Raw genomic sequence first — 71302 nt, forward strand, 5'->3', positions numbered from 1 at the left:
AATCTCTCAGTTGGTAAAGTGCTCACCTTGCAAGCATGAAGACCTGAGTTTTATCCTTAGAACCCATGTTGAAAAAAAAAAAAGAAAAGGTGGGCATGCATGTGTGCTGGTAATATCAGTACTGAGAAGATAGGGATGGAAAGATCCCTGGGGCTTGATGCCACTCAGTCTAGACCACTTCACAAGTTTCAGGTCAGTGAGAGAACCTATTTCCAAAAAAAGATGGATAAGAGATAGAGAGATGGCTCAGCAGTTAAAGGCGCTTACTTGCAAAGCCTGATGGCCAGAGTTTGATTCCCCAGTATCCACATAAAGCCAGACGCCCAAAGTGGTGCACATGTCTGGAGGTTGTATGCAGTAGCAGGAAGCCCTGTGTGCCCATACTCTTTCTCAAATGACTGAAAACATTGGGAAAAAAACAAAAAACAAACAAAGATGGAGCAGGGCATGGTGGCACATACCTTTAATCCCAGCATTTAGGAGGCAGAGAGGTAGGAGGATTGCCATGAGTTTGAGGGCACCCTGAGACTACAAAGTGAATTCCAGGTCAGTGTGGGCTAGAGGGAGAGAGACTCTACCTTGAAACATCAAAAAAAAAAAAAAGATGGATGCACCTGAGGAATAGCACTCATGATCTTTCTCTAGACTGCACACACACACACACACACACACATGCACGCACGCACACGCATCACCACCACAACACACAAACACCCCCCACACACAACACACACATACATGTTTAACAAATGCACATGTGCCTGTGCGACATCAGGAGTCACTCACTTTCTTCACCCTATTCCTAATGGAGAGGGGCTCCAACAGCTTTATTTGTGACAAATCTGGAAGGTTACCTATGGCAACCTTCTCATTAAAAATCTGAGGAGACTGAGGAACAATGAGTTGCCTGAAGTCACCCAGCAAATTTGTAACAGAGCCCAGAGTTGAACAAATCTCCCTTCTCTGAGGCCCCAGCCAGAGTGCTTTCCCTGTCTTAGGCACTGGAGTGCCCTGCATCTGCGACACTCACTTCCAGCTTCCATGAAGAAAGGAAGAGTTCCTGGGGCTCTCACTAGCTTGTCCCTCTGGCAAAGTGTGAGTCAGCGCCACCATCAAGGGTGAGTCACCCACATGCTCCCGATGAATGTGCGTGTGACTGCCAGGTGACATCCAGGGCCTCATGAAGGAAGCCAACAAAGATGGATGCCAGGCACCCAGTTCCATTAGGGGATGGGCTGCATGCTTTCTTCCAGATCCAGAGTACTGCATGGTGGACTCTAACAGTGAAGACACCCGGGTTTCACATCTTTAATTTACTACCAAATTCCTCCCTCCTTGTGACCTCAAGCAAGTGGCTTAATTTCTCCATACTACAGTTTCCTCCATTCATCTTGCCTTCCCATAGGGTGGAGGGAAGACCTAAGGAAGGATATGAGGGAAGGTTCTCTCACCTGTTTCATCGGCATGAAGAGCATGCCCATTTCCCATCTCTGAAAAAAGCTGCTTCTCACAACAAACCAGCCAAGCCTGGCTGTTGCTTTTCCCATTAGCCCCTGGGCTTCTCGGGGTCTCTGAGTTCTTCCAGTCTTGTCTCTGTTCCTCCAGCCTTAGGGTGACAGGTTAACTCACCACACTCATTGTCTGTGGAGTGCCTACCATGCACCCTGCACCGCAAGGCTGAGGACCTGCACAAGGTGGAGCCAGTCAACATTCCTGAAGGACAGGAGAGGCCACGCCCCTCTTTGATGAGCCAATGACAATTCATGATTGCTGGGGGAGAGGAAATCATTCTCTTCTCTGGTATAATCGCTGATAAGTGATGAGAAGACATAAGGTGGGACTAAGGGCAATAGGGAGGGTAAGGTGGGTACATATGATCAAACCACATATGTGGGTACTGGAAAATTAAACCTGGGTTCTTTGACTTTGCAGGCAAGCACCTTAACTGCTAATCCATCTCTCCAGCCCTAAAAAAAAGATACTTTTATTTATTTGTAAAGAGGGGAAGGGAGAAAATGGACACTCCAGGACCTCTTGCCATTGCAAAAGAACTCCAGACCCATGCCACTTTGTGCATCTGGCTTATGTGGGTACTGAAGAATTCAACCCAAGCCATCAGGGTTTGCAAGCACCTTTAACTGCTGAGCCATCTCTTCAGCCCAGTCCTTGCATATTAGTCCCATGTTACATTAGGGGAACATAAGACTCTGGTCAGGTACCATGCCCAAGACACACAGATAGCAGGTCTGTCTTTAAAGCCTGCAGGGTGCCTTCCACACACCTCTTACTTTCATTCATTCATCAGGGCCGGTGCAAATGAACTTCAGAAGCATAAGCCACTTTGAATCTGGGTTTAAACAGGTACTGGGGAGTTGAACCTGGGCCTTTAGACTTTGTAAGCTAGTGTCTTTATCTTTAGTTGTTGAGCTATCTTTCCAAACTTTTAAATTTTTTTAAACATATATTATATTCTTATTTATTCATTTGAGAGAGAGGGAGAGGGAGAAAGGAAGAGAGAGAGAGAATGGGCATACCAGGGCCTCTAGCCACTGCAAATCAACTCCAGATGCATGTGCCACCATGTGCGTTTGGCTTACATGGGTTTTGGGAAATCAAACCTGGGTCCTTAGGCTTAATAGGCAAAAGCTTTAACCACTAAGCCATCTCTCCAGCTCCCAGACTTTTTTCCAAAAAAAATAATTATGACTTTAAAAAATTATTATTTGTAAGCAGAGAGAGATATAGAAGAGAGACAGGCAAAGGAAATGTGCACAGCAGGGTCTCCAGCCTTTGCAAATGAACTCCAGATGCATGCCCATCCTTGTGCATCTGATTTTACATGGGTACCGGGGGAAACAAACCAGGGTTGTTAGGCTTTACAGGCAAATGCCTTAATTGCTGAGCCATTTATCCAGCCCTATATTTTTTTCAACTTAAAAAAGATAAAGATTTATTCTATTTTTTCTTATGTATTATTTATTCATTTATTTATTATTGACAACTTCCATAATTGTAAACAATATCCCATGGTCATTTCCTCCCTCCCCCTACTTTTTCCTTTGAAACTCCACTCTCCATCATATCCCCTCCCCTTCTCAATCAGTCTCTCTCTCTCTCTCTTTTGTGAGGAGGGTCTCACTCTAGCCTAGGCTGACTTGGAATTTACTCTACAGTGCTAGGCTAGCTTTGAACTCATGGAAATGCTCCTACCTCTGCCTCCCAAGTATTGGGATGAAAGGTATGTGCCACCATGCCAGATCCAACTTTAAAAAAAGTTATTTTTATTTATTTGAGAGAGAGGGAGTAAGAATATGGGCACACCAGACAGGGCCTTCTACCACTGCAAGCCAACTCCAGACACATGAACCACTTTATGCATCTGGTTTTATGTAGGTTCTGGGGAATTGAACCCAGGCTGACAAGATTTGCAAGCATTCAATTGCTAAACCACCTCCCCAGCTGTCTCATTAAACTTTGTTTTTGCTTTGTTTTGTCTTCCAGGTAGGGTCTTACTCTGACCCAGGCTGACCTAGAACCTACTTTCTAGCACCAGACTGGCCTTGACCTTAGCCTCTGGAGTGTTGGGACAGGCGTGTGCCACCCTGCCCAGCTTTCATTCAAAGTTATTGCTTATTTCCTATGCCAGCTAACCTTCTGGACAGAGGAAAGGCATAAGTGATGGAGCTCCTGCCCTGGAAAAGTCTTTATCTAAGGGGAAGATAAGACTCAATTAATTGTAATCTATGTGATAAGAACCTGGCAAGAGGTTCTTGGGCTGGTACTGGGTCAGGGGCCTGCACAAATGCTGCTGGTGGGAGTAAGTGTTTACTTTTTAAAATCTAGGTACTAAACCAAGTGTGGTGGCACAGACCTTTAATCCAAGCTGAGGCAGGAGGCTCACTGAGTTCAAGGCCAGCCTGGAGCTACAGAGTGAGTTCCAGGTCAGTCTAGATTAGAGTGAGTCCCTACCTCAAAAAAAAGGGGGGGGCTGGACAGATGGCTTAGTCGTTAATCACTTGCCTGTGAAGCCTAAGGACCCTAGTTTGAGGCTTGATTCAGCAGGACCTACGTAAACCAGGTGCACAAGGGGGCGCATGCATCTGGAGTTCGTCCGCAGCGGCTGGAGGTACTATATGCTCATTCTTTCTCTCTCTCTCTCTCTCTCTCTCTCTCTCTCTCTCTTTCCCTCCCTCCCTCCCTCCCTCTTTCTCTGTCTGTTGCTCTCAAATAAATAAATAAAAATGAACAGAACGAAAAAGAAGAAAAATCTAAAAGGATGGAGAGATGGCTTAGTGGTTAAGGTACTTGCCTGCAAAGCCTAAGGACTTGAGTTTGATTCCCCAGTACCCACATAAAGCCAGATGCACAAGGTGACCCATGGATCTGTAGTTCATTTACAGTGGTTGAAAGCCCATGTGTATCCATTCTGTCTGTCTCTCTTCTTTCTATCTCTTTGCTTGCAAATAAATAAATAAATCTAGGAACTAAAACACACACTTACTGCCTGTGGGATTTAGGGCAAATTCCTTTACTTCCCTGAGCCTTCCTTTTCTCTTAGAAAGTGGAGAGAAAAACATGTCTGATGGGTGTCATAGGAATACTTGAAGAGATTAACTGAAATATTGTATGCATTCTCATTCAACAAAAACATGTACAACAAGAGCAGGATGTGATGGCATACTTAGGAGGTTGGGGCAGGAACATTGTGCATTAGAAGCCAGCTTGGGCTGCATAGTGAGACCCTGTCTCAAAAACAAAACAAGGTGCTGGAGAGGTGGCTTAGCAGTTAAGGCGCTTGCCTGCAAAGCCTACAGACCCAGGTGTGACTCCCCCATACCCACATAAGCCAGATGTACATGGTGGTGCATGTGTCTGGAGATCATTTGCAGTGGCTAGAGGCCCTGGCATGCCCTTTTCATCCCCTCACCAAATAAATAAATAAATAAAAAGGTTGGTGTGCCTTTAATCCCAGAACTCAGGAGGTAGAGCTAGGAGGATTGCTGTGTGTTCAGGGCCACCCTGAGACTCCATAATGAATTCCAGGTCAGCCTGGACTAGAGTGAAACCCCTACCTCGGAAAAAAAAATAAAAAATCTTTTCCTTTTTTTTTTTTTTTGGTTTTTCGAGGTAGGGTCTCACTCTAGCCCAGGCTGACCTGGAATTCATTATGGAGTCTCAGGGTGGCCTCAAACTTATGGTGATCCTCCTACCTCTGCCTCCTGAGTGCTGGGATTAAAGGCATGTGCTCTTAAAATAATTTTTTATTTTTATTTTTTATTTATTTGAAAAAGAGGGAGAGAGTGAGAGCGAGAGACCGAAAGAGACAGATAGAGAATGGGCATGTCAGGGCCTCCAGCCTCTGCAAATGAATTCCAGATGTGTGCACCACCTTGTGCATCTGGCTTATGTGGGTCCTGGGGTTTGAACCTGGGTCCTTTGGCTTTGTAGGCAAGTGCCTTAACTGCCAAACCATCTCTCCAGCTTGAAAATATTTTTAAAATGTTTTATTTATTTATTTCACAGAAAGAGAGAAAGAGGCAGATAGAGAGAGAATGGTTGTGCCAGGGCCACTGCAAACAAACTCCAGACACATGGGTGAACTTGTACATCTGGCTTATGTGGGTACTGGGGAGTAAAACCTGGGTCTTTAGGCTTCACAGATAAGCACCTTAACCGATAAGATATTTCTCCAGCCCAATTTTTAAGTAAAAACGAAAAGGCTGGAAAGATGGATCAGTGATTAAAGGTACTTGCTTGCAAAGCCTGATGGCCCAGGTTCAATTCTCTAGTACCCACATAAAGCCAGATGCACAAAGTAGCACATGCATCTGGAGTTTGTTTGCAGTGGCAAGAGGACCTGGTATGTCCGTTCATTCTCTCTGTCTCTTCTTACAAACAAATACAAATACTTTCATAGTATTTATTGGGGAGGCAAACAGACAGAGAGTAAGCTTGGGTCTCTTACCACTGAAAACATTGGGTACTTGGGAATCAAACACAGGCCAGCAGGCTTTGCAAGCAAGTGTCTTTAACTTGAGTGCCTTTAATGCTGAGCCATTTCCCCAACCTCCAAGATAAATAATCTTTTTAATGCTATTTTTCCCCCTGGTGCTGGGAATCTAATCCAAGGCTTTGCACATGCTAGGCAAATGGTTTACCACTGGGCTACAGCTCAGCACTTAATGCCATATTTCTGAAAAAAAAATTTAATGCAAAGAAAACCAACAACTATGATGACCAAGTATCAAAGCTTTAAAGATAGGATCAGTAACTGCAATGCTAAGTCATAGTAAGGCTTGGGGCAGGAAGAAAAACACCAAGACTGCTGCTCTGGCCTCCAGCTGCCTCTCCCTGATTACCAAGCAGTCCCCTTATAGTGGAGATCATCCCTTCCAGAAAGGTGGTTCTCCAGACTCCTAGGCCCACCCATGTTTTGCCTGAATGTACGCTTGGTGTACACGTTATCACACTTTTCACATATGGCTTCCACATGATGTCTGGAGATTTAGCCATGCTGTTGCAGGCCATGGAAAGATATTTAAAGGAGGGAGGGGCATTTCTGAGGGACCAAGGTCTTGGCACGTGGCCCTTGGGCTGAAGAGGGATTTGGGGATGGAAGGGAGACACCAAGTACAGCAGTGTTTTAGAAGGGCAGAATCCCACAAGATTGGCTGGATATGGGGCTCCAGGGCGAGAGAAGAGTCAGGTAGATGCCAGGGCTCTGGCTAGATGAGTCGGGCAGTATCACCTCTGGAGTGGAAAGCAGGAGGGGTTGTGGGGGAAGTGGTGAATTTATATTTCAGCCTGGTGACTATGCGATACCTGTTGGATGCCCAAAACACTGTCCTGGAGACAGCTGTGCAGACAAGCCTGGCGTTCAGGGACCAGTGAAGGAGGGGTGCCGTCCCTCATACCCTGATCAACAAGCAGATAGGGGGAACCTATGAGAGCCCTGGCAGAGGGGCACACAGAAGGGTCCTAAAGGGAGAGCTGAAAAGCCTTCTGTGAGTAGGTGATGGAGCAGGTATGCAAATCAGGATGTAAATACTAAGTACACAAAACTGTGCAGCTCAGCCCAGCAGCCCCTGCCTGAGTGCAGCCCTGTGTTTACCTGCTTTCCGGGAGATCTGGGTTGCAAAACATGCCGCGGATTAGGGGCTCTCCTGTCCAGCCCCTGCCAGCCCCCCTTGCATCAGCTGCAGCTGATTCAGCAAAGCCTCTTCTCTTGGCTGCCTTTAAAGGTAAAAGAGCCTTTTCCGGCCTCGCCTTACTCACTCCTGACTTCAGAGCCGCTAGAACCCGCCCTGCACAGCGCCGCCCCACCTCTCAGGCCCCAGGCCCACAGGCGTGCTAACAGACACGCACCAGGCAAGCACCCGCCCGCCCGCCCGCATCAGCCTGCGCACCTGGCACCTCCCGGCCAGGAGCGCTTTCAGACTGGCTGGGGCTGGAGCCGCCTGGAAGCGATCCAGAAAAGGCTGAGTTCCTTCCAGGGCTGAAGTCAGCCTCCAGGGAACAAAGCTGCGAGGGTAGTCACAGGCTGGAGAAAGGTGCCCTGGGTCTCTCAGGGTGAACGCTGGGGCTCTGCCACCTCCTCATAACCCCCCCTCCCCCACCCGGTAGGAGCCTCAGGTAGGGGAGGGTCACTGGGAAAGTGAGCTGTCATCAGGTCCTTTCTCTGCTCTGAACCTCTCTGTGGCTTTCCTCTGTCCACTCAATAAAGCCCTGACCCCTCACCAGGCATATGGGGGACTTTGTAACTCTACCTCTTGGACCTCGGCTCCCTGTTTTTATCTCTCCCTCCCAGGTGTCTAAAGGACTCAACCACACCCCAAGGGGCCAATCAGCCAGCTCTATGGCTTAAGCTGTCTCCCCTGGCTTTGTGGCTTAAGCTGCCCCTTCCTGTGCCTCCCCTCCATGCTTCTGCCCTTCTCCTTTCTCCTGCAGCAAGCTTCCCAATTCAGGCTCTGCTTTCCCAGGGCTTTCAGTGTTGTCCCCTCCCTAGATAGAGTTAAATTATGTTCCCAAGGACTTAATCACCAAGATAATAGGCCAGCCCACCTGCAAATCTAACCTCTGAACCACTGTCCATAGCTTCTGGTGAATTAGCCTCTAAACAGTATCCTCCGGGGGCCATAAAACATTTACAGAGAATGCCCCCAAGAAGTATTATCTCAAGTAGGTAATGGGGTTCATGTCTGGGCAGGTATGGTGAGGTGGGACAAAGGTAATGCTGCCTTTTTGGCTACCCTGCTTTGCCCTCCAGTGCCACCCTGGACATGGGGTGGGGATTTGGCTAAACTGCTGATATCAAGAATTGAAACAGTTATTTGGATAAGTCCCTATCAATATCCATGTTTGGTTTTTGTTTCCTCAGCCTGGCCCGGGAGGGGATTGTTGTACCCATTTTTCAGATTCAGTCTCAGAGAAGGGATGGGCCTATATGTTTGGCAAGTAAATAGCAGAGTGGAGCCCCCAAGTCCAAGTCTGCATTTCTGCCATCAATCTGGGCTGTGGTTCAGAGATTCTCTCATCCTTTCTTCTACCTGCTGCCTTTGCATCTCCTCTTCCCTCTGCCAAAAATAACTTTCCTATCCATTCACCTAGCCAGTGAACTCCCATTCCCAAACCCTGCTCACCTTGACCTCTCCCTTCCTCTCCTGCCCCTGCTGCACACATCCTGTCCCGCCCCTCTATGGAGACTTAACCTGTGTTCTCCCTTGGCGAGGTGGGCAGCCCATTCGCCCCATCCCTTGCAGTCCTTCCGGGGTGGAGGCTCCCTGAGGCTAGCAGTGGGCTCTTGTGCCTCTGTCCTGGGGAAGGTGGCCAGCAGAGAACCAGCATGGAGGAAGGAAAGATGGCGGCGTGGTGATTGTCCCCTGCAGGCTGAGAAGTGTATGTACGGTGCTGCTGTGAGGGGTGAGGCTGAGCTTGTGGGCTGGTACCCTAAGGAAGGGCCTGGATGGCCAGGCTTAGGCTTTGTTGCTCATCCCGGTGACAGCATCAGGTATATGAGGGTTGGGGACAGTATTAGAATCCAGGGCTGGAGGGCGCCAGAGAAGAGGCCATGAAGACAGCCAGGGAGGGAGGGAAGGTGAGGTGAAGTGCAGGGTGGCATCCTGGTGAGGAGAGGACTGAGGGAGCCCTAAACTTCCCTTGGCACTGAGAGCTTTAGTACCCGGGTGCATTCTCTTTCAGGGACCCATGCTCAACCAGTGTCCTCTGGGCCAGCACCAGATCCACTGCCTGAGAACTCCAGGGGTCAGCTCAGCTTCCTACTTCAAACAGAAACTAACCCCTCACGGTCCTTCCAGAGGAAAGGGATTCTCAATCTAACCTAGGACTTTGGCCAGACCTTGGGACTGCAGGTTTCTCCCTGTCATGGTCTCTTAAGGCACCACGTCTAGAAGAGGAAATAGGTGACATCAGATGACCACAAGGCCATCACGGGGGGGGGGGGGGGAGGGATTGTTGCCAAGTGTCCACACATTCTAAGCACTCCCCGTGCTCACCTGGAAGTCGTGACTCTCAGAATAGCCCAGGGTTTGTTACAAATTCCCTTTTACCCAGACGAAAACTGTGGCTCATGGAGCCTGGAGCTTGACCCCGCTCAGCTAGGGCCGGTTTATAGGTGAGCTGGTTCAATGCCAACGTCTCCTGTGTCCTTAAACATTTAGCCACCTGGCCTCTCACCTCTTCACACTTAGGTAGAGTCCGCAGATGAGGGAGGAGTCAAGGGGACCACTTTATAGCCCAGAGAAGGGGTGGGTGGGCGTAACTGACCAGGTGAAAGATGGGCTCGGCTTGGGAGCAACAATGTGGAGAGTGGAAAGCGGACCAGGGAGAAACCAATCTAATAAACTTAATACTTCCCACGTAACAGACGCAGCTGTAAATGCCTTCCACATATTAACTCGCTTAATCTTCAACACCTACCTAGGAGGTTGCACTATTGTTATGCATTCCTCAGTTTAACACAGTTATCCAGCAGCACAGTGAGGAAGGTAGGGTCCTTGCTCTTAAGCGCTACCCTACGCGATCCTAGCTTTCTTTACAGTCTGGCACGCAGCGGCCGCCCAGACTGAGAGGTGCGCGCCCCTGCCCAGGGCCACACAGCGAGCGCCCCCCACGGGTCCCCGCCGCGCACTGGGAACAGAGGTGTCCCGGCAGCCAGGGCGAGGCTGCGGCCGGGAACCCTCCTCCCCTCCCCTCCCCTCCTCCCCTCTGAGCCCCGCCCCGGACGTGCTCGGCCCCAGGCCCCGCCCCAGAACCCTTGACACACCAGCCAATAGCTGGGGTCCTATAAACGCCGGGTCCGCGCGCTCTCGGAGGAGAGGTAGCGCCCGCGGGAGTTCAGGTGGAGGGCCGGGGGACCTGAGTGAGTGACGGAGTGAGAGAGGCAGAGTCAGGTGACGGAAGAAGGTAGGATCGCCGCCGAAGTCTCAAGGACCGGTGCCCGGAGCACAGCCCGAGCCACCAGCGCGAGCCATGGATGCCAGCAGCAAGGTGAGTGTGGCGCGTATCGGCCCGGAACAAAGCGGGTCGGGGACCCAGCCGGATCTCTCGGCCCGGCTTCGGGAACCTGGCTCGGCGCGGATCCCGGGGCGCACAGCCAGGGCCCCGCGCGCCGCAGCGATGGGCTTTGCAGCGCCGGCCGGCGGGCGGGCGGGAGGACGCCGCGTGCGTGGTTGGCGACGCCCCGCGCGCGAGTCCCCGGCTTCCTTCCGGAGACGCCGCGCGGTCCGTGCTGCTCGGCGGGGGCCGGGGATTCGGGGGCCCCCGGCGCGGCACGTCGCGCACGGCCTCGGCGGCCGCGGCTCCTCCCGGGGCGGGGGAGGGGGCCGGAGCGCGGCGCCCCATTGGCTGAGCGGGGTCGAGCCCCCAGCCCGGCCCCGGCCCCGGCCCCCGCGCGCTGGAGGCGGGACCCGCCCGGAGCCCCGCGCGATCGCGGCCGCCGCTCCCTTCGCCCGGGCTCCGGCTGGGCTGGAGGCGTCTTCCCGGGCCTCCTCCGTGGTGTCGAGGCGGAAGGCACTTCCTTCAGGCCGAGCCCGAGCGCGCGGGTGCCGGCTTCGGTCTCCCAGGCTCCTCTTTCCGAGTACTGCGGGGGTCCCCCGAGCCTGCGCCAAGTTCCGGGGAGATGCGCTCCGTGGAGGCCGAGCCCGGGGCTGGAGCAGAGCGGGAAGAGCGCGCGCCTGGGGGTCAGGGACGCTGGACGCAGCCCTCTAAGAACGCAGCATCCTTTTCCGGGCCAAACGACTGTCCCCTTCTCTCCTGTGTACACGCTTACCCCGCAGAAGACTTTGTGGCACTTTATTGAGTCCCTCCTGGGGGTGTGTGAAATATATTTTCTTATCTCTGTCGACCCTTCATTTTGTCTAGAATATGTCACTTTTTCGCTTAAAACACTGCCTTATCTACTTGGATTTTCCCATGTCGGAAAGCACCAAAATGCCCGTTCCCCCTGCCCCTTTTGTAAAAATTTTAATAAGGGACAATGGGCACCGGACTAAAAGGCAGTGGAGATGTACGGTGGGACCCAGCAGAGTGATCTCAGGCCTCTCCGAGTTGCTGCATCCTGCTTTGGCCCTCTGGCTTGAAGTGAAATTTGGAGGAATCTCGGGGGTGGCACCCAACCGTCACACTCTGACAGTCACAGGAGCGCCACAGGGTTAGGGTGTAACTAAATAAAAATAGAGAAGAATCGATCACCTGGAGACAGAGGCTGAGCCTGAGAGTCCAAAACTTTACTGTGTTATCTCAGAGCTAAAATGCTTTCCCCTGCCATTAGCTATATAATACTGCTGTGGCTCTTCACCGTCCCCCTTCCCCAGGACTAGAAAGAAGGGAAGTAATTTTCCTCAAATCCAAAGAGACTAAACGGGATTCGAGTCCAAGCCAGTCAGAAAGATCTTTCATAAACCGGGTGTAATCCCAGCACTTGGGAGGTAGAGATAGAAGGAGTGCTGAGTTCGATGCCAGTCTGTGGGACTACAGAGCGAGTTCCAGGTCAGCCTGGGTTAGAGTGAGATCCTACCTCGAAAAAAACAAACAAACAAACAAACAAAAAACCCAGAAAGGTCTTTCATTTTAGTTTGCACTTTTCACCAGCGTTTCTTGACTTTTAAGTGGAGAAGAGAGTGAATTAGCCTAATGTCAAGGGCAGCCCTCGTGCATCTGGCATAAACGCTGCAGTAGCTTGGGTGGGTGCTCTCCCAACTTTGCCCCTGTAGCTCCATCTAGAAATCGTTTTGGCATACTTCTCTAGAGGTTTATCTATATTTATGAGTTCATGTGCTAATATTGTTATACTAGTAGATTGTGTGCATATATTAAATAGAAATCTCAACGTACAAAGGAGCAGTTACAGTAAATATTTTTTTTCTAGTTTCTCTGTGTGTACCTTCTGGAATAAAGCCATTCCCTTTGGAGACTGCGGATTTGATCAGTGCCACAGCCTCCTGTGCCAGATGTTGAACTGAGTCTCCCTTGATGCGCATGTCTGTCTGAATCTTGGGTTCTGCTGTGTTCCTCTTCGTCTCAGTGTGCCATGAGCTTAATGAGTTGAGTAGCAAGTAGGGAGGGGGACAGGTGGAACCCCTGGCCAGCCTCAGGGATGAGCCCTACCCCACATGTCTCATCTCGTCCTTTGTGGCCAACTCCCCAGGCTAGTCTTGGATATGCTGTATTTCACCGATCAGTCTTTGCTCCCCAAACAGGAGAAATTTAAAGTTAGGGTTTCTCAGCCCCTGGTAGTACAAAGAATGTAGGTTCTGAAGTCTTGCAAGCATGTTCCCCCTCCTCCCACCCAAGATAGGAAGGTAGGGTCTCGCTGTAGCCCAGGCTGACCTGGAATTCACTACGTAGTCTCAGGGTGGCCTTGAGCCCACAGCGATCCTCCTACCTCTGCCTCCCGAGTGCTGGGATTAAAGGAATGCGCCACCACGCCTGGTGCAAGTGTGGTTTTTGAATCCCCACGTAGTTGAACTGCCTCATCTTCGGAACAAAATTCCATTCATTAAGGCATAAGGATGCAGAAAAAATGTGGGTGTCTGCCCTCCATAGAGGCTTCGTAAACTTTCCTTGCTTCTTTGGACTTCCATGTGAGCCTGGGTAACCTGTGCTTGGGCCTCAGCTTCTATTCAGAAGTTTGGCATTCTGGCAGCATGAGCTTTGGGGGATCCAAGATGCCAAATTCTGGGTTACCCACAATCAAGGAAGGCATTGAAGCTCTCACTGGTCAGGAAGCTGGTGCAGAGATGGGACGTGGGTGAGAGAGTGACAGGTCCAGAGCAAGGCAGCCTCATTGTGGCTGCTGAACAGACTTTAGAGACTTCTCTTCCCCAGTTGCCTGCCTGTATTTGGATCAACTTCTAGGTAGTGAAAAAAGAAAGCAGGACTAGGGGTCTAGCTCGGTGGTAGAGCACTTGCGTCTGTTTTCTTCTGGAACCCTCACAACTGTCTTGTGAGGGAGATGTATGCCACGATGACCTCAAGGTACAATGAAAAATGACTGTTCAAGGTCACACAGTGACCTTATACCAGAAGCACACTGCCAGCCTTTTCAGATGGCACGTGCTTCAAGGACCAGTAAGAAGAGACTTTTCCCGCTATAGCTTCGTCCTCTATTGAATAGATGGGGAAACTGAGACAAGGAAGTCAAAGACAAGGCTGTGGAAAGATTTGAGGTGTTCTGTGAGAGCGGGAACAGGGTGGTTCTCTAGTCTGTGTTCTGTGCTATTCCCTGACCCCTGCACATGGGCAGAAGTCCCCAGGCCTTCCAAGCCTTTTCTGGCTGCAGTGGGAATCTGAGGGCTGCATTAGCTATAGCTGTGCAACTAGCACCTTCTGTGAAGGGAAATGAAGCTCTGACCTTGGGGAAGTGGTTTTCTTGGGAGCCTCATTTCCTTTTTCTATAAAATAGAGGCTTCCTTATCTCTGGTGAGTGTGTGATGAGTCTCATCTTTTCCATAAAGAAGTCCCTGTGTGAGCCTACCAACCACAGAGTATGATATAAAGGTGTTCAGTCAGGGCATGGGCTGCTGTTAGGTGGAAAGACCCTTTGTGCGACCAGCTTGGCCATACGATCTAAACAGCCCTATGGTCCTTGTCTAGGGCTGATGGATTCAATCCTACCTGCCGCCAGGCTGGGTCAGCCCCAAATCCCCCTAATCAGCTTGTGACTTCAGGGAGCTCAGCTTTGTCTAGTGCCTTCTGGTCACAAGGTGTTAAGGCCCAGAGCTCTGCTCCTGAACCAAGGGTACCAGCATCAAGCTTCTTCCCCTTCTTCCAGATTGGCAGTGCTGGGGAGCCTGGAACAAAGGGGAAAGTGTGCAGCGTTGGCTTAGGGCCTGCCGCCTTTCCCCTCACTGCACTCCTGGGTATAGAGGTGACAAAGCCACTCAGTCTGGAAACCACTGTCCTCAGGATGGTGGAAGGCAGGAAGGCTCCTGGCTAGACTCATGGGCTCAGAGAGGCTGGGTCGTGGCTGGCAGGCCCAGCCCCAGCTCTAAACAAATCTTCAATTGTTAGCTCCCTCTGAGGGAGGGGTGGAGTGGAGCCTGAGGCCCTGTCATCCAGCCACCAGGCCTGGCCGTTGTTGATTTATAAACATTTGGGCTTTGCAGTAACTGAGCCTAGGGCTCCCGGGTCATCAAACCTGAGTGGAAGGAAAGTTAGTGCTTCACAATTTTGCTGCCCGCCCTTCCCCAAGACTTTGATAATTGATATCCTGAGAAGGGAGACCTGCTCTTGCTGATGGGAGTCTTTGGCTACCGAAGCATCTGCTGGACGGTATATGCGCTGCATAGCACATCCGTCCAGATTGCTTAGGCCACAGCTCATGTCCCCTGTCCCACACCCAAAACTGCTTTACCTTTGACCTGGTCACACGTTCCCCATCCTTGTGGGTCAGCTGCACTGAGGCTCGCTGGTAGCGAGGGATCTATGCAGCAGGCCCGAGGAGTGCTGGGGAACCCAGGCCAGTGCTCACAGCAGAGAGGGGCCCACAGATAGGCCAGGCGGCTGGAAGGCCCTCTGCTGGAAGGACAGGGGGACTTTCTTATGGCCGGGCTCCAGCTAAAGGAGTTTGTCAGCGGTGCTGCCATCCCGCTTCTGGCCCGTGCATTTCTCGGCTTCCTTGTGTGCGATGGCTTGCGGTGGCCTCTGGTGTGCCAGCGCTACCCTCCAGGGTCTTGGTCTATGTCTGGGCCGCTCTGAATTCGTCTCACCTTCCTTGCACAGCCTGTGCCACACCAAGGGCTCCACTACCATGACAAGCCATGTCTGTCACATAGCCAGAGCTGGCTGTGGGAATCTAGCATTCATCCCAGTGGTCATGGCTTGCCTCTCCTCCATCTATAGCACCTTAGTGACCGACAGTCCTCAGCGTCAGCCCCTGTAGGAGTTTTCTCTAGCCCAGGGCTGGCCTGAGTGTGGGCCTCAGTGACCTAGCAGCCAGCTTTGCGGGCAGCATCAGTGTGCTGGTGCCACCCAGCAGCTCGAGCTGTTTTGAGGCATTGTCGCCTCCTCATCCTCACTTAGATACTTGGCCTGGTTGGTTTATCTAGCATTCTCATCTCTTCCATAAAGAAGTCCCTGTGTGAGCCAACCAGTCACAGAATATGATGTGAAGACCACCCTACTGCTCACTCCCGAGCCGCTAACCTGTCACGTGCCCAGGCAGGGCAGCTGCCTCTCAGCAGTCGATCTTAGGAATCCAGTGTCCGAGTTCTGTACCCTGTTAGCCCCGTCCTTGCTCCTACCCTCCCCATGCCACAGACAGCTGGATCCACCTCTCACCCATTCAGCCCCGACCAGTGAGGTTGCCCCACCTGGCCTGAGTGCTTCATTCAAATGAATGAATTCAAGTGTCATCTTTCCACTGGACACTAACTTCTTTTTTTCAGGACTGGGGAGATGGCTCGGCTGTTAAAGGCACTGTTTGTGAAGCATGATGGCCCAGGTTGGCTTCCCCAGTACCCGTGTAAAGTTGAATGCACCATAGTGGTGATGTGTTTATTTGCAGCAGCAAGAGACCCTGGTGAACCTATACACACATGCACACATGCTTACACATAAATACATTTTTTTAAAAAAGGAATTTTAGCTTGATATGGTGGCATATGCCTTTAATCTCAGTTCTCAGGAGGCAGAAGTAGGATTGCCATGAGTCTGAGGCCACCCTGGGATTACATAGTGAATTCCAGGTCAGCCTGGGCTAGAGCAAGACCTACCTCAGGAAAAAAAGACAAAAAAGTTGACACTGTTATGCATCTGGGAAGCAACCTTTGGTCTCCCAGCTATGTAAAACCTTCAGATAGGGCTGGAGAGATGGCTCAGTGGTTCAGATGCTGGCCTGTAAAGCCTAATGACCTGGGTTTCATTCCCCAGTGCCCATATTCATTTTTTCCCTCCCTGCTGGCAAATAAATAAACAAAAATATTTTTAAAACTCTTCAGAGAGCTCTGCATTGTGGGATTGGCATTTTCCCCATCGCTTCTGGAAGGCAGTGTACTGGGCCTGCCAGGCCCTGGCTCTGTTGCTGTGGCCAATAAAATTCTCAGATGTGACTGGAAAATAAAGATTGGACTAAAAAAAAAAAAAAAAGTAATGGAACCAATTAAGAAGCTTAAAAGTGAAAGAATAAATGCCTCCTCTCTCCTGTTTGTCACAGTTACTTACCCACAGAGAGTTCCTTTTGTGCCTGAGCATATGCACGCCCATGTGCAGTGTTCACACTCCTGTGTGTGCCGCGCAGCTCACCCCGCTCGCCAACCCGAGGTAAATACTCTACACACGGCAGGTGTAACTGCGCAAATTCATTAACTCCCCCTTGCTCACATGGATATTGTAGACATTGTACCTTGATATTTTTTTTTTCATTTAACAATCTCCCCTGGGGCTCTATTCATTTCATGAACATACAGATGTGTTGCATTCTTTCCAACAGATGCTTAGTATTCCATTGCAGACGTGCCTTGCCATGATTAAGAAACAGCTCCCCCTGCACTTTATTTTTTTCACACTACTCACCACCTGATACATTACATATATTGATTTTCTACCCTGGCCCTGAACTAAAATATTAGATTGCATAGGCAGAGGTTTGCTTTAGCCTGTGCTGAAACCCCACTAACTAGGTAGGACAGAATTAAGAACATGGATTCATTCATAATCTTCACTTATCTTAGAAAAACCTCCTATGGGGCTGAGGAGCTAGGCACTTGTTTGCAAAGCCGGACAGCCTGGCAAAAGTGACACATGTGTCTGAAGTTTGTTTTCAATGGCAGGAGGACCTGGTATGCCCAGGTTCTTCTCTCCTTCTCAACTAAATAAAAAAAAATTTTTTTTTTTTTTAAAGAAAAACCTGTTATAGAGAAGTGAAGCTGTAGGAGAAAGTCATAATCACAAAAGCGGAGGAGCTGGGGTTTAAACATGTTTGCTGAGTGGCCCTGACCTTCTATGTCCAGTCTTAGCAAATTACAAATTCATTTCACCTCAGCTGAATCTCCCCAACGAATGTATGTATGGCCTGAGGGAGGTCAGCTTCTCTAGGGCCCAGGTGCTGACCGAGAGCCTGTGCACGCACAGCCCAGGGAGGCAGTTCATTTGCTCTGCCCATCCCATTAGGGGAAGAACACCTTGTCAGCTTAGGGGATCTGGGACTTAAAATTAGACAATTTTCTTTTTACTTTTTATTTATCTATTATTTATTTGAGAGAGATAGAGAAAGGGGGGGGAGGGAAGAGAATGGGTATGCCAAGACCTTTAGCCACTGCCAACGAACTCCAGACACATGTACCATCTTGTGCATATGGTTTATATGGGTCCTGAGGATTCGAACCTGGGTCCTTTGGCTTTGTAGGCAAATGCCTTAACCACTAAACCATCTCTCCAACCCCAGACACATATTCTATAAAGGTCCAGATAGTAAATATTATTGGCTTTGTGGGCCTTAAGAACTCTGGCTGCCTCTACCACAGCTGAACTGTTATGCCTCAAATAGCTGTGCAAATGAATATGGCCGTGGGCCAATAAAACTTTATTAATGGCCATGGAAATTTGAATTAATATAACTTAGTGTATTTTTCTCCTCAGTTCCTTAAAAGTGTAAAGGTAGGAGAGAATATACAGAGGCATTCCGCCCCCATGACTGACTATTGCTCTTGCAACCCATGACCCACAACTCCATGGTGAATACCAGCAACCTCACTAAGGAGGCAGTGGGGGCAGGGAGGAGGCAGATGATGGTACCAGCACATGATGTATCCATATAGTTTCTACTTAATAAAAAGAAAAATAAGTAATTAATGTTCAAATAAGCTTGGGCTTCAGGTAAAACAAAGACGAGTTTTTTAAAAAATAGTTTTTGTTCATTTTTTATTTATTTATTTGAAAGTGACAGAGAGAGAGGGAGAGACAGATAGAGAGAGAATGGGGCGCCAGGGCTTCCAGCCACTGCAAACGAACTCCAGACGCGCGCGCCCCCTTGTGCATCTGGCTAATGTGGGTCCTGGGGAAACAAGCCTCGAACTGGGGTCCTTAGACTTCACAGGCAAGTGCTTAACCGCTAAGCTATCTCTCCAGCCCAAGACTTGAGTTTTGATACTTGAAATCCTTGGCAATTTTTTTCCCAAAAGAGTTATTAAAAATAGTAAAAAAAAAAAAAAAAAAAAGGTTAAATTCTCTCTTAATAAACTTGTTCTGTCAGTAATGTAATATATATACATATATGAAATATATATATATATATTTATATATTTATATATATATATATTTTTTTTTTTTCCAAAGAAGAAATGTAAAGCTCATTCTTAGCGGTGGATTGGATCTGGCTCCTTAGCCAGCCTTGGCTTACAGCAAAATCCAACAGAAGTGGCCAAAGTTTCTGAGCCTAGGTCCTAAGGTCAGGACCGACAAGACCTAGAGAATTGCTAGAATGGAATTTGACCTGCATGGAAAGCACCAGGTAGAAATGGTATTTCCTACAGGTGCCTGGAAACGGGAGTGTGGAGGGGGGGACAAGAAAGGACACACAGCATGTCATATTAGAGACACCACTCTTCCATTTGAAGCATCAAAGGAGCCCAAGACCCTCAGGATAAGAGCTTTTCCCTCCCATTTTCTCCTGTGGAGTGTTCACTTCGTTACATATAAATATATGTGATGTGTCAGGTGGTGAGTAGTATAAAGAAAAATAAAGTGCAGGGAGCCTTTTCTTAATCATAGCTCCTAGAGTGGATCCTGGAGGTTAAATCTGAATGTGAGAGCAGCCCCACCAAGATGCCTGGCACCCTGTTGGTGACGCGGATGAGGTCCCCAGCTCCCCTTTGAAGATTTATAAGCACCTTCGGCCTCCCAGGACACTGCAGGGTGCCCAGAGACCCAGTCATGCTTGACATCGTTAGAAAGCTTGACGGAAATGGCTTCAAGAAGAGGTCACCTGAAGGTCAGGCTCCTGTGACTAAGACCATCACTCTTCTTGACAAGCTTGGTAGGTTTGAGGGGTCAGAAGGTAACATCAGTCCAGAGAAAGCAAGTCCTGGCCCTAGCTTTTGTTTGCTGAGGAATCTGGGCACCTGTTCTCCAGCCTTGGGCTCCTTAGCTATCAAGTGAGCACTGCACTGCATTTTGTAATTTCTTAGGTTTCTTTAAAAAAAAAAAAATTTACTTGAGAGAGAAAGAGGCACATAGAGAGAATGGGTGCACCAGGGCCTCCCGCCACTGCAAGCAAACTTCAGCCAGGCGTGGTGGCTCATGCCTTTAATTCCAGCACTGGGGAGGCAGAGGTAGGAGGATTGCTGTGAGTTTGAGGCCACCCTGAGACTCCATTGTGAATTCCAGGTCAGCCTCAGCTAGAGTGAGACCCTACCTCGAAAAAAAAAAAAACAACAAAACTTGAGACACATGCGCCTCCTTGTGCATCTGACTTTATGTGGGTACTGGGGAATTGAACCTGGGTCCTTTGGCTTTGCCAGCAAGTGCCTTCACAACTAAGCTATCTTTCCAGTTTGTTCTACCGCTTCTTTTTTCTTTTGATGCTCAGAACTTTGTTAAAATAAACTTTTAAAAATAATTTGTTTATTGCTGGGCATGGTGGTGCACACCTTTAATCCCAGCATTCAGGAAGCAGAGGTAGGAGTATTACCATGAGTTCAAGGATACCCTGAGACTACATGGTGAATTATGGGTTAGCCTGGGCTAGTGTGAAACCCTACCCCAAAAAACAACAACAAAAAAGATTATTTGCAAGCAGCAGGAGAGAGAGGGAGGGAGGATGGGCACACTAGAGCCTCTAGCCACTGCAAATGAACCCCAGATGCATGTGTCACTTTGCACATCTAGCTTTGTGTGGGTACAGGAGAACTGAACAGGGGAATTGAAAGCCTAGACCAGGAGGCTTTGCAAGCAAGCGCTTTTATTGCTAAGCCATCTCTCTGGGCTCCAAATGAAATACTAACAAATGCATGTAGGTGAAAAGGGGTCTCTTGATGATTGTCTGATCCTTGCTGAACTTCCTCCCCCCCCTCCTTAGAGCGCTGCACCAACCATTACAAAGCCATGCTCCAGCGTACCTCTAAAACCTTGCAGGAAGCCATGGGAAGAGGACATGATTGAGTGACATTCAGCTGGGACCCTCCTCCCACAGGGAACGCCCTGCCCCTGCCACTTAGTGGCAGTGCCACGTGCCCTCCCACCTTCTGCCAATATTGACTTGAGAGCCTGCTACAGGAAGAGCCCAGGCCCAGAGCACTATGCCAAGGAAGGGTACACAGGCAGAGTCAAAAGGACACGATGCTTACAGGTTATGCATTGTGGCCAGGGCCATCCATCATCCCAGTGTATGGGAGGTGAGTTCCCTGTAGATAACTCTTCACCCATCACTTCCCAGAAGAGAGAGTGCTCTGTGGGCCCCAGACCCAGAGCTGAGAGAGGGGACACAAAAGCACCTCCTGTAGGATAAGGCAAGGCCTGAGCATAGCTGTTGGTAAACCAAGAGCATAGGGGGCTCCTAAGTTAGGATTTGAACTCAGTGAATCTGACTCAAAGGTCTCTGCTACAGTCCTGTGAGTTTGCAGTAAGGGCTCGTGGGTGATTTGTCTCTTTTCAGTTTCTGACCTCTCAGAGCTCTGATTCTAGCGTTCAGCAGACTTTGTAAATGCCTAAGTTAGGATGAGCTCTGTTCTGGTAAAATATACATAGAACCAGTTTTACCCAAAAATGAGATTGAGAAGTGTTGGGCTTTCTGTTTATAGCTGTTCTTTGCTATTCCCCACCTTGGGCTACAGAGATGATGTTAAGCTAGGTTCCAGTCTATCTGGTTTTTTTTGTTTGTTTCTTGAGGTAGGGTCTCGCTCTAGCCCAGCCTGACCTGGGAATTCAGTATATAGTCTCAGACTGGCCTCAAGCTCATGGCAATCCTCCTACCTCAAACTCCTAAGTGCTGTGATTAAGGGCATGCAGCACCATGCCCAGCTCTTTTATTTATTTAGTTATTTATTTATATATAATCAGGTAGACAGGGAGAGAAAATGAGATATGGAAAAATGGGTGTGCCAGGACCTCTTGCCGCTGCAAACGAACTCCAGATGCATGTACCACTTTGTTTATCTGGCTTTACATGGATACTGAGGAATCAAACCCAGGCCAGCAGGCTTTGCAAGCAAGTGCCTTTAATTGCTGAACCGTATCTCCAGCTCCATAGGTTTCATTCTTTACAAGTTCTTATGGGGTCTATTAAGCAGGAGACTACAAAAGATAGAGCAAGGGCAAAGGCTTGAAATGTTCTGGAAGGTCGCCCCATCCTCAGAGGATGGGGTTTGTCCCCCTTCTCATTGCCATGACATTAGTTTGGCACCTAAATAAATACATGTCATGAACTGATTTCATGACTGCATTTCTATTTCAGCCACAAGCTGGAGGAGGCAGATGAGTGATGGTGGCCCAGTTGAGGGTGGCTTCCTGTCCTTACCTCATTCAGGAAACACTTGTTGATTGAAATTTCCCAGGTCCCTTGATGGACACTGATAATAGAACTTGACAGCAACTCTTTAAGGAAGAAACTCAGTCCCCATTTCTTAGGTAAGGAAACTGAGGCCTAGAGACAGGGCTGCCTTAGATCTCAGCTCCAAGTCCAGCAGGATCAAGCTGGGTGTGGCATGGAGGAGGTGGCAGGAGCATGTGAGTGAGCCTGGTGCCCCCAGCCTCCAAGGGGCGGGGGGGCTCTGTTCCTTTCCTGCTGCTCACATTGCCATCCTGGGCACCCAGCTTCTTAACCTGGCTGCATTGGTCCCCCTTTCTTCCCTTTGCACATACTGTTCTGTCTACCTGGAATGTAGTCTTGCTTCTGCTTTCCCACTTGGCAGAGAAGAGGCCCTGCTTGTCCTTCACAGCCCAACACCAATGTCACCTCCAGGGAACTCATCTTTGATTTGGCCCTGAGCAAAATTAGAAGTGTTTCTCTCCAGGATTCCCTCAGTTCTTCATACCACCATTGAATGAAAGCCAGATGCCAGTGGCCTCAGGTGGTCTCTGTCTGCTTCCCCACTGGTGCCCACTGGACTGCTAACCCCCTCTCTATCAGGGCCAGACCTCATCCGTGGGCCTCAGGCACGGGTCATTGAGTACTTCAGTGAGTTCTAATGCACCAGCCAGCCTGGGCACAGCATGTGAATATAACCTCGTGTTTGGTAGTCAGGCTTTCTAAAGTGGAGTTAAAACTTCACCTGCCACTGGTAAAACCTACAGAGGGGTTTGTCCTTGCACTCTAGCAGCACTCCCTCCAGGGGCTGCTCAACAAGGTCTCAAGAATGACTTCAGAGGTGTCAGGACCTCTGTCCTGTCAGAGACAGACTCAGGTGAACAAAGTCCCACAGCCAGAGTACCCAGCCCCTGCGCCCGCATTATTCACTTGTGCTCTGCTTGCATCATTTGTTGCCAGACCCATGAATCATTGTGTGATTCTCTTTTCTCTTCCTTTTTTTCTTTCGATTGCTTTGTTCTAAGTGATGTGAAATCTCAAAGCGTAGAAAAATGTATTTTGCAAGCAAGCACCTTCAACCACTGAGCCGCCCCTCTAGTCTCTAAAAGTGTATTTTGGATGGGTGATATCATTTTTATGGCTCAGAATTCAAGAAACGCAAAAGGGTTTATAAAATGTAGTCTCCACCAGGCATGGTGGTGCATGCACATCTTTGATCCCAGCCCAGAGGCTGAGGTAGAAGGAGTGCCATCAGTTTGAGGCCAGCCTGGGACCACCAAGTAAGGTCCAGTTCAACCGGGGCTACAGTGAGACCCTACCTCGAAAAAATCAGAAGTGCATCATTACCTTTCATGTATGTTCTTTTAAGTAGATGTACATATTCCACACCCTCCAATTTTCTTTTAACCATAGCAACACATACCCTGCCCTGAAACTTTTTTTTCTTTTTAAAAGGAAGAAAGTTTTATTTTGGCTTACTATTTCAGAGGTTTGTATTCACGTTTGTGTGGGCTTGTGGTGAGGCAGTCCATCATGAGAGGAAGATGTCCACCTCATGAAGATTTGGAAGAAAAGAGAAGCAGGAAAGAGCAAGGGTATCAATGTCAAAGGCATTCCCTCAGTAACCTGACTTCCCACTGGACAGTTGATAGTTTCCATATATAGACAACATAATGTGATCACAGTCCCCTCCCACAACCTTCTCTCTTCCCCTCCACTGAATCCCTTCTTCCCAGCTACTCTCTCTTCTATTTTGATATTATTTATTTTCCAAGAAGTTTGTTTTCTTTTCTCTCTCTCTCTTTCTTGTTTTGTTTTTTGAGGTAGGGTTTCACTTTAGCTCAGGCTGACCTGGAATTCACTTTGTAGTCTCAGGGTGGCCTTGAACTCATGGCGATCCTCCTACCCCTGCCTCCCAAGTGCTGGGATTAAAGGAGTGTGCCACCACACCCGGCTTCTTTTCTTTTTTAATTTTTATTTATTTGAGGGAGATAGAGAAAGAGGCAGATATATATCTGAGAGCGAGAGAGACAGAGAATGGGTGCATCAGGGCCTCTAGCCACTGCATACAAATTCCAGACGCATGTGCCACTTTGTGCAGATGGCTTACATGGGTGCTGGGGAATTGAACCTGGGTCCTTTGGCTTTGTAGCCAAGTGCCTTAACCACTAAACCATCTCTCCAGCCCAAAGTATGTTTACTTATTTGACACTGTAACTTGGAGGCCTTTTAAAACCAGTACATGCTGACTTATTTACATATTCTATGTAACTATGTCATACCTCATTCAATCATAGTTTTTCATTGCTAATTAATTTTTTTTAATTCCCTCCCCCCCCCCCAAGGCAGAGTCTCACTGTAGCCCAGGTTGACCTGAAACTCATAGCAATCCTCTTACTTCAGCCTCCAGAATGCTCAGCTTAAAGGCATGCACCACCATGCCTGGCTGCATTGTTAATTTTGTTTCTTTGCTAATGTGTAATAAAAATGCATATCTTAGCTGTAGTGGTGGTATGGAGTGAGTTCTGCAGCAGCCTGGACTAGAGTGAAACCCTCAAAAAAAAAAAAAAAAAAACACAAAAAAGGGGCCGGGCATGGTGGTGTACACCTTTAATCCCAGCACACTAGGGAGGCAGAAGTAGGAGGATTGCTGTAAGTTTGGGGCCACCCTGAGACTACATAGTGAATTCCAGGTCAGCCTGACCTATAGTGAGACCCTACCTTGGGGGGGGGGGCAAAAAGAAAAATACATATCCTGTGTACAATTTAAGTATTATAAGTATTATACCTGGGCTACTGTGATCCAATTTGCATCACTTATCAGAGAGAGAGAGAGAGAGAGAGAGAGAATCATGGTGGGGCCCAGCTGTCACCACTGAGCCCTGCTGCTGATGCTTACCACAGCCTCTTAAGTCCAGAGGTCACCTGAACAGCCAGTCTTGACCATAACTCACTAGTGGTTTATCACTGTGCTCACTGGCTACTCAACCAGCAGCCCTGGGTTTGGTTGGAGGCTCTATATGGTCCAGAGAAGGAGGGCTGGGAAGGTGGCTCATTAAAGGCCTTTGCTTGCCAAGCTTGCCAGTCTCCAAGTCCAGTTCCCAAGCCACCCATGTAAGCTGGATGCAAACAGTGGCATAAGCATCAGGTGTTGATTTGCAGCGGCAGAAAGAGAAGGAAGACTTGGGAGGGGGTGCCTTTTGAGTTAGACCATGGAGGTCAGGAATTCGAGGCGATGCGGTCCCCTGTGACAGGAGGGAAACCCTGTTGTACAGGATGAGTGAGCAGCGTCACTCAAGGAGAAGCAGAGGTCACACGGGCTCCGAGCCATGTGCTCAGCAGACACAACCCTTTCTCTGATGCAATACCTGTTTCCTGTGACTTTGGCCACCTCCGGTGGGCTTCTAGAGCATGGAAAGACCGTACTCGGAACACATCTGCTTAATAGCTGTGCTCAAGACTGCTGGGTTCTTTCTGTGGGGAACAGACCCAGAGAGGCCATGGCACATCTGAGATTCGGCTTCCCTACCTTGGAGTCTCCATGGCTTAGGAACTTGTATATCCCTTCCCAGCCTGCAGAGTCTGGCCCAGCATGGTACAGATGCTGTGCACACAGTGATGCTAGTCTTTTCTTTTCTTTTTTTTTTTTTTTTGGCATTCCTCCCCAGCTCCATCTTCTCACAGACAGCTAAGGGCCTGTCCTGTGTCACTTTTCTTGGCTTCCTCATTTGAAAAGCTGGAAGGAGTCCTCTTTGTCTAGCCAAGCGGACACCTTGCTGGCCTTTCACCTGTGGGTAACCAAGGCCTTTTCCCCTGTTGGCCTTTTCCCTCCTGCTGTCTTTGTGTCCTCTGTATCCAGAGACAGCCTCTAGCCCTTTGTCCCTTAGGAACAGTTTGGCCCACATTGACTTGCCTTAGGTCATATACTGTTCAGAGCACATTTGAAGCCGGGTGTGGTGGCGTACACCTTTAATCCCAGTACTCAGGAGGCTGAGGTAGGAGGATCACCATGAGGTCAAGGCCACCCTGAGACTACATAGTAAATTTCAGGTCTGCCTGGACTAGAGCAAGACCCTACCTTGGAAAAACAAAAACAAAAACGGGGTGGGGCTGGAGAGATGTCTTAGCGGTACAGGACCCCAGTTCGAGACTTAATTTCCCCAGGACCCACGTTAGCCAGATGCACAAGGGGGCGCACGCATCTGGAGTTCGTTTGCAGTGGCTGGAGGCCCTGGCGCGCCCATTCTCTCTCTCTGCCTCTTTCTCTGTCTGTCACTCTCAAACAAATAAATAAAAATAAACAAAAATAAATTTATATTAAAAAAGCCAAATTTCTGTTCTGTGAATAAATAAACCTGGACGCTCATGGTTTGGGAGGCTTTGTTGTGGGAATGCTGAATGGGGAGTTCAGTTCCTCAGCCCCAACCCTGACTGCTGCAGGTGGCTGATTGAACTTGAACCAGGGTCTCCCTTCAAGAGCATTGTTGTGTTCCTGCCTTGTGAATGGTGGGGGAAGGGGAGGTTGGCACTGTGTCTATAGTGCCAGCCATCCTGATCGCTTGCATTTTACAGACAAGCATGTGGAAGGTGTCGGAGCAGCACAGCAATGTGACCCAGCCTGCTCCTCATACTGGCTAGAATCAAACCAGTACCTTTGGCTACAAATACAGGGGGTTTCCTCCTACCTGTGCTGCTCCTTTCATAAAATGTATATCACCTGAGCCCTGGCACGGGAGGGTTGGCCCCTGGAGCCACCTGGAAGCCCAAGTACACATCACCCCGTTAAGAGAATCAGACCTCAGAAGATTGATTAAAGGCCTCTCCCTTCCTAGCCAAAACCAAACAGCACAGAGAGAAGACGCTGCTTCCTTTCCCCAGAGAAAGGTCTAGAAATCAGCTGGGCAAGTTTGGGCACCCGAGGCCAGGAAGTAGCCAAGTTTCCTGGGAGAAGGACAGGTCTGTTGCCAGGAGTCGGGCAAGATATCTGAACATGGGAACCTGCCAGGCCTGGCCCTGCTCCATTGTAGCCTGGGCTCAAACATGCCTATGACCATGTGGTTTCTCTCTGCAGAAGGTGACGGGCCGCCTTATGATGGCCGTGGGAGGAGCAGTGCTTGGATCCCTACAATTTGGCTATAACACTGGAGTCATCAACGCCCCCCAGAAGGTAAGTGTTGTGCCATTCTTGGCCTGTGAACACTAGGTTGCTCTGCTGTGCGCATGCACGTGTACACACACACACACACACACACACACACACTCATGTTGCCTCCTGGGGTTCTAATCATTGACATCAGTGGACCATCTGCCTCCCTAGGCAGAATTCCAGAATCTCAGGGCCACAGAATTCTAAGGTCCTAGTATGTCAACTGGACTAGTTTCCCACTCAGCACAGACATTTACAGTAATGGGAACAGCCTCAGTATGATGAGACTGCATTTATTTATGTGGCGCTCTGGTCTCCCAAGAGCTTTCAAAGTGCTCAGCTCACTTGAGGCTCATTGTAGTGCTCTTGGGCAGACAGGCTGGCAATAGCTATCACTCTCATCCTGCAAATAAGAGAGGAGGAATCTGCCTGCTGCCCATTAGCTAGTGGAGACAGAGCTGCTACCCAGCACAGCCTGGCCAGGTGGTCCTCGAGCCTGTCCACATTCAGTGCTCTTAATTCCAGGTGAAACTCCTGTCTCTGGAGGCCCTATGCTAGTTAAACGTATGATGTCTTGCCTTAGGGCACCACAAGGGCTATAGGGCTGACTTTGTTCTCCCCATAGCACATCCTGGATTGTTCACTGGATGTCAAGATTGGAAGGGACCCTGGTGACCACCTCCAGCCCAACCTACTTGCTTTAGAGAGGAGGAAAAGAAAAGAGAAAAGCGGCAGGAAAGGAGACTGTAACAGTCCCTCCTGTGTAGTCGGCATTTTGCAGTGTTGTTTATGAGGTTGGGCAGTGATTTCTACTTTATAGACCCGGAAACTGAGGCCCAGGCTGATGAAATGACCAACAAGACCAAGGTCACGTGGCTAGTGAATAGCGGAGTCAGAAGCCAAGCTCTGTTGTCCTCATAGCCTGGGGCCTTCTTCCTAACCTACTCTGCCTTGTCATTTTAAAAGTCCATATGCTTGCAGGGAGCTTGAAAAAACTTGCCAGCCCCCCTGCCAGGATGACACTCACCAGCCAGGCTAGTGAGTGAGGCTAGACAGGGATTACACCGGCCTCTAAAAGCCTGTGGGGGCGGGGGGCAGACTAGACAGTGTGCATTCAAAAACTGATCTACTTCCTAGTAGGGTGGCCGAGGGGACCACGCCCAATACAGGGGAGCAAGTCACCAGGAAGGCTTGGCTGCTGAGTCATGCTGTGCTGCAGTAGCACTGATGGGACTTTTCCAGGCTCGCTCAATGTGGTGACGTGGGCCCATGCTTGGAACAGCACCAAGCTCTGCTTTTGCTAAGTACTCAGTCAGAATGTCTCCTGCCCACTGTCTGTGCTTTCAGAGCCTGCCCCTTAAGGGAACCCGTACAGACGGAAAGTCTGCAAAACAGATGAGGAAGAAATAGGAAATGAGTACTCTACCTTGGCTTTACATTGAGGGCCCCTGGGTACCCCAAGATCCTGATGTAATTGGCCTGAGATGCTCTTTGGATGTTGATTTATGAGTGATGTTGATGGGCAGCTGAAATTGAGAACTATTGCATTAAGCAGTGTCTGACTGTAATTGTGTTAGTGACAGTGACATAACTAATAACGGGATGGAGGAGGCTGTTTTCCTGAAACAGACAGGGAGGGTGAACAGGGGCCTACAGAGGAGGGAATAAAATGTCCAGAGGAGAGACAGCCATGTGTTCTGTAAGGAGAATACACAGGAAGACTGGGAAAGTTGGACCACTTTGGACATTGTAGGTAAGGTTGAATTTTCCAGTACTGCTGGCTACCAGTGTGGAGGGGCCCAGCCACTTGAGAACCATTGTGCCCATGGAGGAGGGCAGGCATAAGAGCTGCATCTTAGGAAACAGAATCAGATGCCTGCATGGTGGGGTTGTATCTGAGAAGATGAGCCGGAGTCAGGGCCCTTGGGAGAAAGCTACTAATGCATAAGTGGACAGAAATCAATCCTGAGAAGGAAGAACAGGCAGGATTTAGTCATAGTTCAAGGTGAGGACAAGAGAGGGTTCACAGTGGCTTCTGATGCAGGAAATGTAGGGTGTGGGGAGGAGCAGGCATGGCGGGAGCTGGTAGATGCCACGGGATGGGCAGGAATTGAGGTTTGCTGGGGTTGTGGGGTCTGCTGCTTAGACGGGTTGAGAGCTGGCCACTGGTGTCTACATGGGTGGCAAGGAAGATCTCCAGGGGAGGTTGTTGAATAGAGAGAGCCGAGGATCAGCCCTGAGGATATCGCCAGAGAAGAGGAGCCAACATCTAAAACCCAGAGAAAAGAGGACATCATGCCTGGTCTCAACCCTTGGGAGGTGAAAGCAGGAGGCTCAGGAGTGTGAGGCCAGCCTGGTTTACATGAGGCTCTGTCTCCAAAACATAAAATACGGACTAGAGAGTAGTGGCTCAGTGGTTAAGGCACTTGCCTGCAAAGCTTAAGGACCCAGGTTTGGTTCCTCGGTACCTGCATAAAGCCAGATGCACTAGGTGGTGCATGTGTCTGGAGTTCATTTACAGTGGCTAGAGGCCCTGGTGAGTTCATTCTCATTCTCTCTCTCAAATATATATATATATCTCCCAGAAACACGCATCTCATGAGTCAAAGGGAGGCCCGAGTTCTTCAAGGGCAAAGGTACTTGTCTGACTCATTCACAGCTGTGCCACTGGGTCCTTGACAATGCTTGTCACCATGATAGGCACCTGGTCAACAGTGAGTAGAAGTGAAGTAGAGGAGTGCTGCCGGATGTCCAGAGGGAACTGTACTCGCCTCCATCCGCCTTGCTGAATGGTGGCCTGTGGTCGCCAAGGCAGGTTAGGTTGAGCAGCGTGGGCAGGAGCCTCCTTAATATTAGGTGCTGAAGAGGGGAAGGACAATAGAGACAGGCCGTCCTGGGTGGGGTGATTTGACACGGAGAAAAGTCATCCCAGTGACTGGAAGGCTTGCGTGGCTAGGCTTGGTGCCTGGTGTTTGTTGGGGTTCTTGCGTGTTCACTGCAGGCTTCCTTTGTAAACATTATGTAAGGAATAGACAGAAGAGGAAAAGATAAGGAAGTCAAGGGGCCTGTAGGAGGCAAATGGTGCTGGGGCAGTGGCCTGGGCCCCGGTGTTTACTCAGAAGTACGTGAGTCTTCTGAAGATGTGACTAGATCTAGGCTTCTTCCTATGTAATAAGAAATAGGTGACAGGTTAACGCTTCTATGGGCCGGGCACAACAGCTGACCAGGGTGTCATAGGAGAACAGGTGAGTAGTGCAGAGGGCCCAGCTGAGGCTGCAGTCTGCATACATGGGAGCATTTAGGGGCACCTGTCCAAAGGTCACTCCAGAAGCCAGTCTTGAGGACAAAGTTGAGTGGCGTTTCCGGGCCCAGCACAGTGATGGTGCTGGTCTGTTTATTTCTGTGCTGTGCAAACACTTCTCACATGCCTGCCCTGAGTTTTTCCAAGCAGGTGCGTATTATAAGTGATCAGTTTAACATGTGAAGAGAGGATCAGAGGACATGAGACGTGGCTCAGGGGCAGCGTTTCAGCAGGGCCGAGTGGCCACCACGTTGGGTAGGCACTGAAGCCGATGTCCTAGGCAGGCACAGTGACTCGGTTCTGTCAGCAGGGCCTCTCAGTGAAGACTTCTCCATCATCTACTCAACAGGATACATCCTGCCCTCATCCAAAGAGGTGGGGGAAAAGTATATGAGGGATTGGTTGCAGAATCTCTTGGGTATACTGAAGACCCTGGTGCGCAGTAGTATGGCACACCCATAATCTGTGCACAGCCTTCCACATACTTACTCCCTGCTGGATTACTTACATTTAAGGCCTCGTAAATGCTATTGTCAGGAGTTGAAATGCCATGTTGTTTTGGAGCTGACAAGAAAATATCTGTACATGTTCATTATAGACCTGGATTTTCCTTACACATATTTATTTTTTATTTATTTTACTTTATTTTTTTTTATTAACAACTTCCATGATTGTAAACAATATCCCATGGTAATTCCCTCTCTCTCCCCACTCTCCCCTTTGAAATTCCACTCTCCATCATATTCCCTTCCCCTTCTCAATCAGTCTCTCTTTTATTTTGATGTCATCATCTTTTCCTCCTGTTATGGTTTTGTGTAGGTAGTGTCAGGCACTGTGAGGTCATGGATATCCAGGCCATTTTATGTCTGGAGGAGCATGTTGTAAGGAGTCCTACCCTTTCTTTGGCTCTTACATTCTTTCTTCCACCTCTTCCGCAAAGGAGCCTGGGCCTTGGAAGGTGCTTGCACGTATTTATGATTCCCAGTTGGCTGCACCTGCATCAGGTGTTGAAGGCTTCAAGGGCAGTCTGTGCTTGGGCGGTAGGGTAAGAAGGACTTTTGTGAAGGATTTGGCAGTTGAAACCTGGAATTGGGCATTGGCCCCACACCAAGGAGAACCAGCTACCCAGGCCAAAATTAAAAAAAAAAGTGCATAGACACAGTGGGAAAGACGCCCCTGCTGTGGAACTTCTAGGCACCCGACTTCCTAGGTCTGCTCAGAGGATCTCGGTGAGGAAGCGTGTTGGGCTGGTTGGGGCTCCTGTGAAGAAAGGCTTTGCCCACCATTGGTGAAACCAGTTCTGCTGCTGCGGCTTTATGGTAAAAACAGGCCTGGAGGGCTTCCTCCTGGAAGTGGTTAATTAATCATGATATTATCTTAAGTGTTATACAGCACCAACCTTCAAATTACCCCTTCCCCACAGCCTGGCAAGGCAGGTGAATGAGACCATCTGTACCCCTGTGAAAAAGGAAATCCAGACAGCCAGAGGTTGAGCTGGGGCTGGACCCTGGGGCAGGCACCACCCTCACCAGTCCCTTCTGCTGCCCACACTGAGTGAGGGTGCCCTCCCTAGGGAAGACGTTGAAGAGGCCAGTCTGGCCACAGGGAGCCAGCAAATGCAAACAGCACTCTGACCCCCCTCTTTGGGCTAACCTGCAAACTGTCCCCTGGCAGAAGAATAGCATCAAGCACTTCTGAGAATGAGGCATCCTTGGAACCCAGAGAGGCAGCTGGGAGGAGCCATGTGGCCTGTTGGCTCAACCCTCCTTGTTTGACAAGGGAGGATCCCGGTGTGCAGGGGAGGGGATGACTTGCCTGACATGACCTTGATTGGCAAGTGAGAGAAGAAAGCGAGGCCGACCTGCCCCAAACCCCAGTCCTCTGTCCCCCCCCCCCCCCCCCCCCCCCCGGCACTGAGCCAGGCCCCAGAGAGTTTCTCCTTAGCTCTGTGGGGATCCAAAGAACTCTAGTGGACCCCCTCTTCACCCTTCACTAGGAGCCCTTCTAGCTCATATTCTGTCCATTGTTCTGTAGAAATGGTAATTTAGTTCCTCGTGATAACCCCATTTGGTAGGCACCTTACTGTTCATTTTATAAGAAAGTTGGCCCCAAAGATGCAGCTGCACCAAGGAAACTCAGCTGATACAGAACAGAGCTGAGGTTTGAATCCAGTAGCTTGGCTCTCTGTGCCCTTGACCACTGTAGTAGATGGGCACTGAGAGATGAGCATCAAACACCCTTTCTCGTACCTACTGTTGTCACCCATTTGGTCACTTGTGCTCTGAGTTCAGAGCTGAGTCAAACCCAGTCATGTACAGACATCTCAAGAACTTCCCACACACGGTTGCACAATCTCTTACACCATTACACCCTGTCACAGCCCCATCATCTCAAGGCCCTTGGTTAGGAAAGGCATTTTGGTTGATTAGTGATGACTCTCTGCCTCTGAGGAAGTTTAGTTTAGAGTGAGCACATTACCATCTGAGGGACAGTGATGGGAATGGGACAGTCTCAGTGGGGGGAAGGGGGCAAGGAGGCTTTTGGTTCATGGAACAAGGTTTTTAAACCTTGACATTGTGAACATTATACTGGAAGATTCTTTGGTACTGTGAGGGGCTGTCCTGGGCAGGGCACTGTGGGATGCCAGTAGCCAGTGTGACAGCAGAAAACGTCCCTGAGGGACATCTGAGAGCCACTTTGGTAGGAAGGAGGGGTGTTAACCAGAAGGAGGTTCTGGAGGAGGATCTGTAGTCACTGGAAGTGACGAAGCAGAAGGGAAAGCAGCAGCCCAAGGGGAGACGTAGAGGTGCAGGGTGTCCAGTTGTGGCAGGGAGCCAATGTCTGCCCTGGGAAGGACGTGACTCATCTTAGGGGTGGAGGAGACACATCATCCTGAGGGCTGAGAAGGCTTTGCCTGCTGGGGCTGTCACAGTGAGATGAAGGGGTGTGTGCGTGTGCATGCGTGTGTTGTGCGCGTGTGCAGGGGAGACCCTGGAGGCTGTGGAGCAGGAGCAGGGAGGAAGCAGCTGTGGTTAGGACACGGGCCGGCCTTGGTTGGGAGAGAAGCTGTGTCATGTCTGGCTCCTCTGAAGAAGCAGCCTGTGGTCTGGCTGCTGTGAGTTGAGGCCCAGCTTCTAGCTCTAACCTGAGTCTCTTCCCCCAGGCTCCAGAGAGAAAGAAGGAGGGGGGGGGGGGTCCCTGGGGATGAAGTGGGTGGGGCCATCTGTCCATCTCCACCTGGAGCAACTGGCTCTGGGCTCCCAGCTGACCCTGGGGCGTGGCTGTGTTGTTATGGAGACAACTCTGGGAGCAGGGGTCAAAGCTAGGCTGTTTTGGACAGTCAGACAATCTGATTCTCCTTAGTAGGGCTAGAAGACTGGCTGACTGCCACCCCTTCATCCACACAGAAAGTGGAAGAGAGCGGATGGAAGGTTAAGAAGGAGTGCTGTGGAGGATAACAAAAAGATTCTGGAAAGGAAAGGGTCCAGGGAATGGTGCTAAGACCAGCTAGAGGCTCTCAGCTAACCCTCTTGACAATGGTTTAGGATCCTTGGTTAGTGTTCAACGAGATAGCCAACACAACCAGCAGACCATTTCTGTATGGCCTGTGAGCTAAGAAACACTTAACATTTTATCTATTTATTTTAAAAGAAGCCTTTCTTTTATTAATTTGACAGAGAAAGAGGTATTGAGAGGATGGGTGCGCCAGGGCCTCCAGCCACTGTAAACAAACTCCAGATATGCATGCCCCCTTGTGCATCTGGCTAACCTGGGGAATCGAACCAGGGTCCTTTGGCTTTGCAGGCAAATGCCTTAACTGCTAAGCCATCCCTCCTGCCCTATTTTTTTTTTTTTTTTTTCGAGGTAGGGTCTCACCCTGGTCCAGGCTGACCTGGAATTAACTCTGTCATTTCAGGGTGGCCTTGAACTCATGGCAATCCTCCTACCTCTGCCTCCCGAGTGCTGGGATTAAAGGTGTGCGCCACCACGCCCGGCTTATTTTTTTTTTTTTTTTTGAAGCAGGGTCTCACTGTAGCCCAGGCTGTCCTTGAACTCATAGGGATTCTTACCTTAGCCTACCAAGTGCCAGGGTTAAGGGTATGTACCACCATGCCTGGCTAGGTTTCACATTTTATTTATTTTTGCAAATACTTTTATTTACTTATTTGCAAGCAGAGAAAGGAGAAGAGAGATAGAAAGAGAATGGGCACATCAGGGCCTCCAGCCCCACTATGGACAAACTCCAGATGCATGTGCCACTTTGTACATCTGGCTTTTTTTGTTGTTGTTGTTTTGTTTTGTTTTTCGGGGTAGGATCCCACTCTGTAGCCCAGGCTGACCTGGAATTCACTATGTAGTCTCAGAGTGGCCTCAGATTCACGGGGATCCTCCTACCTCTGCCTCCCGAGTGCTGGGATTAAAGGCGTGCACCACCACGCCTGGCTCACATCTGGCTTTTATTTGGGCACTGGGGAATTGGGACATTAGGCTCTGCAGGCAAGTGCCTTAACTGCTAAGCCATCGCCAGCCTTTTTTTTTTTTTTAATACTTATTTATGTACAAGCAGAAAGAGATAGGAGAAAGACAGAGGTTAAAAGGTTATAAGGAAAGCAGTGAGCTCAGACTTGCCTGCTGCAGGTCACTGTGCCTTGCATACTTCCACAGATGAGAACTGAACATGCCTAGCAGCCTAGAAAGCTGAGGCCTGTGCCCTCAGGGACAGAACTGCTAGGGTCTGCCTTCAGTTCTTCCTTACCCTGGACAGCCCTTTCGGTAGTCATTGGCCACTTGGCTATATAAAATGCACCCAACTGCTCCCCTGTAGTTTTTTTGTTTGATTGATTGATTTTTTTGATAGGCTGGGGATCAAATCCAGACCCCAGTGCATGCCCGACAAGTGCAGTGTCACAGAGCCCCTTCAGCCTCTTACTGCTCCTCTGAAGGTGGCTGTGGCTTTTCTCCTTGAGAGCAACAGTGACGTCAGTAACGGCTTATTCTGAGTGCAGGCAACGTGCTGTGCCTCACAACAAAACACCACCCCGCAGAGAGGAAGCGGGGACTTCCTCTAGGAGAACTGGCATGTGGTCCTCATCTGTGGTTGCCTGGGCTTGGTGGAGGGTGGCTTTGCAGAGTCCTGAGATGTCTCCCTTAGGCCTGCCTTCCCCAGGAGAGCTCCAGGGGTAGGATGGAGTGAGGACTAGCTTTTGCTGCGCGCCTCCACCCAGGACTCCTGCTGCACAGAGCCTGCCTGCTTCTCCATGTGAGCCTCACAGTGTTGTGGGGGGGGGGGTTGCCCTTAGTGCTAAGGAACAGCTTGCCCAAAGACCTCCACTAGCCCTCAGCATGCTCGCCCGCTCTCAATATTTTCATTTGAGGGAGAAACTAGCAGAGAGTTGAGTATGGGCACGCCAGGGCCTCATGTACCACTTTGTATGTGGGTACTGGGAAATTGAATGCAGGCCGTCAGGCTTTGCAAGCAAGTACCTTTAATTGCTGAGCCATCTCTGTAGCCCCCTAGCTCTCTTTTGTGTGTTTGTGAGTGTGCACACCTGTATGTGTGCGTGTTCATTTGTGTAAGTGCAGGCTTGCTATGTGGAAGTCATGAGACCAACTTTTGGGTGTTGGACTTGACTTCAGTCTTGTCTGAGGCTGGGTCTCTCCCATTCTCATTGTTGAGTGTTGTGTTTGCCCAGCTAGCTGGCACACCATGGTACTTCCCTCAGCTAATCTAACCGGGACCATCCTTTTCTCCCCAGCACATACCCATTTACTCAGAGACTCTAGAACAAGAATGGGTTCACTGTGTGAGTGTGGGGGGGCCGGGGTTGAGCATGTACACCATGTGCATGTAAGGTGTCAGAGGTCAGCTTTCCAGTGTTGTTCCCCAGTGGTCCACCTCCTTTGAGGCAAGGTTTCTGTCTCCTTATTGTCCTTTGCCGTACTTACTGCTGGCTTCTGAGCTTCTCCCATCTCATCAACACGCTCGGATTACGGAAGCCAGTCACGGCTTTGGGCTTGAGCTACTGGCACTGTATCCACTCAGCTATCTCCCAGCCCCTGATTTCACCTTGGGAAAATAGCATTTTTGTCAGATGTGGTGGTGCACACCTTTAATCCCAGCACTTGGGAGACAGAAGGTAGGAGGACTGCTATGCATTTGAAGCCAGCCCGAGACAACATACCTCAAAAAAAAATTTTTTTTAATTTATCTACCTGCAAGTAGATAGTATGTTTGTGAGAAAGAGAGAAGGAATGAGCACACCCGGGCCTCTTGCCACTGCAAGTGAACTCCAGATGCATGGGCCGCTTTGCTTTACCTGAGTACAAGGGAACCAAACTTGGGCCATCGGGCTTTGCATGCAAGCGCCTTTAACCGCTGAGATCTCTCTCTAGCCTCTGGTTTCACCTTTTTGAAAAGCTGTAAGAAAAGCAAGTGACAAAGGCCATATGACCTCAGACTGTGGTCTCTGCCCTAGGTTATTTTGCCTTGAATGCTCCCCACACAGGCAAGGAGACATGCAGGGTTCCTTCTAACTGTCCTGCTGAGGAACCATTAACAGTAGGAAAAGGTCTGCCTTTAGGAGTGGAAGAGCTGGGAGCAGAATCCAGGTAAAGCCAGGGCAGATGCCGCATGGGCAAAGAAGTTGGTAAATCGGGAAGCAGATTCAGCAGGACCTTGACATGGTTGGAGGTGGGGGACAATGACAGGATCGGGGGCAACTCCCAGGTTTGTGATGGGCATGAGGGGATGGGAGGTGCTGTGCCACAGTTCAAACATGAAGCAGGGTAAGACGGCCACTATGTGGGATCCTGTGAGGAGAGTAGTCAGCAGGCTGTTTGTCCTTTAGGGGTACTTGCAGTCTCCCAGGACAATGCTGAGGGCAATGGCTGGGTAGAAGAGGTGACCCTGGAACTTGTCCCAATGTAGAATTCTTGTGATGCTCCGGGGACACTGCCTTTCCTGGACCAAGGCTCAACTCCCCCTCCTGCCCCCCTAAAAGAGTCCCAAGAAAGCAGAGGGTTTGAGAAACTAGCCACTCAGATTCGGAGGCAGAATTCATTGCCCAGCCTCAGTTGCCCAGAAGCTGCTAAGGGTGGGGGGTGACTCTGGGGTCAAAGCAGAAGTACAGGAAGCCAGCTGCTCCCCTTTCCTCATCTCCATATATAGGTCTGGGCTGGGGAGCATAGGGGAGCTGGCTGCACCCGAGCTTAGGCTCTTCTGACTGCCCGGGCAGGGGTTCGCTCAGGAGGGTCTTCGGGAAGACCTCCCAGCATCAAGCTGCTGACAGCACAAGAGCGTTATTAAGCACCTGAGCTACGTACACAGAAACCTCAGTCATACCCTGAAGTCACGTAGACAGTTCGTCTTACCTAACTTACTCTGCTCAGAGTTATGGTCTTTGCATACAGTTCAAACAAGTTTCATCAGCTCACAACCTCCCCCCCCCCCCCCCCCCCCCCCCCGCCGACAGGGTCTCATGTAGCCCACCCTGGCTTTAAATTTAACTGTGTAGCAAAGGATGATCTCCTACTTCTATCTCCTGACTACTGGCAGGCACCCCCATGCCCAGTTTTATTCAGTGAACCCAGGGCTTCATGTATGCTAGGTGAGCGCTTTACCATTTTATAAGCTATGCCTCCAGCCCTGCATTAGTTGACTTCTTGACACATTTAAAAATGAGTATCAGAAAGCTGGGCATGGTGGTGCACACCTCTAATCCCAGCAGTTGGGAGGCAGGGTTAGCACTTAGGAGGATTGCCGTGAGTTCGAGGCCACCCTGAGACTACATAGTGAGTTACCTCGGGGAAAAAACAAAAAGACTATTGAGGGCTGGAGAGATGGCTTATCAGTTAAGTCTCTTGCCTGCAAAGCCAGTGGATCCAGGTTCGGTTCCTTCGGACCCATGTAAGCCAGATGCCCGAGTTGGTGGTGTATGTGTCTAGAGTTCCTTTGCAAGTAGTTAGAGGCCCTGGCATGCCCATTCTCTATCTGCCCCACCTTAAATAATTATATAAATAAATATAATTTTAAAACATAAATGAGGGCTGGAGAGCACTTAGGCACTTAAGTTAAGTGAAGCACTTGCCTGTGAAGCCTAAGAACCCCAGTTTGAGGCTCAATTCCCCAGGACCCATGTTAGCCAGATGCACAAGGGGGTGCATGTATCTGGAGTTCGTTTGCAGTGGCTGGAGGCCCTGGTGCACCCGTTCTGTCTGTCTCTGTCTGCCTCTTTATCTCTCTGTCACTTTCGAATAAATAAATAAAAATAATTTAAAAAAAATAAATGATTTTAAAATCAGTATGGAAGCTGGGCATGATGGCACAGGCCTTTAATCTTTAATCCCAGTACTGGGAGGCAGAGGTAGGAGGAACACCATGAGTTCAAGGCCACCCTGAGGTGATTCATTAATTCCAGGTGAGCCTGGGCTAGGTCAGGTATGGTAGTACACAGTACACATCTATAATCCCAGTACTTGGGCAGCGGAAACAGGAAGACTGCATTTAAAGGCAGCCTGAGCTAGTGAAACCCTGTTTTAAAACAAAACAAAATAATCCATTGGGGCAAGTCAGCCCAGGGACACAAATCTCTCCTTGCTGCTATAAAGAGTGTCAAGGATCCCCATAGCCATGGAGTCCTATCTCTGGGTCTGGTTATTTGGTGAAGTGGCAGAGGGAAAATGATTCCAAATGGTGGATCAGAGAAGTTGGGGCCCTCAGAAGGGCGAGCATCATTTATCTACACAGCTGCCTTATCCAGGACAGCTTGTTCTCTGCAGTGCCTGATAACTGGGGCACTGCTAGTCCACCAGTCCTCCTTGGGTTAGTGTCCCTTGAAGAACATAAGCACTTTTGTTTTGTTGGTGTGAATGTGCCTCGTCTCTGCCCCCCAGTGCAGTTCAGTCAGGGGCTTCTAAGAGGAAGGCCTACGAGCCTTTGTTCATTGATACCACTACTCACTCACAGGTACCCAGCCGCGGCTCTAGCCCCTGCCCTCAGGGAGAACAAACTCCGGGGAGGGGAGTGAGGGAAACCTTGGGGCTAGATCTCAGGCAGGAGTAACAGCATCCCAAGGCGGAGGGAACACAGATGTGTGCACTGAAGATGTGTTTGTTGCTTTGAGGGTCGTATGTAGAAGATAGAGGATGGTAGGTAGGGAAGCCTTGATTTCAAATTATGCCACAGAGCTATGTTCAGACTTGTCAGTGGTCTGCACCTGCCTTGGGGTTAGTACCAGTGTGGTGGGTGACTTTAGGGTTTCTGTGCCAAGCACTGTGAAGGTACCATGATAACCACGACACTATAAAACTCACATCACTGTGGAAGTATCATAAGTGAATGCCATGAACATCCTCTAGCACTGTACCGTATGTATATATCTGCACCACATAAGGGTGTTTCAGCCAGTGACAGACGACTCATACAGTGGAGGTCCGGTGCTATAACGGGGCTGGAAAGTTCTTATGGCCTGTGGTTGGAAAGTATCTCACTTGGCTACCATGTGCAAGGACCTAGACTCATCCTCAGCACCACAAAACCAAAAATTCCTCTGACCTGGCAACAGCATAGCAGTTTTAACATCCTAGCACAGCGTGCATATTACTCATGTGTCGGTTAACCTGTGCTTCCAGTCATAAAGGTTTAGCGCAGCGAGAGAACACTTGGCTAGCATGGGTGAGGCTCTGGGTTCGATCCCCAGTACAGCAAGAATAAGCAAACAGACGTTTAGCACACACACGCTGGTACAAGGAACTTGACGCTAGAATAGTGTAGCTGTTTTATTAGTTTTAATCACAGTTTTATAGCGCATTCTTGCACCCTATCAAAAAGTACGCTGTAAAGCCTCAGCAGCAGCCTTGCGCTGGCCATGTTTTGCCTTGTTTCTCGATTGCATCAAGAGGCTGTGTCGAGTGACTGCACCACTAGGTTTGTATTTTAAGTACACTCTCTGATGTTTGCACAGTGAAGTCTCCTAAAACCACATTTTTCAGCACTTGTCTCCGTTGTTAAGTGACTGCTGTTAATCTGAGATAGAGATGAGGCCATTGAAACTCGGAGCTGAGATCAGCTGTTCACAGTCACACTGGAAGTGGGGAATAGAGCTGGGGTCTGAGTTGGATGATGTTCCACTTCAGAGCCCAGGGAGTGACCACTGCTTACTGGCCTCCCTTTATAAGGTAGGCACGTAGATGCTTAAGGCTGCCACTTCCTTCCTCACCCTGGAGACTGGCTTCTGTCAAGTCTTGGGACAGAGCAGGGGTACTCAGCGGCTATCCCAGGGACTACTGTGATCTCTCCTTTGGCAAGCATGGCTAGACACTGCCTTCCCTTCTGCTAGACCTATGGTTCAGGATGAGGGAGCACTCAGGAGCTGGGATGATGGAGGATACAGATGCTGTGTACTGCCCTGTGTGCAGGAAGGAGCTTGCAGTATGCACCTGGGAAGGGCTGTTAGGTGGAGTTGCGTAGGAGCTGCATGCCATGAGGGAGGAGGGGCATGTGGATTTGTGACTGGCCAATGTCATGCGCCTTCAGGTTATGAATACAGTATGAACTTGGTGTGGTGGTTCATGCCTGTATTCCCCACACTCAGGAAGGAGGTTGAGGCAGAAGGACTGCCAGGAGTTTGAGGCCAACCTGGACTGCAAAGTAAGACTGTCTCAAAAAGCCAAGTGAAGTAAAACGTCACGAGATGTGTACACAGAAAGCCGGTTCTCTGTAGTTTGGGCCCATGCCTTTTTGACATGTGTGCTGAGTAGGTCTGGCCAGTCCTGTGGCACTGGGTGTGCGCTGGTGTTGCCTGACATGGTGGTGTGTATGCTCAGAACCAGTACTGCCTGCCTGTGGCCCTGTCCTTGGCACCAGGTCAGGCCCTCCCCGGGTAGGGACAGAGCTAGTGGGCAGGCCCAAACCAGAATAGGTGCCTCCAGTTCCTGGAACTGCTTCCTTGCCTGGAGCCTTCCCCCAAACCTCCCAGCTGGGTACCTACCTGGAGAGGGAAGCCATGGTTTCTTTAAGGTAGCATTCTTAGGCCAGCCACAAGGAAGCTCAGTGTGGGAGACAGAAAGTGACAGTGAATACCTTGTGAGCATGTCTGAAGAGTGATGTGGGAGATTGGGTCTTGCCAGGCCAAGAATGCAGTCGGTGAGTGTACACTTCCCACAGGGCCTCCGAATGGTGGAACCTGTCTGTCCAGCCCTGCTTCCTTCCCAGCAGGGGGTTGTGGAGAGGGCCTAGGGCCTTAGGGCTCCATGGTCCACCTGAAAAGGAGCAAGTGGGCAGAAGCATTCCCTCCCTGTACCTCTCTGCTCTGCCTGAACTGGATCCGTTGTCCACAGCAAGTCCTATTGAGTCCTGGAAACCTCACCTTCAGAAAGACTGAGGGCTTTTGGAGATGGCGCCCTTACCTGAGGAAACTGAGGCTGCAAAAAGTGAGGGAGGGGGGCTGGAGAGATGGCTGTGTTAAAAATGCTTGCTTTGCAAATCCTGCCAACCTGGATTCTGTTTTCTCAGCGCCCTTGTAAAAGCCGGTTGCAAAGTACTACATGTGAGACACGTGTGTGCCCATTCACACACCCACAAATAATAAAAAATCCTTTGAAAAAGGAGGAGGAGATGACTCAAAAACACACAGTGTGAGCCAGGCCTATCATCTTGTGATAAAGTGATCCTCTTTGAGGCTGGGGGATGTATCTGGGCTTGCCCACCCACCCAGGATTCTTCTCCCCTCCAGGTGATCGAGGAGTTCTACAACCATACGTGGGTCCAACGCTATGGGGAGCCCATTCTGCCTACCACCCTCACCACCCTCTGGTCCCTGTCAGTGGCCATCTTCTCCGTTGGGGGCATGATTGGCTCCTTCTCCGTGGGGCTCTTCGTTAACCGCTTCGGCCGGTAAGAAAGAAGACGGTCTAGCTCTGCCCTTGGGGAGCCTTTATCGCAGTGCCCATAGAATGAATCCTGGTTGGAGGTGGGAGGTGGTGGAGGCTTCAGTCTAGAGGGGCCCTGCCTGACCTGTGACCTGCCCCCAGGCGGAACTCCATGCTGATGATGAACCTGCTGGCCTTCTTGGCCGCCGTGCTCATGGGCTTCTCAAAGCTCGGAAAGTCCTTTGAGATGCTGATCTTGGGCCGCTTCATCATTGGTGTGTACTGCGGCCTGACCACAGGCTTCGTGCCCATGTATGTGGGAGAAGTGTCACCCACAGCTCTTCGTGGCGCCCTGGGAACCCTGCACCAGCTGGGCATCGTCGTTGGCATCCTCATTGCCCAGGTAAGCCAGCGCTGGGTCAGCTGGCCCAGCACTGTCTCTGCGCCCACAGCTCTGATGGCCCTTGGATCACAGTTCAGCAGGACATAGCTTCTGCAGTGAAGACTTCAACCCACCCCTCCACAGCCCCGCCCAGGACAGCCTCATGGTAGGCAGAGTACACACCACCACAGGCCTCTCTAGCTTAAAAGCAAGAGCCCTTGGCCCTTCTAATCCCCTCTTCCCACTCAGGGCCTCTCACCACAGGGGCCCCACTATTTCTTCAAAAGGCTGGGCTCACACTGGGTGTGGAGGCACATGCCTTTAATCCAGCACTTGGGTGGCAGAGGTAGGAGGATTGCCATGAGTTCGAGGCCACCGTGAGACTCCATAGTGAATTCCAGGTCACCTGGCCTAGAGCAAGACCCTACCTAAAAACAAAACAAAACAAAACAAAAGGCTGGGCTCTTGTTGCCTCCAGGCCTACAAGCCTTCACACACAGTGCCTCTCTCTCCAGAAGGACCCTCCAATCCCATCCCCTAATCCTCCTATGGCAGAGTATCAGCCCTCACATGCTGTGCAGGACACCTTTGTATGTGGCTCCGTTCTTTGTCTTCCCAGTACTTCATCCAGTTAGCTCCTACTGTCTCCACGTTATAGACAGAGGAAACAGGTTCAGAGAGGTCAAGCCTCCCATTCCATGGTAGCCTTATAACTATGCTCTTTGCAAGTCTGCTTGGTGGGGTGAGTATGGGAGGAGGGGCCATAGCAGAGGTGCCCACAGCCCATTTCCTTTCGGCAGGTGTTCGGCTTGGACTCCATTATGGGCAACGAGGACCTGTGGCCCCTGCTGCTCAGCATCATCTTTGTCCCAGCCCTGATACAGTGCATCCTGTTGCCTTTCTGTCCCGAGAGCCCCCGCTTCCTGCTCATCAACCGGAATGAGGAGAATCGGGCCAAGAGTGGTACGGGCTGGGCCCTGCCCTCCTCCCCACCCCCTGAGCCCTGGTCTTCCCACTCTGAGCTACTCCACCTTCCCTCCGGTCCCATCAGTGCTGAAGAAGCTACGCGGGACAGCCGATGTGACTCGCGACCTACAGGAGATGAAGGAGGAGGGTCGGCAGATGATGCGGGAGAAGAAGGTCACCATCCTGGAGCTGTTCCGCTCCCCCGCCTACCGCCAGCCCATCCTCATCGCCGTGGTGCTGCAGCTGTCCCAACAGCTGTCGGGGATCAACGCTGTGAGTAGCCTGCCCACCCCTTCCTGTGGCCCTCGCCTGGCCTGGGCACAAGTATGCACCATGAGCAAGTCTCAGATAAAACAAAACAACAGGCACGCTTTTGCCAAAGAGCTTCCCTTCAGAGCCCAAACCTTGGGCAGTGTCCACCTGCCAGGGAAACACTTGTCTTCATTCTTTATTTGCCCTGGGGCCCACACCTTCTGCTGGGGGCAAGGGAAGGCCAAAGAGCCCAGTGGAGTCCTAACAGTGTCTCATTTTGGTAGGTATTCTATTATTCCACAAGTATCTTCGAGAAGGCGGGAGTACAGCAGCCTGTGTATGCCACCATCGGCTCAGGCATCGTCAACACGGCCTTCACTGTTGTGTCGGTGAGTCTTCCCATTTGGTCAGCAGCCAGGGTCACATCACAGAATGACAGCATGTCCTGGGAGCTAGGCTGTGTCACAGGCTTTCTAAGTACTCCCATCTCATCCTCAGTAACTTGTGAGGTTCGTTACTCACACTGTCAGGGAGGTGAGATTGCACATGTTCTCCCAAGGTCACAGCCAGGATGCTCAGCTGTTTGGCCTCCAGGGCCACCTCTCACCACTATTGCCATTGGGTGCTGGAGCCAGCTCCCTGCCCCTCACCTCCTGTCAAGCCCTGGAGAGGAGGAGCTGTTCTCTTGCCCGCCAGTGTGTGCTTTCTGGCAACTGGCCAAACCTCTGGGTGGGCGGGCTCTGAGAGACACCAGGTGAGGGTAACACTGGCTCTGTCCCTGCCCACAGCTGTTCGTGGTGGAGCGAGCCGGCCGGCGGACCCTGCACCTCATCGGCCTGGCTGGCATGGCTGGCTGCGCTGTGCTCATGACCATCGCACTTGCACTGCTGGTGAGTGGCCACGCTCTGGAGAGCCCAGGACGAGGGAAAGTGGAATTCTGGGAAGTCCCAAAGTGCCCATGTCAACCCCAACATGGCCGAGTAGTGGCTGGAACCCTGCTGCGATCTGACCTTGGTCTTCTAAGGTCACCTTCTGTCCTGCACACATCCTATCTTGAACTTGCTCCTCCCTGCTTGGTGGTTTCCCGACATTATATCTTTTGCCCCAGACCCCCGGATCTCATCTCCCTAGGAAGCTGCCTTACCAAACACTGACCTTGGGGCCCTTAACCTGTACGTGTCCTCAGTTCATCTTCACATCCACCCTTAAAAGTACAGAAGTGCGGAAGAAACACGCCTGCCTGTATTATCACAGACTAGGAGGTGTGGTTAAACTGTTACAGCCTACTTGTTCCTCATCTGAAATGCTCAGGCCAGAAATGCCTTAGATTTTAGTTATGTGGCTGTTTGCATATACATGAAATATCTAAACATGACATTTGTGTTCTATAAATATGTCTCCTACACCGAGGGTGAGGGCAATTTTAAAGTATTTCTTGTGTTGTGTTTTTGAGAGAGAGAGGGATAGAGAGAGAATGGGTGCGCCAGGGCCTCCAGTCACTGTAAATGAACTCCAGATGCATGAGCCACCTTGTGCATCTGGGTCATGGGGAATCAAACCTGGATCCTTTGGCTTTGCAGGCAAGTGCCTTAACTGCTAAGCCATCTCTCCAGCCTTGTTGTGTTCTTTGAAACAAGGTCTGAACTCTAACCCAGCTTGACCAGGAACTCACACTGTAACCCAGACTGTCCTCAAACTTACAGTCTCAGTCTCTTGACTGCTGGATGTACAGGTGTGCACCACCACGCCTAGCCTTAAATGGTATTTTTTTTAAAGTATTTTTATTTATTTTTATTTGAGAGAGACAGACACAGAGAGAAAGACAGATAGAGGGAGAGAGAGAGAGTGGACGCACCAGGGCTTCCAGCCTCTGCAAACGAACTCCAGAAGCGTACGCCCCCTTGTGCATCTGGCTAACGTGGGACCTGGGGAACCAAGCCTCGAACCGGGGTCCTTAGGCTTCACAGGCAAGCGCTTAACCGCTAAACCGCTAAACCATCTCTCCAGCCCAAATGGTATTTTTATTCTGCCCTGCATTTTGACTGACTGATCACATGAGCTTACATGTGGAATTTTCCACTTGTGTCATGTTACCAGCACTTAAAAAAAAAAAGGCTTCAGCTTGTAGAGTATTTTGGATTTCAGATTAGAGATGTTAAACTGCATTCCCATATTGTGGGCAAGGAAACCAAATCCTGTATCAGATGAAGAATAAAGCCAGGAACGAGCCTCGGGTCTGCTGGCCCCAAGTCTGTGACTAACCATTGTGGTAACCTGTACCACGTCCCCTCACACATGAACTCTCGTGTGTTCAACCTCTGGACAAGGAAAGCACCTTGGACAGTCCATGAATGCTAGAGGATAGGCACAGGGAAAAATCTGACTTTTTATTATGGTGTCCTCAAGGAGAATTGATTGTATACAGAGCCATTGTTCCTACTGCATGCCAGCCTGAGCTGGGCACCTTACAAGCCATAGGACATGAATTCAGACTCTCCTTTCCAAACTATTCTCATTTGTCCTTCTGTCCAGGATACTGCTCTGCAGCCAGAGCTAGGGGACCACAGAGACCTTCTTAGAACCTCCTGTATGCACACTATTTGCTGAGGAGGGGAAACTTAAGGCTTGCAACCACCCTGACCTGCATATGAGGAAACAAGACCCCACAGAGTACCTAGGTCCCACAGCAAATCTGGGATTATCCCAAGGCTCCAGCCTTTCAACTCAGAGTGAGACCCATGCAACTTCTGAGGAACCATCACAACTCAGTCTAACCCCTCACTATCTTCTCAACAGGAGCAGCTGCCCTGGATGTCCTATCTGAGCATCGTGGCCATCTTTGGCTTTGTGGCTTTCTTTGAAGTGGGCCCTGGTCCCATCCCATGGTTCATTGTGGCTGAGCTCTTCAGCCAGGGTCCCCGCCCTGCTGCTTTTGCTGTAGCTGGCTTTTCCAACTGGACCTCAAATTTCATTGTGGGCATGTGCTTCCAGTATGTGGAGGTAAGAACGCCATTGTCTCTCATCATCACTTCTCGCCTGCATGCACAAACCCAGAAATCATGCTGAGGAGGAAACAGGCTCAGAAGCCTGGGTTACCCAGCTAAGAACACAACCCCAACTTGAGGTTCTTGACTTAGCTTTGCATGGAATTCCTGGAGCCTGTCACATGCCAAGTATAAGCACTTCTCATGTGGTCTTCTCAATATCCTTGGGTGGCCAGTGGGTGTCCCTTTTTCAAGTCAAAGACCCAGGTGTAAAGTGACTTATCTAAAGTCCTTAAGACTAGGAATGTTGACTCCAGCCATGTCTGTCTTCCAGCAACTCTGTGGTCCCTACGTGTTCATCATCTTCACGGTGCTCCTGACGCTGTTCTTCATCTTCACCTACTTCAAAGTTCCTGAGACTAAAGGCCGGACCTTCGATGAGATTGCTTCTGGCTTCCGACAGGGGGGAGCCAACCAAAGTGACAAGACACCTGAGGAGCTGTTCCATCCTCTGGGAGCTGACTCCCAAGTGTGAGGGGCCCTAACACCACCACACCACCAGCCCGGCTTGCTCCCAGCAGCCCAAGGATCTCTCTGGGGCATGGGCAGCTGGATGAGACTTCCAAACGGACCACTCTCAGCAGAGCCGGGCCTGGGGTTTCTTTCTTCAGCCAGCAATGATGTCCGGAAGAATATTCAGGACTATAATGGCTCCAGGATTTTAACAAAAGCAAGACTGTTGCTCAGATCGTTCAGACCAGCAACAGGTTTTATAATTTTTTTATTACTGATTTTGTTATTATTTTTTTATCAGCCACTCTATCCTCATACCCTAGGCTTCACCCTGAATGGCTGGTGCCTGAGGGTGGGGACCAAGCCCTGTCCAGACACTTGCCTTCTTCACCAAGCTTAATCTGTAGGGCTGGACCTATGACCAAGGACACTAATCGAACTATGAATTACGAAGCTTCTACCCTGGGAGTTGGTTGTGACCACCCCCTTCTGCAGGCCTGGATTCTCCCTGCCATAGGGGTCAGGCTCCACTGTAGGATCTCGCCCATTCCCATCTCTTCCTACCCAACTACTCAAATTAATCTTTCCTTGCCTGAGACCAGTTGGAAGCACTGGAGTGCAGGGAGGAGAGGGGAAGGGCCAGACTAGGCTGCCAGATTCTAGTCTCCTGTGCACTGAGGGCCAGACGATCACCACAAGAGAGAAGGGCCTTGGGAGGCTGAGAAATCACTGCTGAAGAAGACATGGACACTCCTGCCCTGCTGTGTATAGATGGAAGATATTTATATATTTTTTTGGTTGTCATTATTAAATACAGACACTAAGTTATAGTATATCTGGACAAACCAACTTGTAAATACACCAACACTCTTCTGTAACTTACCTAAACAGATATATAAACGGCTGGTTTTTAGAAGCATGGTTTTACTTGTGGATTGGGGTCAGGGAGGTTCGGATACAACTGAGAGAAAAGGGAACAGAGTTGTAACCACCACTACACTGGCTCCTGTCTCTTCAGAACACCTGATCAATGAATGCTCTTTATTGATCAACAATCTGCATGACCTCCAACCCAGAGAAAAATCCACGTTCTCTTTCTTGGCAATCAAGATGTTTCCATCACTCAGTCATTCCAAAACTGATAACCATGTGCCAGCCATAATGCTCAGGCTTGAGCATTATCTTGAGGTGTCCTAACTTGGTTTTACAGGCTCAAAGAAATGTAAATGCCTGAAATCTCACTGCAAATACACAAAACCCCAGTGCTTTAAAACTTACACTCCACAGTTCCCTTCCCCATAACCTATGTACCCCAAACAACATGAACCATGCTTTTTTTTTTTTTTTTATGGTTTGAGTTATCAAACAAGGCAACTTACCTATTTACACACTTTGGTCAGAAACTGAGGCCACCTGGTGGGTGACAGGTATGCAGGTGGGCTACACTGTCCAGGATATAGAGGGTGGCCCTCCCAGAGAAAACTGCCTCCAGGAAATCACAGGTTTTTGGGATGACTCTCTCTAGTTCCTTTGCTACTGGCGCTGCTCTACACTTAGGAACCGCCTTCACCCCAGAACTTAAAAGAGTGTGTGAACTTTTAGAGTTCCTTTTCCGTGACACTGCACAAGTCCACACGTTTCTCCCATCTGACTAAATGTCATGGGAAGAAGTGGACTCCACTTGATTTAGCTGGGTCTTTGGCACTCAGGAAGTGGCTGAAGTAAGGCACCCATGGGTATTTGTTTTCAAAAGCTCAGCTCACAAAACCGAAGGGGAATTGGTAAACTGCACGCAGACACAGCTCTGAAAGCTCGCTGGCATGAAGAAGGGGAAGGACCTAGTGTTGGGGGGAGCGTCTGGCATCGTGAAGGGTGTGTGTGGGCTTAATCCAGCAGCCCCTCCTCCAGTGAGGAACCGGGCCGGGGGGAGGGGAGGCATCACCGACGCCCGAGGCTTCCGAGGACGGTCTCCTCTCCGCGAGCAACACGAACGCGTGGGGCCCCGCGGGGACCGAGAGGGGCGGGAATTGTGCCGGTGACGCCCCTCGCCAGGTCGTAAAGGAAAGCGGCAGGGCGTGGGCCGGCCGGCAGCGTGCGTCAGAGCCGGGAGGGCGCGGCCCGGCAGACGGCGCCTGGGCCCAGCGGTCCCGGAGGCCCGCAGAACCAGGCCCCGAGCCCCGGTCTGGAACGGTCTGGGACGCCACGTCCAGCTCCCTCCAGCACCGACCCCCTAAGTCCCCGTGCCCCCCACACCCGACGACGCGCCAGCGCAGGGAGCCCGACCCAGAAAGCTCGGGAGGCATCGTCTGCGGTCCCTGACGCCCCATTTCTCCGGGTCGAAACCCGTGCGCCACAGCAGAAGGCTGGGGACACCACTGCCCAAGAAGGACGCGCATCCCCTCAGGCCCTGGGCTCCGGCCGCCGCCGTCCAGGGGCGCTGACAGACACGCGCGCGGAAGGGGCGTGGCTGGGTCGCAACCCCACCAATCAGAGCCGCAATAGGCACCGGGGGCGGAGTCTCGCCCTCGGCTTCCAAGGCGGAGCCTGACGTCCCTTCTCGGGTAGCTCACCTGCACGCGGCTCACGCATCAGATGATGTCTACGGTTTCTAATGAAAAGAAGATTAGGTAACGGGGCTGCACCCCGCCTCTTCCCACCAGTGCTTAGACAGTTCAATGCTTTATCTGAAATCCTACCTCAAAAGTGTCTGGAAGCCGCGAGGCCTTGTATTTCCTTCATCAAAGTGCTTTCCACTAATTGCACAATTTACTCCTTCTTCCAAAATAGGGAAGGTAGGGAAGGACAAGGGCTAAGTCATTCCTTGATCCTTAGCCCACCAAAGAATATGGCCAAGACTCCAATGAACTGGCCAGATTAGGCTCAGCTTCCAAAATTAGAGTTCTTTCGATGTCTTTTAAGGCTGAAAACCTAGTTCGGAAAGTGTGTTTACTAATAGGGATAGAATAATCATTGTTTCTTGATGAAACTGTATACTTAATGTCCTCCTCACTCTATGATTATTTCTTAAGTTCTGATGCCTCTGTCCATTGCAGTTACAGGGCATAGGGTAGGCCACATCCTCTCCCAGGATTTCACTCCTCTCTGCTTTCTTTTAATTTCCATTCTCCATATAGCAATCTTAGAGATCTTCCTAAAACGTAAATTTGGTCATCTCTCTCTCCGTATAAACCTTTCCTGGGTTCCTGCTTCCCTTTGGATAATGTCCTTCTTCCTTATCCTGAAAATTCAAAGGCCATTCGGGTTTCTCTCGCCATGGCCCCCAACTCTTCCCCATCCATATCCTCCAGCCAGGAAGCCGTTCTGTGCCCTGACTTGCACAGTCTCCTTCCACTCTGGGCCTTTGGATTTCCTTCACACCGATTGTCCTCCCCATTACTCCAGTTTTCCACCAGCTGAGGCTACTGGTCACAACTGCGTTTAACGGGAAACGTTCGGTTCGGGGCTTGGTTTATCCATTCATTAGCACACTGCTGCCCACTAGTGGCTGTTGGGTGAACATTTAGGCCATGGCCGACTTTCATCTCCATCTCCCAGGGGTTCTCAGAACAGATAGGAGACCCATTCATTTGGTGCCCCAACTACCCCCTGACACTTCAATTGATATTACCACATTGCTGTATAGTTTAATATTCCACAATTTCACGATAAAGGCTAAATCCTTTAATCACATTCTGACCCTTAAAGATTATGTTTCCCAATTCACTCACTACCTACTAAGCCCCAGCCCAAACTGACTACTCGGTATTTCATAGACAGCCCCTCCCTTACCTGGACTCAGAATCCGTTTTTGTTTTGTTTTGTTTTTTACTTTTTGATTTTGAGGTAGGGTCTTGCTCTAGCACAGGCTGTCCTGGAATTCACTCTGTATTCTCAGGATGTCCTGGAACTCATGGTGATCCTCCTACCTCTGCCTCCCAAGTGCTGGGATTAAAGGTGTGTACCACCACTCCCAGGTCCTTGTTTTTTCTGTTTTTGTTTTTGTTTGGTTTGGTTTTTCAAGGTAGAGTTTCACTCTAGCCCAGGCTGAACTGAAATTCACTCTGTAGTCTCAGGGTGGCCTCGACCTCTTAGCAATCCTCCTGCCTCTGCCTCCCAAGTGCTGGGATTAAAGGTGTGTACCACCATGCCTGGCTCAGAATCCTTTTCATTGCATATCATTCATTCACTAGGCATCTCCCAGGTGCCAGGGGTCAGATGACAACTTGTGATTTGGTGAAATGAGACCATTTAATGCTAGTTTTTCAGTGCTGGGATTGAACCCAGGGCTTTGCATATGCTAGGCAAGCGCTCCACCACTGAGCTACTTTGCAGGTCCTTCTTTTTTTCTCTTTAAAATGGCCTAGCTAAGCTGCCCAGGTTAGCCTTGAACTCACTTTGTAGCCTAGGAAAGCCTCTCCCTGCCTCGGCTTCCAAGTAGTTAGGATTACAGATGTGTGCCACTATGCCCAACCTGAATTGCATTTTAACGCACTTAAATATCTATCTATCTATCTATCTATCTATCTATCTATCTATCTATCTATCTATATGCACTCACACACACATACATATATTTGTGTGTGTGTGTATATATATATATATATATATGAAGAGAGATAGAGAGAGACCAGGTGTGGTGGTACATGCCAGCTAGTTTGAGGTAATTTATAGGAGCATGGTGAGAGGTGACTTACAAGAGCATGGGCAACTTAGTGGCAGCTACACTGCCATGGAAACCCACTCCCCAGCAATGGTTAAGCATTTACAGCCTCAAGGAGGGCGGGACTCCTATGCAGCATACACCTCTGGAACCATTTGCTGAGCTGCCTCATAAGTGCTCCCACAGCTTTCCAGGAGGGAATGCCAGTGAGTCAGTCTTCAGAGGACCCTATGCCGTGTATTCACCACTGCTCTAATATCAAGACAGCTGTGGCCATGCTATGCCCAGAGGACAGAGTTCTGCAACACAGGTGATGGAGACCCGCCCTGGGGAGTAGCAGCAAGTAGATATGGTCATAGTAGGGATATATTGTGATGTTTCAGTTAACAGTTTGCTCATGAGATTAGCCAGGCAGTTTGGGAAAAAGGGAAGAAAAGCGATAACTGGATTAACTTGATGGATGGTGGTGGTAACAGGATAGGAGCATTAAGGTAATGCTGGAGCCATGCATTTGGTTTTGGATGTGTTGGGTTGGATGCCTTCTGGATATTTGATTTGATTTGAGGCAGTTTGATATGCTACTCTGAGGTTCATGTAAACCTTAAAACCATGGAAAGTTTTGGGGAGAAGGGATTTAACTCAATGAAACATAACCTAGAATTAAATTAAATTTTATTTTATTTAAGGTTTACAGGCTTTATTAGATTACAGAAAGAATTTAAGAGAAGGAAGAAAGTCAGAGCTCATGCTGGAAAGGGAGTTCCAGGAAAGGGAGGAGCACAGAACTTAAGGGAAGGAGGAGAGAGAGAAGACAGGGCACTCCTGCCCATGGGAAGGGTAAACCCCTAAAATTGAATTTTACACATCTGGTCCCCTAGTTCCCTTCCCCAGCTTAGACTCTAGACCCAAGCCCCCTAGTTCCCTTCCCCAGCTCAGACTCTAGACCCGAGCCCCCTAAGTCTCTTCCCAGCCTAGACTCTAGACCCGAGCCCCCTAAGTCTCTTCCCAGCTCAGACTCTAGACCCGAGCCCCTAGCTCTCTTCCCCAGCACAGAGTCTAGACATGAACTCCAACTACTTGGCCTCCCTCCCTCCCTAGTTCTTAAAGGCCTTGGCCAATATTCTGAAATGATAGCTAGTTAAGTTAGGTCTTGGATATTTAAGTTTTTGAAATGTCCTTCACCCAGTTTTTATTAACGATTTGGGGAATCACAGTTCTCTCTATTATCACATTTTCAGTATCTTGTGAAAGCTATCCCACACTTGTGTGCATTAAACATTGCGTGAAGAGAAAATCTAAGGGTACTTATTAAGTGATGATAGGTGATATTTTTGCCTTCTTGAGTTCACTATTTCTGTTCCATTCTTTAGGTGGACTAGCCTCCAGTGCCTTGTAGACAAAGGACTGAATTTTGATTTATGGCTCAAGAGGAGAGTGGTGTTGACCAGGGTGTCAGTTGTTCTATCTTCCTATACCATCTCCAACAGATTCCTCATCTCCTTTTCTCTGAGTACTCACACTTTTTGCTTAAATGCTCCATATCAAAATTCCTTTCGGGAAACAAAATTTTAAAACTCTACCTGTTTGTATATGTTTAGATTGGCATTAAACTGTTTCATCCTATGGGCTGGATAGATGGCTTAGCAGTTAAAGCATATGCCTGTGAAGCCTAAGGATCCAGGTTTGATTCTCCAGGTCCCACGTAAGCCAGATGTACATGGTGGTACCTGTGTCTGGAATTTGTCTTCAGTGGCTGGAAGCCCTGATGTGCCCATTCTCTCCCTCCCTCTCTCTCTCTCTCACTCTCCCCCCCCCCCAACAAATAAAAGTAAATCTTTAAAAAATAAAAAAGTTTCATCCTGAATTGAAATATTGACAAGGATTTTGATATATACATTATTGTCATTGAAAATACAGTTGTGGGACTGGGGAGATTGCCCAGCGGTTAAAAGTGCTTATTTGCAAAGCTTTGTTGACTTGGGTTCAATTCACCAGTGCCAGATGCACAAAGTGGCACATGTATCTGGACTTCATTTGCAGCAGGAAGGGACCCTGGCACATCCATACTACACTATCTCTCTCTGCTCATAAATAAATAGAAAATATTAAAAAAAAAAAAAAAGGCTGGATCACATTCCCCATTGTCCTTGGAGCTGGGCCTTTCTTTTCAGTGTTCTCACTGGGTAAGACATGAACGATAATTTCTATTTCAAATACTCTATGTTCTCAGTACAGTTCAACTGCTGTCCTCCACCTGTCTGATGTTAAATGCAACTCCCCTACATAATTCCTATTTCCACAGCTTCTTTAGCTTACTGGTACTCCTTAAATATCCAGCAAACCTCATCACACACACACACATTTGAGCAGCACTTGTTATCTTTAAGGTATCGGTCAATTTTACATTTACCTATTAATTGAAAAATCCTTCAAGTAGATAACAAAGTTCATTTTCCTAATGACTTTTTTTTTTACTGGCTTCAGTGATTAACAAGTTTGGATTAAACAAATCAGTTCTAAGGAAAGTTAAATAGAAAATAATTGCTTATAAAAAAAGAAAAAAGAAAGACCAGGTGTAGTGATGCATACCTTTAATCCCAGTACTTGAGAGGCAGAGGTAGGAGGATTGCCATGAGTTCAAGGCTACCCTGAGACTACATAATGAATTCCAGGTCAGCCTGGGCTAGAGCAAGAGTGAGACCCTACCTTGTAAAACAAAAAAATAAAAGCAAAGCAAAGCAAAGCAAAGCAAAGCAAAGCAAAACAAAACAAAGAAGGAAGGAAGGAAGGAAGGAAGGAAGGAAGGAAGGAAGGAAGGAAGGAAGGAAGGAGGGAGGGAGGGAGGGAGGGAGGGAGGGAGGGAAGGAAGGAAGGAAGGAAGGAAGGGGCTAGAGAGATGGCTTAGTGGTTAAGGCATTAATCACATAAGCCACAGGACCCAGGACCCATGTAAGCCAGATACACAAGATAGCACATGCATCTGGAGTTCGTTTGCGGTAGCTGGAGGCCCCGGCACGCCCATTCTCTCTCTGTCTGCCCCCCCTTCTCAAATAAATAAAAAAAAAAATAAAAAGAAATGAGCTAGAGAAACAGCTAGCTCAGAAGTTAAGGCATTTGCCTGCAAAGCCTAAAGACCCAAGTTTGATTCCCCAGTACCCATGTAAAGCCAGATGCACTGTGTATCTGGAATTCATTTGCAGTGACTGGAGGGCCTGGTGTGCCTATTCTCTCTCTCCCTCCATCCTTCTCTCACACACTCTCTCTCCTCTCTATCTTTTTCTGCTTGCAAATAAATAAATAAAAATATTTTTTAAAAAGGAAAGGGCTAGAGAGATTTCTCAGTGGCTAAGGTGCTTACCTATAAAGCCTAACTAACAACCCAGGTTTGATTCCCCAGCACCCATGTAAAGCTCTTTCTATGCATCTTTCTCTCTCTCTTCTTGCAAATAAATAAATAAAAATAAATGTTTATTTTCTGGGGTTTGCTTTGTTGTTGTTTTTGTTTGCTTGTTTTTGTTTTTTGAGGTAGGGTCACTCTAGTCCAGGCTGACCTGGAATTCACTATGTAGTCTCAGGGTGGCCTGGAACTGACAGTGATCCTCCTACCTCTGCCTCCCAAGTGCTGGGATTAAAGGTGTGCACCACTATACCTGGCAAAAATAAATTTTATAAAAGAAAGAAAATTCAGTTGTTAGGTGGCTGTGCTGAGTCACACCTGTAATCCCTGCACTCAGGAGGTCCAGCTGAGTTTAGACTAGAACCAAAAGATGTTGGTTATCTCAAGTATGTTGTTACAGTGGCTGAAAGGTGACATAGTTGATATATAGGAGAGTTATTTACTTTTTGTGAACCTTGTACATGTAACTTTATTATAATAAATTGTTAGTTGCAGGTGTGTTTTTTTTTGTTTGTTTGTTTTTGTTTTTGTTTTTGAGGCAGGGTCTCACTCTACTCAAGCTGACCTGGAATTCACTATGTAGTCTCAGGATGGCCTTGAACTCATGGTGATCATCCTACCTCTGCCTCCTGAGTGCTAGGATTAAAGGTGTGCACCACCACGCCCAGCTCCTCTAGTTATAAAAAACATTTTAAAAACACTTTTAAAATTTATTTGTGAGCAGGAAGAAAGAGGAAGAAAATGAACACACCAGAATTTTTTGCCACTCCAGACATGGGTACTAAGGAATCAAACTCAGGCCATCAGGCTTTGCCAGCAAGCAGTTTTAAGCACTGAGCCATCTCTCCAGCCCCTTAAATTGATTCTTTTGTACATAGGTAAACTTGTCATCTGTAAATTTTATTAATTTTTTTTACTAACAACCTTTGTGCATATAAACAATATACCATGATCATAATCCTCTCCTTCCTTTTCCCTTCTGAATCTCAAGTCCAGCTATAACCCTTCTCTCCAACTAGTTGCCCTTCTTCTTTTTTTTCAAGATAGGGACTACTGGCCTCTGGCCCAGGCTGACCTGGAATGCACTATGTAGTCTCAGGCTGGCCTCGAACTCATGGTATTCCTCCTACCTCTGCTTCCTGAGTGCTGGGATTAAAGGTGTATGCCACCATGACAGGTTTAGAAGTATATTTTAATTTCTAAGCATTTGGGGATTTTTCCAGCTTTCTTTTGAGTTATAGTTTCATTTCTCTGAGGTTAGAGATATAATAGGTTTTTGATCTTTTAAGTTGGCAAGGTATATCTATCTTGAATATTCCACATGAGTTTCAATGGAATTCAAGTTCATATGGAATGTTCCATATGAGGAGGATGTAATCTGATGTTGGATGAAGAAGTCTATAGGTATCAATCACATAGTTGATTGATGTTACAAATTAAGTTCTTTATTCCTTACTGCCTTTCTGCTGCTCAGATCTGCACATTTATGACAGAGGAGCATTGCGCTAATGCACTGTAATAGTGGGAAACTTCACCATTGAACCCATATATGTCTAGGTTCTGTTTGGGGAGTTTATTAGTTACTGATTCAATTTATTTAATGGATATAGGACATCTGTTTCCTTTTGTTCTATGAGGTTTTGCCCCATGTATCTGGGAACTCAGTTGCTAGGTACATACGTGTTAAAGATTTCTATGTCATTCAGAGTAGTCCACACATTGTCATTATACAATGTCCCATTTATCCCTAATAATTTTCCTTGCTCTGAAGTCCGCTGTCTGAAATTAATGTAGCAACTTGTATTCATTTGGTCACTGTTAGTATAATATATCATTTTCTACCTCTTTAATCTTAATCTACACTTATCTTTAAGTTTTAAATGGGTTTCTTTTTTAAACTTTTGTATATTTCTTTCTTTCTTTTGTTTCTTTTGAGGGTAGTGTCTTGCTCTAGCCCAGCCTGGCCTGGAATTCACTATGTAGTCTCAGGCTGGCCTCAAACTCACAGTGATCCTCCTACCTCAGCATCCCAAGGGCTGGGATTAAAGGCGTGCGCCACCATGCCTAGCTATACTTTTTTCTTAAATATTTATTTAGTTATTTTGGGAAGAAGAAAGAGGGAGAGAGAAAGAATGACAATGGATATGCCACAGCCTCCTGCTATTGCAATGAACTCCGGCTGTATGCACCACTTTGTGTATCTGGCTTTACATGAGTACTGGGGAATTGAACCTGGGCAGTCAGGTTTGTAAGCAAATACCTTTAAAATATTTTATTTATTTATTTATTTATTTATTTATTTATTTATTTTTTTTTTGGTTTTTCGAGGTAGGGTCTCACTCTGGTCCAGGCTGACCTGGAATTAACTATGTAGTCTTAGGGTGGCCTTGAACTCATGGCGATCCTCCTACCTCTGCCTCCTGAGTGCTGGGATTAAAGGCATGCGCCACCACGCCCGGCTATTTATTTATTTAAGAGAGAGAAAGAGAGAATGGGCACCCCAGAGCCTCTAGCCACTACACATGAATTCCAGACACATGTGCCCCCTTGCATCTGGCTTAGTGGGTCCTGAGGAATCAAACCTGGGTCCTTGGGCTTTGCAGGCCAATGTGTAACTGCTAAGCCATTTCTCCAGTCCAAGCAAAGGCCTTTAAGTGCTGAGCTATCTCTCCACCCCTAAAATGGGTTTCTTGCTAGGCATGGTGGCTCATGCCTATAATCCTAGTATTCAAGAGACTGAGGCAAGAGATTTGAAGGAAATTCAAGGCCAGGCTATGCTATGAAGTGAGTTTCAAGGTCAGCCAGGGCTGTAAAGCAATCCTGTTTCTTTCACACACACACAAAAGCAAAAGAACAGACAAAACAAAACAAAAACAAGGGCTCAGGAGATGGCTCAGTGGATAAAGCACCTGCCATGCAAAGCTGAGCACCTCAGTTTGACTCTCCGGAACCCACATATAAAGCCAGAAGCTGTGGCAGGCTTCTGTAATTCCGATGCACCTGTGGGGAGAAGGGAGAGAGAGGCAGGATAATTTCCCTGGAAGTTTGTAAACAGATTGGTCCACAACAATGAGAGACCCGACCTCAAAAACGAAGTGGAAGGCAAAGACCGACTCAAAAGTTGTCTTCTGACCTCCACACACTCACTATGGCACACACGTGCCCCTATGTGCATACATGAACACACACACACTAATAAGCAATTAAATGTTTTTAAGGGCTGAGAGATAGCTCAGCAGTTAAGACGTTTGCCTGTGAATCCTAAGGACCCAGGTTGAATTTCCCAGAACCCACATAAGCTGGATGCACATGGTGGCACATGTTTCTGGAGTTTTCAGTGGCTAGAGGCCCTGGTGCACCCATTCTCTCTTTCTCTCTAAGATGTGTGTGTGTGTGTGTGTGTGTGTTTGGTGTTTCGAGGTAGTGTTTCACTCTAGCCCAGGTTGACCTGGAATTCACTATGGAGTCTCAGGGTGGCCTCAAACTCATGATCATACTCCTACCTCTACCTCCCGAGTGCTGGGATTAAAGGCATGCACCTCCACACCCGGCTTAAAAAAGTTTTTTAAAAAATATTTTATGCCAGGCGTGGTAGCGCATGCCTTTAATCCCAGCACTCAGGAGGCAGAGGTAGGAGACCACTCTGAAACTCCTACCTCTGCCTCCCAAGTGCTAGGATTAAAGGCACGTGCATTCATGCCTGGCCCCACCATGTTTTATGTTTTTTTTTCTCTCTTTCTTTCTTTCTTTCTTTCTTTCTTTCTTTCTTTCTTTCTTTCTTTCTTTCTTTCTTTCATTTATTTAGTACTGGGGAATTGAACCTAGTGTATCACACATGCTAGATAACTACTTTACTACTGACTTATATCCCTAGACCTCTTTTTACTTTATATTTTGAAACACTGTCTCACTGAATTGCCTAAACTGGCTTTGAACCCACTCCCTAGCCCAGGCAGCCCTTGAGCCTTTGCTCCTCCTCCTGCCTCAGCCTCCCCAGTAATTGGAATTATAGGCTTATGCCACAAGGCCCTGCTATATGTTTGTGGTTTGAATTAAGCATCCTATGACATCATATGATTCCATATTTATCCTTTCTTAGCATATCAACAGTACTTCTTGTATGCTTTTTTAGTGTTTTACCTAGAGTTTGAATTAAATATTTGCAAATAATTCAAGACCACTTTTGAATAAGACTATATACCATTTTATTTGTTTTTGCAGATACCTTAAAGTAGCAAAATAAGGACTGGGGACTCTCAGTGGGTAAAGTGATTGCTGTGCAAGCATGAGGACCTGAGTTTGGATTCCTAGAACCCATGTAAAATGCCAGGCATCATGGCACATACCTGTAATCTCAGTGCAGGGGAGTAAATGAAGAAGACCCTTAGATCTCATTGATTAGCTAGTCTAGCAAAATCGGTGAGCTCTAGGTTTGGGGAGGAGAGACCTTGTCTCAAAGAATTACAGTGGAAAGTGACTGAGGAAGTCACCCAACATCTACAGCTGGCTTCCATATGAACACACACAGCCACACACACAAACACACATTATCACACAAATATACATGTGCAAAATATCCCAAATTTCTCCTGTAATTTCTATCATTCATTTCAATTAAATGTGAGCATTTATTATTATCCAAGTATACTATAAAGATTTTAAAATATATTTTATATATTTATTTGAGGGAGAGAGAGAATGAGTGTTCCAGGGACTCCCCAGTGCACACAAACTTCAGATGCGTGCGCTCCCTTGTGCATCTAGATTACATGGGTCCTGGAGAGTCAAACTGGGATCCTTTGGCTTTGCAGGCGAATGCCTTAACCGCTAAGCCATCTCTCCAACCCAAAGCATATTACATATTTGGATGAATAGGCCACAATGAAGTCCATTATTTGGCACAATTAATAAAATAGTCAGATAAAAGAAAAAAAGAAAGTCAGATTGTATAATTTTCTGATAGCACAGGAATCTGGTGAATGACCAATTCTATGTGTGTTTTAATGTGTGTGTTTCAGTACAATAAAGTAACCATATCCTGAGGATAAGAAATAAAAAAGTAAGCATCATAGTCATATGTATACACAAAGTGGTGCCTGAATCTGGAGTTCATTTGCAGTGGCTGGAGGCCCTGGAGTGCCCATTCTCTCCCCCAACTTTCCCTCTCTCTAACATATAAATAAATAAAAATAAAATATTTTTTAAAAGAAAAACTAGGCCATGGGCTGGAGAGATGGCTTAGCAGTTAAGGTGCTTGCCTGTGAAGTCTAAGAGCTCAGGTTTAAATCTCCAGGTCCTACACAGCCAGCCAGGTGCATGGTGACATAAGCACACAATGTCACACACATGCCACAAGGCGGTGCACACATCTGGAGTTCATCCACACTGGCTGAAGACCCTGGAGCACCCATTCTCTCCCTCCCCCCCCCCTCTTTCTCTCTCTCCCTCTCCCTCTCCCTCTCTCTCTCTCTTTCTCTGTCTCTCAAAAAAAAAAAAAAAAAAAACTAGCCTGGAGAGATGGATCAGTGGTTAAGGCTCCTGACTGCAAAGCCAAAGGACCCAGGTTCACTTCTCCAGTACCCACATAAAGCCAGATGCACAAGGTGGAGCATACATCTGGAGTTTGTTTGCAGTGGCTAAGAAGCCCTGGTGCACCCATTCTCTCTCTCCCTCCCTCTCTCTCTGTCTCTCTCTCTCTCTCTCTCTCTCTCTCTCTCTCTCTCTCTCTCTCCAATAAATATATAGAATATCTTTTTAAAAGAATAAAAACTAAGGGTGCCAATGGAAAAAGTAGACAACATGTAAGAACTGATGGTCAAGAAATCAAAGAGTGAATGCTAGTGCTCAGCTCACTTTTCTGGACACATGGGTGAGAGGATGTGGCTTTGAGTAGTCCATTGGTTATGTGTCACTCTGGGCACAAGGATACGCAAATAGCTGGGAAGGTATTTCTGGGTATGTCTGTCAGGGTGCTTCCAAGAACATTGGTATTTGAGTCGGTCTCAGATCCACCTAGACTAGTGTGGGAGGCATCTTCCAATCTGTTGAGGATCCACTCTGATGGGACAAGAGGAGGAGCAAGAGCAAACTCTCTTTTTTCTAGAACTGAGTCACTCAGCTTGTGCCATTGGACATTGTGGCTTCAGTGTTCCTGTCTTTTGGACTCCAGAGGTGACACCAGTAGCCCTAATTCTGAAACCTTCAGACTTGGAATCCTATGATTGATTCCTTTCATTCTCAGGTCAGTGAGTTTAGACTGAGTTGCACCGTAACACTCCCCGGTTCCCCAGCTTGCAGATGGCAGATCATGGGTTCTCATAACTGTTAACAGAGAGAGAAAAAAACACAGCTCTGACTTCAAAGAGAATAACAGATAGCTTATTTTGGAGACATGACCTGGAAACACAGCTTTAGGTTATCCCAAATTCCATGTTTCAACATGGTAACAGTTTCAGGAAGTTTTATAGTAACAGAACAAAGAGAGTTATAAATCAGGGCACTTTAGTGGCCCTCAGGTGGGTGGTTTATGGCAAAGCAGGGAAAACTGTGCTATGGGCCTCAGATGCCGTCTGATGACATGCTTGGCTTTTGGGTTGCAGGAAGCTAGTGGTCTGTTAGTACATTCCAAAAGTTTCACCTGGTAGTCACAGGATGCTAAGTCATACACAGGTGGGCAATAAGTGCCTATTAAGTGGACTGAAGATAAGGGCTAGGAAGATGGCTGAGCAGTTAAAAGTGCTTGTTTTCGGGCTGGAGAGATGGCTTGGTGGTTAAGCGCTTGCCTGTGAAGCCTAAGAACCCCCGTTCGAGGCTCGAGTCCCCAGGTCCCACATTAGTCAGATGCACAAGGGGGCGCACACGTCTGGAGTTCACTTGCAGTGGCCGGAAGCCCTGGTGCGCCCATTCTCTCTCTCTCTCCCTCTATCTGTCTTTCACTCTGTGTCTGCCACTCTCAAATAAATAAATAAAAAATGGACAAAAAATATTTTTTTAAAAAAGCGCTTGTTTTCAAGACATGCTGGTCCAGGTTTGATTTCCCCAGTACCCATGTAGTTAGATGCACAGGGTGGTACACGTGTCTGAATTCATTTGCAGAGGCAGGAGACCCTGGTGCACCCATACACACTCTCTCTCTCCTCACAAGTCAATTTTTAAAAAATGTTTTTAAAAAGATAACAATGGGCCGGGCATGGTGGTGCACACCTTTAATCCCAGCACTCAGGAGGCAGAGGTAGGAGGATCGCTGTGAGTTCAAGGCCACCCTGAGACTACATAGTTGATTCCAAATCAGCCTGGACCAGAGTGAGACTCTACCTTGAAAAACAAAAAATAAAAATAAAATAAAATAAAAATAACAATGACATCCCATCTCTCCACAATCACAGAAATTCTATCAATCAGCCTGGTAGGTTGTTTGAAGTAGGTGCAACTGCTTTTTGGGAACCTTAGGTCACATGATCATATGGACCAATTACTACAATAAGGCTCCTCATATATCTATATAAATATCTCATTGCTTTTGTTCCTCCAGACAAACCAAGCTAATATAAATTTTGATACTAGTTCTAGAAGATCAGAACCTTTGGCTTGTTAGCTAAAATATGGATTAAAATATGGCCCAGTGAATTAGTTCATTCTCATTGCTATAACAAAACGCCCAGTGCTGGGTACTTTATAAAGAAAAGAGGTGTATTTAGCTCATAGTTTCAGAGGCTTAAAGTCCAAACAGCATGATGTTGGCTCTAGAGAGGGCTCCTTGGTTGTATCCCATCATAGCAGATAGCATTATGGTGGGAACACATGCCGAAGAGAAAGACGGCATGGGGAAAACAAGAGGCTTGAAAGGAAGCAGGGTGGGAGCATGTGTGCTCTTTTATAACAACAAGAACTCCATGGGAGACATGTCAGCTGCTTCGAAAGGCTACATTTCCCAAAAGGCACTACCTTCCAATACTGTCACAATGGAGAACCAAGCTCCGAACACATGAGCTCTTGGTGGTGGTAGCGGGGGGAAACAGCACTCTTTTTTTTTTTTTTTTTTTTTGAGGAGCTCCACCAACACCAGCAGGATGCTGGGTCTCCTTTTTTTTTTTTTTTTTTTTTTGGTTTTTCGAGGTAGGGTCTCACTCTGGCTCAGGCTGACCTGGAATTCACTATGTAGTCTCAGGGTGGCCTCGAACTCACGGCGATCCTCCTACCTCTGCCTCCCGAGTGCTGGGATTAAAGGTGTGCGCCACCACACCCGGCGAAACAGCACTCTTACCACATACAAACCATGAGTGGTTTGGAAATGTCTGATCTCTTTTGGTTAAATGTGAAGTAAGGGTCTCAAAGGCCTAGGAAGAGTGGACTATTAGGATGTATTTAAGACCTACTGACCCACATTGGAGGGTGTTGCATAAGACATATTCTTACCAGTACATTGAGAAATAAATGTATGAGTGGAGACCCAACATCCTTGAGAGCTCATAACCTCTATTCTGGTCCTATAGCCACTCAGCTGGAAAACCTAAACACAAAGGGGATAATTGGATAGTAAGGATAAGGACCAGATGTTGGCACTTAACTGCCAAGGTGACAGGTGATCTAGTGCTAATGGACAACAGAAACAAAGTGACATCCAGAAGAGTGAAACTGCACATTGCCCCAGTGGCATGGGCCCCTTAACCATTATGTTCCTTCAAATGAAGAATTTAGGAAGCTTGCAATAGCCTTTTTTTTTAAGTTTGTGGTTAAATTTAGTTTAATGTTACAGCAGAAATAAAAATAAACCCAAGGACCAGAGAGATGACTCAGCGACTAAGGTGCTTGTCTGCAAAGCCTAAGGACCCAGGCTCGATTCCCCAGTCCCAACATAAAGCCAGATGCACAATGTGGCGCATGCATCTGGAGTTCATTTGCAGTGGCTAGAAGCCCTGGTGTGCTCATTCTCTCTATCTGCCTCTTTCTGTCTCTCTCATAAATAAAGAAATCAAATATTAAAAAAATAAATCCAAGAAGCTGCAACAGCATGCCACCTCATTAAGGCAGTGAAGCCTAGGCGGAGAGGCAGCTCAGTGGCTAAAGTGATTGCCTGCCAAGCCTGACAGCCTGAGTTCAGCTCTCCAGTACCCACCTAAAGCCAGATGCACAAAGTGGCACAGGCTCTGGAGTGTGTTTGCAGCTGCAGGAGACCCTGATGTGCCCTTACTCGCATGCTCTCTGTCTCTGTCTCCTTCTCTCTGTATGTCTGTCTCTCTGCTTGCAAATAAATAATATTTAAAAAATAAAGATGATGGAGCTGGGACAATGGCTTAGCGGTTAAGCGCTTGCCTGTGAAGCCTAAGGAGACCTGGTTTGAGGCTCGATTCCCCAGGACCCATGTTAGCCAGATGCACAAGGGGGCACACACGTGTCTGGAGTTCATTTGCAGAGGCTGGAAGCCCTGGTGCGCCCATTCTCTCTCTCTCTGCCTCTTTCTCTGTCTGTTGCTCTCAAATAAATACAAATAGCAAAAAAAAAAATAATTAAAAAAAATGAAGATGAAGAAGTCATTGAGGCACCCACTGTAGGTTAAAGTTTGCCGGCCCTGCAGCAGGAGAGGTGACTGCATGCACCAAGAGCACGTCAGCCTCTGTCCTCTGGAATTTACACAGCAGTGAAAAGTTAAAAAGGAAATTTAAAAAACACTGGTGACTGCTGACCTCTTAGCCAGTGGGTAAAGGTGAGAAGCCATCACTAGGTGCCTCAAATCTCTACAAACACATAGGTTTACAAAACAAGCCTAAACCAGACTCTCAGGCAATGTTGAAGTTTGCTCTTGGGAGACCTTCATTTTACGCTGTTTGAACACTTCTCCTGCTGGGTAGTTTTCTTTGACGGAAGAGGATTTTTTTTTTCTTCACTATTAGTTTTCTTCAATTTTTATTTGTCAAACACCTCTACTTCCAACAAGCCAGGCTTGACTCAAGGGCTCCCAGAGTCCTCAAGGCCAACACCACTGCTCACTCAAGTCTGGGTTCAACCCTGTAACCATCTGACTGGATCTGTACCAGCAGAGAACTTCCAGAATTGATCAGAACTTGGGAGGCAGAAGTAGAAGGATCACTATGAGATCAAAGCCAACCTGGGACTACATAGTGAGTTCCAAGTCAACCTTGGCTAGAAGAGTACCTTACCTTGAAGAAAAAAAAAAATAGAGAAAGAAAACAGGGTCCTTTTGGAGACCACTGGACACTGCTCTGAACTGACATTTATTACAGGACCCAAAACATTGCCACAGTCCAGGGCAGAGCACAGGTTTAGAAGACAAGCAATCTGTAGAGATTTATTATCTATCTATCTATGTATTATGTTGGGGATTTTCTTGACACAGGGTCTCATGTAGACCAGGCTGGCCTAGAACTCCCTATGTAGCTGAAGATGACCTTGAACTTCTGATCCTCCTACTTCTGCCTACTGAGTATTTGGGTTACAGAACATTATAGGAGTGTAGCTCCATGCCCAGTTTTTCTTTTAACTTTTTTATTGACAATTTTCATAATTATAGACAATATAAACAATAATTCCCTTCCCTTACCCATTTTCCCCTTCACAAATCTACCCTCCATCATATCCCCTCCCCCTCTCAATTAGACTCTTTTATTTTGATGTCATCATCTTTTCCTATTATGAGGGTCTTGTGTATGTAGTAGCAGGTACTACGAGGTCATGGATATCAGGGGCATTTTGTATCTTGAAGAATCCACTGGAAGGAGTCCTACTCTTCCTTTTGCTCTTACATTCTTTCCACTACCTCTTCAGCAATGGACTCTGAGTCTTGGAAGGTGTGGTAGAGATATTTCAGTGCTGAGTACTCTTCTGTCACTTCTCGGCACCATGGTGCCTTCTGAGTCATCCCAGAGGTCACTGCTATCTGATAAAAGAAGCTTCTCTGGGCTGGAGAGATGGCTTAGCGGTTAAGCGCTTGCCTGTGAAGCCTAAGGACCCCGGTTCGAGGCTCGGTTCCCCAGGTCCCACGTTAGCCAGATGCACAAGGGGGCACATACGTCTGGAGTTCGTTTGCAGAGGCTGGAAGCCCTGACACGCCCATTCTCTCTCTCTCCCTCTCTCTGTCTTTCTCTCTGTGTCTGTCACTCTCAAATAAATAAATAAAAATTTTTTAAAAAATTTAAAAAAAAGAAGCTTCTCTAACCAAAAGTGAGGGTAGCATTAATATATGGGTATGAACATTAAGAGAAGTGCTTACTGGGCAGTTTGGTAAGCATAATATATGTATTTAGCCAGACACCAGCAGGTGTTACTCCCCTAGGGTTCATGACCTCCCCAGCAATAGGCTTTTGATTAGGTTTTCAGTACCAGGCATGTATTCTCTCCTGTGGAGCAGACCTCTAGTCCAGTTAGAGAATGATTGGTTTCCCCCATAACAGACATGCCCCTATTGTACCCATTGGCTCATTTGGCCTGTCTGGCCAAACTTAAGGCTTGCAGTATCCACTGTTGTTTATCCCAACTGATGACTTCTGTCTCCCATAGGGCTGCATGCAGCATAGCTTTTTCCAGCTTTCTGCCAACTGGTCCACAGAGAGGAAGTTTATAACTCATCTCCAGCAGGATTTCTCAGTGACCTTGTAGCCCAAGCATATGGAGTCTTCAGCAATAGGGCCTGTGGTTAAGTTTTTGAGATAGGGTCTCATGTAGACCAGGCTTGGTTATGTAACCAAGGGTGATTTTTTTTTTTAAAACCCTTATCCTTCTGCCTCTACCTCGAAAATCCAGGCATGCACTACCCCACCTGGCTCAATGGAGTTTTAATTCAGGTCTATTTCATAGCCAAGTAGGTCACCAAGCCTGTAGTTATTTTCCAGTTCCAAAACATGTACGTGTGTGAACATATATACACACATATGTATTGTGTACATATGTACACATACACTATGTATGTATGTAATAGATATACTTTGTAGGTAGCAGAACCACTGTGTTGGTTTCCTATCATGTGGAGTGAGGGCTATTTATACTGGGAAAGGAGAAATGGAAGACACTGAAACTGTCTCTATTTGGGAAAGAAGTACATCCAAGGTAATACTGTATTTAATATACAGAGATGAATGTCACCAACAGACTTGAAAGTGCCAGGGTGATGATGGCCGCTGTCTCTGAATTCCCGTGCAGATGACTGACAGATACTGGAGGATGACAGTGGGTTCCTAGGAGCAGAACCAAGGGTGACTTGGAATGTGGTCTCAGTTTGAGTGCACTAGCACATACCCTGGTACTTGGTGTGTGGCTTGTGATTTCGAAAATGTCATTTTCCCTACCCTATCTCAAAGACCCATCAAAAACAATTTTTTTTTCAACTGAAAAGGCTAGCAATACACTCACTGTCAAATCTCAGGGATTTATCACCTCTCCAGTCCTATTCCATAGTTAAAAAAATTTTTTTGAGGTAGGGTCTCACTCTAGCCCAGGCTGACCTGGAATTGACTACGTAGTCTCAGGGTGGCCTCAAACTCATGGTGATCCTCCTACCTGTGCCTCCCAAGTGCTGGGATTAAAGGCGTGAACCACCACGCCTGGCTAAAAATTTGTTATAGTTATTTATTTGAGAGAGAAAATGAGTGTGTTAGGGCCTCTTGCTATTTCAAGCAAATGAACTCCAGTCACATGTGCTACTTTGTGTGTCTGGCTTTATGTGGGTACTGGAGAATTGAGTCCAAGGCTGGTGGGTTGTGCAAACAAGGGCCTTTAACTGCTAATCTGTCTTCACAGCCCCTATTCCATATATATATATATATTGAGGTAAGGTCTTGCTGTATAGCCCAGGATGACCTGGAACTCATTCTGTAGCCACGGACTGGCCTTGAACTCACAGTGATTAGAGGTGTTTGTCATCACAACTGGCCTTATTCCATATGTGTATGTATATATATATATATATATATATATATATATATATATATATATGTGTGTGTGTGTGTGTGTGTGTGTGTGTGTGTGTTGTGTGTATGTGTTGTGTGTGTGTGTGTGCGCATGCGTGCATGTGTGCGTGTGTGTATATGTATACATATATATATACATATATATATATATGGAAAATATAATACTTTATAGTATATAAAATATTTTTGTTATATATCATATAAAATTATACACATATGATTTTTTGCAGAGGTCTTGATCACCTTTCCCTTACATTGCTTGGACCTATTGAGCAAGAAGCCTCAACCACTCTAGACTTAATGGTAAGATACTTGCATAGAGGATCAGAAATAAAACCAACTAAAATCAAGGACCTTCTGCACAGTGAAGTCTCCAGAGGTGTGGAGGTGTGAGCACATTGATCTATCCCCTTGTGAGATGGAGGATGAATTGCTGCATGTGGGCTCTCCTACAACTGAACAAGAGGCATACTATCTAGCAGACACCCTTAGATTTTACATAGATTTTGCATGGGGGAAGGAGCCTGGGCCAGGGATGCTTTGTAAGCTAAGTGCCTTTAACCACTGAACCATCTCCACAGCCTCTGCCCATTAGGTTTTAGAGGGCACGGTTTCTCATTTGAGTATGTCACTCTAGCTCATTTACAAGTGTTCCCAAAAGTTCTGAGTGCGGCCTAAAACTAGAGAAAGTTCTAACAGAGTCCAGGCTTCCATGCAAGCTGTTCGGTTATGCGGGCCATTTGAGCCAACCAGTCCAGTGATCCTTGCATTGTCAGTGGTGGGTAAGGACAGTTAGTGTCAGAGCCTTTGGCAGGCACCCATAAATAAACAAGGGCAGCCTGTAGGATTTTGGAGCGAGCCGCTGCCATCATCCACAGGTAACCACTCTCCTTTTAAGGACAGCACTGACTGATAACTGCACCTCAGTAGAAACTGAAAGCTTGGACACAGTGTAACCCAAGCTGCCTATCGTGATTTGTCCTATAAAGTCATAAAGCTAAGTGTGCGTAACACTCCATTATCCAGTGGAAGTGGTATATAAGTGATTAGGAGAGAGTAGGCCCTGAGGACACAAGTAAGTTACGAGAAGTACCCCAGGCATTCATGGCCCACCCTGCTACATTGCTCCTTTCTCCCAACCTGCACCTAGGGCCTTAGGAGTTCCCTACAATTATTTGCCAGAGGAAAAGGAGGCTCAGCTTTGGTTTAAAAGTGGTCCTGTATGATATGCAGATACCAAGCAGACAGCTGCAGGACTGTAAATCTTATTTGTGACACCACTGAGAGCATTTATGAGGGGAGATCTCCCCAGTGGGGGGAACTCCTGGGAGTGCCCCAATTGACACTTTGTTTGGAAGGAGAACCAGCCAGAAATGCAATATATGCATCTCAATTCATGGGTTTATGGCCAGTGAGTTGTGTAAATGCCAGCAACCTGAAAGGAAGATTAGAAATTTGGGATACACACATACACACACATAAAAATCAACTTCTCTGAAACATCCAACAAGCAGATATTTTGTGTCCCATGTGGATGCTGTGGTGGTTTGATTCAGGTGTCCCCCATAAACTTAGGTGTTGTGAATGCTAGCTCCCCAGCTGATGGATATTTGGGAATTAATGCCTCCTGGAGGGAGTGTATTGTTGGGGGCGGGCTTATGGGCTTTATAGCCAGTTTCCCCTTGCCAGTGTTTGGCACACCCTCCTGTTGCTGTGATCCACCTTATGTTGGCCAGGGGGTGATGTCCACCCTCTGCTCATGCCATCGTTTTCCCCTGCCATCGTGGAGCTTCCCCTCGAGCCTGTAAGCCAAAATAAATCTCTTTTTCCCAGAGCTACTCTTGGTTGGGTGATTTCTACCAGCAATGCGAACCGGACTGCAACAGATGCTAACCAAAGAGTGACCTCAGCAGAGGAGGCTTTGAGCACAGAGTGAGGAGGTGCCCCCCATGGATGCTAGCAGTCTCTCTGCAGCCATCCAGCTATCACCTAACTGGCTCATGAACAAAGTGGCCATTGTGGCAGGAGTGCAAGCTATGCTTACTTAGGCCCCGGATCATGACCTTCTGTTTACCAAGGCTGAGCTGGCTTTAGCCACCTCTGATGGCCCAATCTGCAAGCAAAAGCAGAAACCAATACTGAGCACTCAACATGGCACCATTTCCTGGGGTGATCAGCCAACTACCTGGTGGCAGACTGATTACTCTGGGCTACTTCCACCATGCAACAGACAGCTGCTCTGGACATGGATGTCTTCCTTGTCTGTGATGCTTCTGCCAATACTACCTTCACGCCCTGACAGAGTACCCTAGTCATCATCTTGGGATTCCACGGAGCGTTCCTGATGACTAAGGAACTCAACCCACAGCCAAGAAGTGCTGGTGTGAGCCCATGCCCGTGGAGTTTACTTGCCTTACCATGTTACTCACCATCCTGAAGCAGCTGGCTTAACAGAATGGTGAAAATGACTTGGTGTGCCAGAGTCTCAGCCACTGCTATTGAACCCCAGATGCTTGCACCACCAAGTAGGCAAGTGTGACCTTGCACTTGCCTCACCTTTTATGTGTCTGGCTTATGTCAGATCTAGAGAGAGGTCAAACATGGGTCCTTAGGCTTCACAGGCAAGCACCTTTACCACTAAGCTATCTCTCCAGCCCCTAAAATGACTTTTTTTATTTGCAAGCAGAGAGGAGGAGAGGAGAGAGGGAGGGAGAGAATGGGCACACCAGTGCTTCTTGCCACTGTAAAAGAACTCCAGATACATGCACCACTTTGTGCATCTGGTTTACATGGGTGTGGAGGAATCGAACCCAGGTAGTCAGGCTTTGCACACAAGTGCCTTTAACTGCTGAACCATCTCTTTAGCCCCTAAGATGACTTTTTCACGGCTAAGTTACTAAACTTATGGGTAAGAGGAAACACACTGCAGACCTG

General features: G+C 48.2%; 1 protein-coding gene across 1 annotated transcript; it reads left to right on the forward strand.

The window, feature by feature from the left end:
* The first annotated feature begins 10283 nt into the window (after positions 1-10283).
* Positions 10284-48307, forward strand: Slc2a1 (solute carrier family 2 member 1). Its single transcript, XM_004670500.3, has 10 exons — positions 10284-10506; positions 27051-27146; positions 42159-42319; positions 42457-42697; positions 43477-43639; positions 43728-43915; positions 44179-44283; positions 44683-44784; positions 46691-46894; positions 47213-48307. Exons 1-10 carry the CDS (start codon positions 10489-10491, stop codon positions 47411-47413), a joined length of 1479 nt encoding a protein of 492 aa, XP_004670557.1. The 5' UTR covers positions 10284-10488; the 3' UTR covers positions 47414-48307.
* The last annotated feature ends 22995 nt before the right edge of the window (positions 48308-71302 follow it).

The sequence above is a fragment of the Jaculus jaculus genome, chromosome 5 (genome assembly GCF_020740685.1).
Source record: "Jaculus jaculus isolate mJacJac1 chromosome 5, mJacJac1.mat.Y.cur, whole genome shotgun sequence".
Classification (NCBI taxonomy): Eukaryota; Metazoa; Chordata; class Mammalia; order Rodentia; family Dipodidae; genus Jaculus; species Jaculus jaculus.

Bases quoted from the DNA above. Each gene is read 5' to 3' on its own strand.
- Slc2a1 (XM_004670500.3), top strand. The intron at 42,698-43,476 runs GTAAGCCAGCGC...TCCTTTCGGCAG, and splicing joins TTGGCATCCTCATTGCCCAG to GTGTTCGGCTTGGACTCCAT. The intron at 44,284-44,682 runs GTGAGTCTTCCC...CCCTGCCCACAG, and splicing joins CGGCCTTCACTGTTGTGTCG to CTGTTCGTGGTGGAGCGAGC.